This window comes from Eublepharis macularius, chromosome 12, assembly GCF_028583425.1.
Source record: "Eublepharis macularius isolate TG4126 chromosome 12, MPM_Emac_v1.0, whole genome shotgun sequence".
In the NCBI taxonomy this organism is placed as follows: Eukaryota; Metazoa; Chordata; class Lepidosauria; order Squamata; family Eublepharidae; genus Eublepharis; species Eublepharis macularius.
In genome coordinates this window covers 72572082-72643182 of record NC_072801.1, presented here as the reverse complement: position 1 = coordinate 72643182, position 71101 = coordinate 72572082, and the positions used below count along the sequence as shown (strand labels likewise).

Sequence of the window (71101 nt, the reverse complement as noted above, 5' to 3'; positions counted from 1 at the left end):
ACACAAACACAGGGATTAACTGCAAAGCTAAAGAAGATGGAGGGACTGTGGGCAACAGACCTGACAACAACTAAAATAACATGAAATACTGTGCAAGGTTTTGACTTCTCCAGAACTGATGTATTGTTGAAGGCTAATGGCGGGAGGCTTCACTGTATCCTGAGGAGGTTCTTTTGCATATGGACACCAGGCTAACAAAACACTCTACACCTGACAATAGCCCTGCAGAGAAGATTAGCACATCAAGCACCAATCCATATGCAAAAGAACCTCCTCAGGATATATATATATGTGTATGTATAAAGTATGTGTCTGGGAGGAGTTAATATAAGGAGGAGAACTGGAGGAGAAACCAGCCAGCCACAGCTGCTAGCGAAATGTCAGGAACTACAATGCCAAGACCACGGCAATACAGCCCGGAAAACCCACAACAACCATCATTCTCCAGAACTCTTTATACAGCTGGATGATAATAAGTAGATACAGGAGGGTGGTAGAGATGTCTCTTTAGGAGTCAAGCCTTTGAGGATGCAAAGATTTTCTGCATGCTGATCACACACCCTGGTTTGCTCGGTGCAACATGGAACTAATCTCCTATGATTTGCTCAGATAGGAAACCATTTTTCACCTGATCCACATTGCCCCTATTGAGTGGCACAAAAAGGCCTGATCTTTGGACCTGTGAGACCTTAAGTAAGGATGGCAAGAACAGAGCTGGTTGCTTATCCTAGGTGGGGCAAATTGGCAAGAATCTTAGAGATGGGCACAAACTGGGAAAATACTGAACTGTGTGGTTCGTGCCTCATCACGTTTCATGAACCACAAAAGTAGACAGTTCAACTTGTTGGATCCCACCAAGCGAGAAAGTCCTTTTTCACAATCTTTCCATTTTGAAGCAACTGGAACCCAGGCTTCTGTCCTCTTCTTGGACAATTACATCCCTTATTCAAGGTGATAAAAGCATATAAAATAATCCTGGAAACTCCCCATCAACCAGCTTCTTCCTCAGATGCTTGGCTCTAGCTATTGACTCCGCCCTGATGGGCTAAACCAATTACCTCATAGAGGTTACACAGGCAACCGTGAACAAGGCCTGCAACTACATTGGCCAGCTTTGTAGCTAAGGTGGAGTTTCTCCAACTACTGAGAACTGACTGGCTCTCTATTTGCAAACCATCTACCCCCTTAACATTATACAAGTTAACTGCATTCAGTGACAATCTGACTTTTATATGAACGAGATTTCCAGGGTGTAAGTTTTCAAGAGTCGAACTCTTTTAATTCGATGCCTGGTTAAGTTATCTGACGAAGGAACTTGACTCTCAAAAGCTTATACTCTGGAAATCTTCTGGGTCTACTGGACTTAAATAATTATGCTGTTTTATTGTATTTGTGCTAAATACTTTCAGGCATCAGCTGAAAAATATCTGCTACTGAAACCAAATCTGTGGATATCATATCCATATGTGAAATTTCCAGTGCATTTGGTCAAATATCCATGCATTTTTCAATCAAAAAGCCTTCCAAAGAGAATTGAATTCCAAAACATTGAATTCCTGACTGAACATATTATTAGTATTACATTAATATTATTAGTATTATTAGTATTAGGATTGCATTACAGAGTTTCTCTGCATTGTTCTTCCATCTTGTTATCCCACCTTATTGTGTGTATTATACTGTATTTTAGGTCGTTGGTAGCTTGTTCTTACTGGATTGTTCGTAGCTGCAATCTGCCCTCAGTCTCAGCAAAAGAGGTAGGCCATAAACAAGATAAAGAAAATACAAACTATTGAATAAACTTGTTTCATCTGACGTGCTTCTCAGGGGAGAAGAATGAATGTCCCTTATGCACCTTACCAAGTAATGATGTAACAATTTCTGCACTCCGCAAAGGCTATGTGTTCAGGGACGTGGATGTACACCACTGTATTTTGCTCCTATGCTCATTTCCGGAGCCAGGAGAAAGAGCAATATGTGCTTTACCACTGCAGAGTTTGTGAGCTAAGGAAGCAAAAGACCTGCTGAAACATATTCAAGCTCCAGAAGGATACAAGCTCAGAATTTTATCTTGGACAGTGAAACTTTTACATCCACCCACTTTGCTTTGGCTATTTCATTTGCTAGGGCTTGGAGGCTCTCACAACTTTATTTTTGATTTCAAATGTAGAAGCACAGACAAAATACATCAGGAAGCCTGGGCAGGGGGACAAAAATCAGTGAGACCATCCTGTTGATTTAGGATGTAACTGTGAGTATTTTACTATGAACAAACAGTTGTCTGGTGAGTCAATGGAATTTTAACATACCACATGTTGTAATGGTGGGTTACAAGTTACATGCTCAGAACATCATGTGTTTTTCATTGCAATGTCTGGGTGCAGACTACATAGGAGCAGTAGTCATGGAAAGTGAAGCCCAGATGATGCTCGGCAGACGTATGACTTTAAAACATGAACATCGTCATCAAGGGTTCAGTTAAGAATAGCTGGGGTGGGGGGACTATTTCCCTGCCATTATTCTGCCTTTATTGACAGACATTTAAGAAAAAAATCCAGTTGGGAGACCACTCACGTTTCTCCCATGTAACCTTTCTTTTGGCCCTGAGATTTTTTGCCCAAACTGTGTATCTTCTGTCTGAACTGTTGTACAATTATATGCTTTTTGTTCTGCAGTTGTAATTGGAGCTGTTGGATTGCTTGTCTGAAGGCAAATATTTTTCAATTCCTGAGGATTATTATATAACGCCTACCCTCACACTCACACCTTTGCTCTTCTTTGAAAAGCAGCAGAATAAATTTAGCTGTGAGCATTTTGGATGGCAAAAATAGCAGGGCACAGCCACTGTAGCATAGTCATAAAGGGTTGGGCCAGGATTTGAATAGCCATTCTGCCACGGAAGTTTGCTGAGTGACCTTGGGCCAGTCACACTCTATCACCCAAACCTTACTCAGAAATTATGAGGCAGGCATGAAGGAGAAGAGAGCAGTATGCGTTGCTTGGGATCTTTACACTGAAGAGAAAACTGAAGTATGAATATCTAAATAAATACAGTTAGTGCTGTGCATGACTGGAGGTGCTGTGTAGAACACATTGGGTGTTCTACAATCTTTAGTTACACATTTTCCTTTGCCTTTGTGCCCCCTCAAGCATTTTAATGAAGGTCACTGGTCTGCCTTCAGGGAGCTAGATACTGAATTTGTTATATAAGTGCTCATTCCAGCCCACTTCCATGGTGATATGGGTTTGGTAGTGAGCAGGCTGTCTTTAAATGATTTAGTTCATGTAACCTATCTTTAAAGCCTGAAAATGCAGTTATAGGCACATAGGCACATAGTGCCATGTTTGGTACATAGTGGGGCTTACTTCTGAGGAGGCCCACTTAGCATTGCTTTGTGTGGCCAAGAAAAAAAATAATTTTGTGACCAAGGGGGAAAAAAACTGTGTGGGCAAGAAAAAATAATAATAAACCAACGTTTTCATTCAGTCAGTCTCATCCAATTTCCCACCACATGGCCTACAGCATAGGTGGCCAAAGGGGACTCTTTTTCACCAGTAGAAAAGATGGTTGGATCCCACCCATAAGAGACCCTCAAAATCTTCTTTATGGGCAGTAGTTCATGCTTGAAACTCTTTCACAGTCCATGTGTTAAACAACTGAACACTATATACCATCATTTTCCCATTTGTAATAGGTAGATGGTTGCCTACTTTGTAGGGCTGTACTTCATGTACGAAGCCCTTTAAACACCTGTCACCACTCTTTGATGTGTCGTTTAAGATAAACAAAGTCAGCCATAATGCTGGCCAGGTTGGGTACCCAGGTGGAGTTGCTGCAAGTGCAACTGTTGTAGGTTTTTGGTAACAGTAATTCACACTAAAGTTCAGGGTGTTTGCTTGATGCACCTCAATCATTAAAACTAGTTTGGCCTTCATGCTACTATGAGCCAAGTTACAAGTGACACCTGACACTATTTGGACACTTGTCAGCTTCCCTCAGGTTTTGATGGGAAATGCAGGCAGCTTGGCAGAATGTTGGACAAGTGACAGTTGAAAAGTCCACTGGACAGCAGTCAGAGAGCCAAGCTGCAAGACCAGGATGCCTACATTTCCCATTAAAACTTGAGGGAAGCTGACAAGTGTCCAACCTGTATCAGGCGTCACTTGTAGCTTGGCTCTATGTCTCTACTTGGAGGGTACTGGTACAGCTCCCCTAGTTAGCTTCCTCAACTCAGAGTTGTACCATACAAGCTAAAATGAACCTCCGTATTTAGAGAGAAAATGCACATGTTTCCAGAATTCTAGAATTAAATATACAGTTGGTGTCTGACTGGCCACTGCTGGAGATTAAATGAATCTTGGTTGGATTCAGATCATCCGTCATATTTGTAGTGGACCCTCTGGGTTACATGCAAATAGGTAACAATACATAATTTAAATGTCTATGAAATTACAGTGGTAACTATTCGCTTCTCTTCCTTTTAGGCTGGTGCCAAGGACAATGAATAGCTCCACAGTGAGGGAATTTATACTTTTGGGTCTCACCGACAACCCTCAGCTAGAAATCTTGTTTTTTTGTCTATTCTTTGTCACATATCTTTTGACTGTCACAGGGAATATGGTGATTATTGCAATCACCTTGAAAGATCACCGTCTCTCCACCCCAATGTATTTTTTTCTCCGGCATTTTGCAGTTTTAGAGATCGGATTCACCACTTGCATCACTCCCAAAGCATTGGCCAACATGGCCACGGGCCATAAGAAGATCTCTTTATCTGGTTGCTTCACACAGTTTTTTCTGTACTTTGTCCTGGGAGCCACAGAGTTCTTTCTGCTGGCTGTAATGTCCTTTGACCGATACGTGGCTATCTGCAACCCACTGCGTTACTCTGCCATAATGAATGGTCGAATCTGCTCGTTGCTGGTGTTCGGCTCTTGGCTTGGAGGATTTCTGCTCATTCTGGGTCCAGCTGCTGCATTATTTCACATGCCGTTCTGTGGCCCAAACATTGTCAACCATTTTTTCTGCGACAAAGGACCATTGATTAAACTTGTATGCATTGACACTAGTCTACTTGACCTTGTGTATTTCATTGCTGCGATATTCATCCTCAGTGGGACATTGACAGTTAATGTTGTATCTTATATCAATATTATTTCCAGTGTCATAAGCATCCCGTCGGGTAAAGGGAGGCAGAAAGCCTTCTCCACTTGTGCTTCTCATATCATTGTGGTCTCCCTCACATATGGCAGCTGCATGTTCATGTACATAAAACCCAAAGGCACCAATGAGTTTAACTTCAGCAAGTCAGTGGCTGTTCTTAACACTATTGTGTCTCCTTTACTGAATCCCTTCATATACTGCCTGAGGAACAAACAGGTTCAAGGTGCCCTGAAAACTGCATTTAGACAAAGCATTGAGTTTTAAGAACTCAAAGGGTTGGATGCAGCCGACTTTTTGCTCAGTTTCTCCTCCAGTTCTCCTCCTTATATTAACTCCTCCCAGACACATACTTTATACATACATACATACATATATATATATATATATATATATATATATATATATATATATATATATATATATATATATATTGTTGTATGTTCAAAGGGACACCTTCTCCCTTTTTTCATGACTAGAAACATCATTTGGATCTAACTCAGTGTGACTGGCAAGAAGATTGACACCACCACAAAAGTGAAAATAGAAGGCCAACTTTGAGACCTTTCATGGGATTCTTCTAACCTAAGAAAAGAGTCGTTTGATACCTCTTCTCTGGCACATTCGTTAAGTGGTTCAGCTGTGAATCAGCATTCTACTGGTTTGAATCCCACTACTGCCATGAGCTCAGTAGGTGGCCTTGGGTAAGCCACTCCTCTCAGCCCCAGCTGTATTGTGGGGATAATAAAAACACTAACTTGTTCACTGCTCTGGGTGAGGCACTATTCTGTCTAGAGGAGTGGTATATAAGTGCAGTTATTATTATTGTTATTATAATTATTAAATAGTGTATTTCAAAATATATTTATCGTAAATCTACTGAGCATAAAATGCCAATGAACATTTGAACAAGAGCTATAAAGTGGAAGTTATTAAAAACTAAATTTCAGCGATTAAAGGGTAAGATGTGTAAGAAGGCGATTATGGGGTCTGATTTGGGTTGAAAAGGTAGGGAGAATCCAATAAAACAGCTGAGTAAAAATATATCAAGAAAGAGAAAGAGCCCCTCTGGGGTTGGGGGGGGGGGGACAACATGGGTGGCACATGCCAGGTGGAGACTTGAACTGCCACTGGTGAACCCCAGCACCCCAGAAGACAAGAAGGGGCAGTGCTCAGCAGCCATGGGTCTGTTCCAGCAAAGCTAAGTTATGTTGTTCTGCGGAGAATGTCCCTATATGTGAGCCCCACCTGCAACTGTGAAGGGATCCAGCTCACACACAGGCTGAGCACACTGTGAGACAATATCATGATTATTATTTAAAAAATTGCTATAAATTTTCTTTATTTAAACAGTAAACATCAAAGGTATAAACAGTAAGCAATAAACCTAAAAGATAAAAAACACAACATTCTAATATCACACTAACAATACATATAAACATACAATAACAAACGAGACAAATAACTAATAACAATAAAGGAAAAAAACAGTTTTAAAAGATATGGGAAGGAAAAGACTAAAACTAAACAACAAATTGAGTTCCAATTTTCTCCACTACAAATATATACTGTTTTCAAAGTCTCACTTATTCTATGTTAAACATAAGAGTCCTCTTTTTTATTGTTCATGTTTCTCAATCTGTACTATACGTTCTGAGGATGTGCTATATGATGTGGAATAGGTTCTAGAAGATGCAAGCATGTTGTGTGCTCATGACTGGCAGTTTCACCAACCAACCAAGGTGTGCTTAACTTTGCATATATGTACCTGCAGACACCGCTGTTCAGATATACTCAAAGCGTTTTGTCTTCCATGAGCCAAGAGGATGTTTTACAAATATCAGGCAACTCTTTCCTTACAGTACATGTGCCTTCCTGCTCACGCAGGATCCCAACAGCCAAACGGAAAAATAAGTTCTTCTGTAGCTATAAGGGGAAAAAACAAAAGCCATATGCAGTCTGGAGAAGGAATTAGAAGTGTTTTCTCTGATCCTTTCTCCTAAGCATACTTCCTGTTATTCCTACAGTAAAGCCTCCCAGTCACAGCCAACCTAGAAAGGAACTGGATGGATGAAACAGATAATGCCATACCTCAAAAAATCAGCCTCAATGGCCACAAAAGCTGGCCTTACAATTTCATCAGATTTTACTCGGAGGGTTCATTTTTGGGTTCCTTTTCCTTTCCTTGGTTGCCTTTCACATTACAAACTAGGAAGAAAACAGGAAAAGGATGCAGAAATTATAAACCATATTTTTCCTTAATTTGGAGGATTTATTGGTATTTTATATAAGACACAATGCCTATTCATGATTAGACTTTCTTATGAATGTACCTACCACATATGATGAGACTGAGGGCCAAGCTACACATGACGAATGACACTTGAACAGCAAGTGTATTTCTCCCTGTTCACTTGCCCTCCACTCAATCCACTTGCCGTTCAAGTGTCATTCGTCATGTGTAGCTTGGCCCTTACTCTTGACCAAGGGAGAAATTTCTTATCAAAAAACAATTTGTACAAACTTAATCTTGTATGTCTCTGGATTTGGAAAGCAAATTCAGTAACACATCCAGATATCATTAAGTCATTATTATCTATTTCATGTAAAAAGTCGATAAACATTTTCCATTCAGCCACAAATGTAGCTAATGTCTTTTCTCCAACCAGTGAAGTAAGTTTTGCCATTGACATGTAATGTGGAAGTCTAACATTGGTATGCTGCAGAAACGCCTGTTAACCTCCTAGTCCATGGCTTTTGTAACACTGGAACAAGTCACCCCAGTGTTAGGCTGTGCACTCACCACCAACTTGTATTCAAAATAAAGATCACTGTAACCAGTTTGGATTTTATGGACTTCTTTACTCCAAGGAACTATAGGGCTGGATCCAGCAGCTTTTTTCACCGAATCTTGCCCAATCCACACTCTTACTACAGCCCCTGTCAAATATGACTGTTTAACATGTTCATTTCATGATCCTCATTATAACGTTTGTGGGTGATCTTTTATAGACCTGTCCTTTTCTTACATCTAACAACAGAAAAGTTGTTGGATCCAACCCATTGGATTTTTCTTCCCCCATTAACTCATGGAGGTCAAAATCTAAGACATCCACACTACATTCTCATGCATTATGTTTACCACTGCGTGAATGTTTCATTTTCACACAGTGAACATTTTTCACCCTCAATACAAGTAGCATGATCTGCCAAGGGAAGTTGTGAAATTCACTGCAGGAACCAAATTTTAGAGGCTGGTTACACATGCAGTAAAGGCAAGGTGGGGGCTCTCCAGGGACCAAAGCCACTCCTCCCTCCATGTATGCTGACAAACCCATTTCTCCCCCACTCACACCATTTTGAAGATGAGTATGGCCACATGTTAAATGTGAGCTGTTTTTCCCAACCCATCTTGTGTTAAATGCATGTGTAACCAGACTCTTGCGGATTTGCATGGGTTCCTAGATGGAGTCAGTAACTTATGCAAAACTTTTTAGAAAATATGCCCAGTAAAATTGACCAAGAAAACTCACACAGAAGGAATCAAAGAGGAGCCAAGAACTTTTTTCTTTTTCTTTTTCTTTTTTTTTGGCTTTCATTTGGATTCCAGAACTATGTCCGAATTTCACACGGAACACGGGTAATGCCTTGGAGTCTAAAGTTGCATACTATGAAGCTAGTTAAGCAGACGCTTAATGACTTATATTTCACAAGACAAGACAGAACCTTTATTGGCATAACCGTAACAGTGTCAAAAACAGGCAGAGCCTGTTAATTGTTAATTGGCATAACCGGCAGAGCCTGTTAATTGTTAAACATTCTAAACACACGTCTCCTCTTATATGCACGGTAAAGGAAGTTTGCCACCATTTCAGTGACTTCAACCTTGGTTGAGGCTAAAAGACTCACTCTCTTACTCTCAACAGATTTGCCCTCCAGCGATTGCAGTAGGTAATCCAAATAAAATGCACGTAAATCATCATAAAATCGGCACGATAAAAGTACATGGGCTGTATCCTCAATTTCCGACATCCCACAGGGGCATAACCTTTCTCCGAATAGGATTTTTTTGAATCTCCCAAATAGTACAGCAGAAGGGAGCACATTAAAACGGGCCAACATAAATGCCCTTCGAATACAGGGATCGATTGAACAGGAAAAATACTCGGCCAGTGCATCACTAAATGGAATCCCCCATTGAACAGGAGAGCAACGTCCCGAAGCGAGGCTTCTAAGGTCTTGCATCTCCATGTCAATTAGCCTCTGTTTAATCCTAACAAAAGCATTCTTCTCAGATAAAAGGTACAGATCATCTATGTTGAGCCCCATCAATGTAATTAATGACTTATATGATCCCCGGGGAAGTGGAGCTTTTTGTCCCTGTGTGCCATCAGAAGTGAAGAGCTGGCACTTAACAAATGATATATGCCTGTGCATTGGACAACGATGTATGTTCATATTCCTAACAGAGGTTGAGTCCATGCCCAGCCCCAGACCAAAAAGATGGAGGCATGCATCCAGTCTATTTGAAGATGGAAAATTTGATGAGATAACATTTCAGAATTTGTTGCTTTGTGAGCCCAAGAAAGTGAAAAATCTTCCGAGTGACACTAATGCTTGGAAAATATGCTTTGAGAACATACCTGCTACAAGCTTTTAAACTTTTTTGCTCGGACAGCAGAAAAGCGTAAACATCATTGGAGTTGATCAAGGAGCTTGCACTACATCTGTAGAATAGCCCAGAAAGGTAGAAAAGCAACCTGAATGCCCTTCAGTCTGTGGATCATAAATTGTAAGTATTTTGCTAGGAATTCTCAGATAGAATGAAAGTGATTTCATTTAAATCAAAACATTTGCTCTTAGTATTTGCTCTTGCAAATACTGTCTGCAACGTTTGAGCGTAGCCATCTCTTGCTGGGAAATTGCTCAAAATCTGTAGTCTCAGCCCTAGAAAATATATATGAAATACATCTTCCAGAGCTTTTCCTTTTGTCGTTTAGTCTGGTCACAAAGCCCAAGACTTTATGGTGTGGGTTGTGTTTGAATATATTCCCACATACTTTGTCTGCCCTGACTGAAGTGAGGAGATCCGCATGTGGAAAGGGGTTTATGCATTGACAGATGACATGTTGCAGTTCCGGGTGTGCCTTTGTATTTGCATTCCAATGCTCTTTAAAATGGGGAGGGGACATAACAAAGCTTTCACACAGTCTGAATAAAGCACGTTCAATCCAATGTCAATGCACGTTAATGATGGTTTGTCAGTGGATTTTCCCATTTCTTACAGTAAAATACAGTTGCAATTAAAGTGGATTGAAAGTGCATTATCCAGCGTATGTGAAAGCAGCTTCAGCGGTAAAATTTCCAGTTAAAAGGATGTGAAAGACTTCCAACTAAGACCCAGAAAGCTACTGCCAGTCAGAGCAGAAGTACTGACATTGCTAGCCCCCAACTCAGTATAAGGCAGCAGCTTCCTGTTTGTGAAACAATCAACCATCTGGAGAGAAACAAAGACTTCCTTGTTGCCCTGGCTAGACTGTTCTCTTGTAACCAGCTTGGAGTGGCAGAGTCACTAGACAAAATCAACAGTAAACATCTTTCTGTCAATGTAGGGTAGAAGTTGTAAGTCTTTTGCTAAAAGTTCACCATTTGGATGGTGAATCAAGGTAATGATACATTAGAGTGTGTTAAACATTCTGAAGTTATGAAAAAGGCACCTCGATATCTCTCCGAAGAATAGAACTCCTGTCCTTAAATTAGAAACAAGACGATAAGAGGAATCAATGACTATATTAAAATAAAAGAGTTTGGAAAAAAGAAATTCCTCTCCCCTTAACAACCATATCAGCGTTACATGTTATATGTGATAATAATACATTACAACGTCAGTGTGAAAATGCAAAGTCATAACTGCTAAATTAACATTCAATAAGAAGTTAAGTACCATCTCTCGGCCAGGTCTTATTACCCATTGCAAATGCTAACATTATGGAAGAATGTGGGTGGTGATTACAATAGCTATTGCTGTAACTTTCAATAATATGCCATATATTACATACATTCCCCAGTTGCTTCCAAAAAGGTCACAAGAGAACAGTCTAGACAGGGTAAAAATGAGACCGTATTTTGAAGAAGCATGAAAAGTACCTGCAAAAGGGCACTCCCTGGCAGTCTTCTATGTTAAAATGTTAAAAAATCAAGAGAATGGTTATTTGATTAATAAATTAGCATTTAGCTTGCCCTTAAGTATGGGACTCAGTTGTGTGTATTTTATCTCAATATGTAATTGTTGCCCCAATGGAAGAATGGAAATCCATGCTGGAAAAGGTTCACATTTGCCTAGCTGTGCATCTGGGTGTGATTTTGAATAAGAATAACAGTGCGCATCTAAGCCCCATTGAAAGGGATGGAAATGTACAACTTCTCCATCACAGCTGATTTATCAGAGTATGGAATGAGTGGGTGGAATGAGGTCTAACTTGTCCCCTCCATGTTTTGTCTTTGTATGTTCTTAATTACCAGTGACATGTTGAATTTCAAGAAGCAAAGACTAATAACTACACAACTAAAACTGCCTGTCCAGATTCAGTGGAATATGTTGACTTTCCTCTACTGTTTTTAGGAAGCTGCCAAATATGTCAAACCAGACCACCGTGAGGGAATTCATTCTTCTTGGTCTGACTGACCACCGTGGCCTTGAAATATTGATTTTTCTATTGCTGTTAAGCATATACCTGTTGACCATCATTGGAAATGTGGCGATTATTACAATCACGCTGGTGGATCACCATCTCTGCACCCCAATGTATTTCTTCCTCCGTCATGTTGCCTTTCTAGATATTGGGTACACCACCACCATCATCCCCAAAGCATTGGCCAACATGGCTTTGGGGAAGAGGACAATCTCATTACACGGATGTTTCATGCAGTTGTTTCTATATTTTGGCCTAGGTACCACAGTATTCTTTCTGTTGGCTGTAATGGCCTTTGACAGATATCTGGCTATCTGCAAACCTCTTCACTATTCATCCATAATGAATGGGCAAATCTGCTCATTGCTGGTACTTTGCTGTTGGATTGGAGGTTTTCTGGTAATTCTGGGTCCAACAATGCCATTATTTCAGATGCCATTTTGTGGCCCAAATATCATTGACCATTTTTTCTGTGACAATGGACCATTAATTAAACTTGTTTGTGCCGACACTGCTCTGCTAGAACTCACAGATTCCCTCACAGGCACGTTGTCTCTCATTGGGACTTTGGTTGTAAATCTTGTGTCCTACATTCATATTATTTCCAGTGTCATGCGCATCCCATCAACTACAGGAAGGCAGAAGGCCTTCTCTACTTTTTCTTCACACATCACGGTGGTCTCCATCACTTATGGCAGTTGCATTTTCTTGTATGTCAAGCCAAAAGAAACTGGTAAATTAGAGTTTGGCAAGTTGGTGGCTGTACTTAATACCATTATATCTCCTCTTCTGGTCCCATTTGTATATTGCCTAAGGAACAAACAAGTGAAGGATGCTTTAAGAGGTGCATTTAGACAGGGTGTTGCATTCTGCAGGAACTCAAAGTGACAGGAGATAAGTCCAACGTCAACATGAAAATTAAACACTACTTGTGGGGGAATCCTTGTATTATCAACACATGTTACCTACTCACTAACCAATTAATGTCTTTTAGTACAGGTGTTTCGTGTTCTCTGACCTCCTTGTAAGACTGAAATTAGTTTTTTAGAACCTATTATAGTTTTAACTGATTGTGCATTTGTAAAGAAGAAGAAAAGAAAAGAATGATTTAATGTAAAATTTAAACCAATTTGGTTCCAAATTGATTTTGAACATGAATTATAGAACATGAAATGGTGAGAAACTGGTAAAAATAAAAAATATATACAATATTGAACGTGAATAACTACATTTATAATTTGGATCCATTGGATGGATTTTGCTAAAGGTAGAGCTTTATTTCATTCACTGAAAATTATCTTTGATTGGTGGAAACTCTTTGTATTAGAGGAATGTGCCACCATTGGTGAAACAGATCTATCACATCAAAGCCTATATTTAATTATATGATTTGGTAAAATGATAAAAACATCCTAACACATCAACATGAAGAGTAAAGGAACACCTTTTCACAAATAGAGCTGTCCCCAGGCATAGTTGGATAGATGCCATTTTTTGCCTCCCTTTCTGCTGAGGGGTGGTGAAGCCGTGGAACTTGGAAATAGAAAGGCTGGACTTGTGCTGTTTGGGATCTGTTTGGGGGCAGAACCTGGGAGGGGAAAGCATAGAGATTAGTTCAGTTCTTAGAATGTTGCGGTGGGGGGAGGAAGCAGCACCGGTCATTTCTGGATCTTCATCCTAAAATTACATCAAACATCAGCAACAAATTCCCCCATTTTCTTCCCACTGCTTACTGGGTTGAGGGCACAAGTTCCCCTATCATCAGAAGGCACTGGCAACCCTACTTAGAAGCTGGAGAGAAGGTTCCTCAATAGTTCCTGAGCTCAATATTATCATATTACACAGAAATCTTTTAACATCTAGCCCTTAGAGAAAGCCAAAGAGGCAGGATGGTAAAAAGTGGGGAATGTCGTTATAGGCAGAGGATGATGGGAACTGGTCACGGCTGAAAACTGGAGAGCAAACTTGATTAAACTAAGGAGTCTTCAACAGCCCTCGGTTCAGCCAACTTTCTACTCATGGGTCATCATGAGCAAAGAGCCATGTTTTACTTAATCAGGTTGGTTGTTCATGAGCAGATTGACCCTGTCTACATATTGATCCTGTCCCCATATTCAAACATTACATATCAGTACACTTAGCAACTGATTTTTTTAAAAAAAATCATATAACACCTACAATAGATCTTTTCAGTCTTTTCCTGAGTCTTTTAGGGGATGTTACTCCCTTTAAAGTCCATTGATGTCAATGAGCTTAGAAGGGTCTAACTTTGTTTAGAACTGCACTATTAGTTTTCCTCCCTAAAGTCCTGTCCTCATTGCCTTAGGGAACTGAATACTCTCCTCCTTACAGTTCCCATGTTTTGGAACTTATAATTTTTTTATGTTTCAATTTATATACCACCCTTCAGGACACCATAACACCCACTCAAAGTGGTTTCCAATGTGTGTTATTATCTTTACAGCAATCACCCTGTGAGGTGGGTGGGGCTGAGAGAGCCCTAAGAGAGCTGTAACTGACCAAAGGTCACCCAGCTGCCTTCAAGCAGAGGAGTGGGGAATCAAACCCAGTTCTCTAAATTAGAGCTCTGCTGCTCTTAACCACTGCACCAAACTTGAGGAGTCGTGTAATAATGATAAAGGAATAAAAAAGGGTGCCATGGGACAGTCAGGACACAGCAGTGTTGAGGGCTCCTTGAGAGAGGACTCCTCTGGAGAAGCAGAGCCCTGGGTAGCTGGCCCTGAACAAGGAACCAGCAAGCAAGGTGATAAGCTGCAGGCTCGTCAAGACGGTCAGCAACTAATGCAGAGCCACTGATGCCCTCCAGCCCTGAGGCAACAGGTGAGTCCCAGTTGGTCATTCCTAGTCCTCCAGCATCACCACACCGTTGGAGCACTGGAGATGAAGACAAAGAGCAAATCTTCTGGCCAGATGCCAGCTGGTTGCAGATAGTGATGAGGAGTAGCCCCAGGATCACTCCTAAGCAGCTGGCTACAAGCCCAACCATCTGGTGCCTGGCTATAAAACCTAGCCAAGACCATCAAGTGTGGAAGCAATAAGTTTCCACCCCTTGATTCTTGCATTAGAACCTGCCTTGTTTTGGTGACCTTCAGACTGTGCCTTTGACTAGTCCTTGAACTTGCTGGTAATTGATCTTTGGGCCTCCAGTCTTTGCTTTTCAGACTGACCTTTGGACCAGGCTACCACTGGCTTTTGGACTCTGTGAATTTGACCTAGGACTGGACTTTCACTATGCTGCTGGTCCTAGCCTCTAGCCTGAGTCCTCCATGCTTTTGGAACATGGCCTGAAACACTCTGGCCTGGCAACCAATAAGGAGATTTTTTTCGAAGGCTTTCACGACCCGAGAACGATGGTTGTTGTAGGTTTTCCGGGCTGTATTGCCGTGGTCTTGGCATTGTAGTTCCTGACGTTTTGCCAGCAGCTGTGACTGGCATCTTCAGAGGTGTACCACCGAAAGACAGGGATCTTGACACTGAGAGTTCCCTGTCTTTCGGTGCTACACCTCTGAAGATGCCACAGCTGCTGGCGAAACGTCAGGAACTACAATGCCAAGACCACGGCAATACAGCCCGGAAAACCCACAACAACCATTGATAAGGAGATTGACTCAAAGAAGCAGAAAAAGTCCAATACAGAAGAAAACTCAGCAAATGGGAGTTGATGAGGGGACATTGGCCGAGAGACAAAGAGTTCAGAGTGATATACATTGTTTCCCTCTATTGTATCTTCACAACAACCAGCACAACTAATGTGGATGGAATCAGCAGGTGTTTGAATATTCCTAGGCAAAACTACAACAAACCCAATACATTAATAGAGTATGTTTCAAAAGAGTCTATATGCCCTCCCTCCTGGGTTTGGTTTCCCCATGGCTAATACAAAACAAAAGTCTGCCAAGAAAATGTCATGATACGACATCCCCCCATGGGTCAGTAATGACTTGGTGCTTGCACAAAGGTAGCTGCTGTCCCACAATATGGTATAGAGGTTAGAGCACTGGAATAGGCTGAGAAAACCCAATTTCACATTTCAACTCACCCATAAATTTTGTGGGATGACCTTGGGACAGTCAGTCCCTCTTGGCTTAACATTCCTTTCAAGTTTGGTGTAAGCATAAAATGGAGGAGGAAAGAACCATATACAGGTGCTGAATATACCAATTTGTATTCAAAATAAAGATCACTGTAAGAAATTTGAATTTTATGGACTTCTTATACTTGAGGAACTCCAAGGAACTAGAGGGTTAGATCCAGTGGCTTTTTTCACTGAATCTTGCCCAGTTCACACTCTTGCTACAGTCCCTGTCACATATGGCTTTTTGATATGTACATAAGCTTTGTGATCATTTATGGACAACTCCTTTTCTTATTTTTTGTTTCACTATCAGAAAAGTTGTTGGATCCAAGCCATTGGATTTTTCTTTCTACATTGACTCAGAGACATTAAAATCTAACACATACATGCTACAGTCTCATGCATTTTAGTTGCTACTGTGTGAACTTACCACTTTCACATGGTGAATATTTTACACCCTCAATATAAGCAGCGTGATCTGCCCAGCGGAGATGTCAGATTCACTGAAGGAAGGAAAAGTTTATAGGCTAATTACATGTGCACTAAAGGTAAAATGGGTTGGGGGCCCTTCAGGAACCAAAGCCACTCCATCTTCCATGTATGTACTCACGCCATTTTGAACATGAGTATGGTCACATGTGAAATGTGAGTTGAGTTGAGCTTTTCCCCAACCCATCTTGTGTTAAGTACATGTGTAATTAGACCCTTTCAGATTTGCATGGGTTCCTAGATGGAGTCACTAAGGCCGAATCCACACTACCTATTTGTTTCCGCGGCTTTTTTTTGCAATTGGCACGCTATTCATGCAGATACTCACATTCTGTGTGTTCCCTGCCATCACTGTGCCACTATCGCACCTTCCCTCCAAACCACGTGATATTCGTGGAAATCCATTTTCTCCCCTTTTTTTTCACAGTGCATAAAGGTCAGTATACTGGTAAACCAACCGTAGTGAGCAGCGGTTTGCGTGGGAAGAAACGGTCACTGGAGTCAAACTATTGGTATACCGGATAATTGACCCTTTTAAAAAAAAAAAACAGGAAGTGACGAGCGCCGTCAATTCTGACGGTGGAGGACGGAACCGCCCACTGTGACGCTTTACTCAGTGGCGTGTGGAGAACTGATTGAGCCATGAAGATGCACCGGAAGGGTGGATGTAAGGATGCACAGCCTGGTAGCGGAATGAAGGAGATTGCCATGACAGTGCAAGATAAGCAGAAGATGAGTGAGTGTGGATTTGCCCTAACTCTTGCAAAACATTTTTAAAATATGGCCAGTAAAACAAAACAGGCTGACTTACACAGAAAGGAATCAAAAGGGAGTCAAAGGGGTGGGTTGTTTGCTTTTTAGCTGTCAGTTGGATTCCAGAACATTTCACAAGGAACACCAGTGGTGCTTCAGAGACTAAAGTTGTGTAGCATGAAGTTAGTTAAGCAGATGCATAATAACTTATACGTTCCCTGGGGGAGTAGAGCTGATTGCCCTTGTGTGCCACAACAAGGGAAGAGCTGGCACTTTACAAATGATATATACCTATGCATTGGGCAATGAAGTATGTTCATGTTCCTAACACAGGCTGACTCTGTTCACAGTCCCAGATCAATAAGATGGAGGCATGCATTCAGTCAATTTGAAGATGGAATATTTGGTGAGATAACATTTTAAGAGTTCAGTACTTAGTGAGTCCAAGAAAGTGAAAAATCTCTTGAATGGCATTAATACTTGGGAAATATGCTTTGAGAACAAACCTGCTACAAGCTTTTAGACATTTTACTCAGATAGCAGGAAAGGGTAAACTTCATTGGAGTTGATTTAGGAGCTGGACTTCATCTGCAGAATAGCCTAGAAAGCTACAAAAACAATCTGAATGCCCTTCAGTCTTTGTGGATCATAAATTGTAAGTATTTTGCTAGAAACAATATTAGGACAATATTAGGGACATTATTAGGGAAATGCATCTACCTGAGCTTTTCCTTCTGTCATTTAGGGCCAAGCTACAAGTGACGAATGACACTTGAACGGCAAGTGTATTTCTCCCTGTTCACTTGCCCTCCACTCAATCCGCTTGCCGTTCAAGTGTCATTCGTCACTTGTAGCTTGGCCCTCAGTCTGGACTCAAAGACTAAGAACTTATGGTGTGGGTTTTGTGTGAAAATATTCCCACGTATTTTGTCTGCCCTGATTAAAATGAGGGACATCCACATGTAGAAAGGGGTTTATGCATTGGCAGATGACATGGTTGCATTTCTGGGTGTGCCTTTGTATTTGCATTTGAATACTCTTTAAAATGGGGGGGGGACATAACTAAGCTTTCACACAGTTGAATAAAGCACTTGCAATCCGTGTTCAATGCTCTTTAGTGATGGTCTGTTTTAGTGACGGGTTTTTCCCATTTCATACAGTAAAATCCAGGTCCGATGAAAGAGGAGTGAAAGTGCATTATTCAGAGTGTGTGAAAACAGCTTCAGCGGTAGCATTTCCAGTTAAGACCCAGAAAGCCACTGCCAGTCAGAACAGACTTTGCTAGCCCCCAATTAAGTATAAGGTAGCCATTTCATGTGTGTGGAACAGCCAACCATCTGGCCAGAAATACTCTTCTCCATCCGGCACAACTGCTACTTGCGTGCATCTGAAGCTTCGAATTAGACTTCGCTTATGACATCCATACTATGGCTGATTCTGCACTTTGGATAATGCACCTTCAATGCTCTTTAGCTCTCGTTTTGGAAGTGGATTTTTTGTTTCACACTTGAAAAATTCAGTTCCAAATGATCTCTAAAGAGGATTGGAAGTGCATTATCCGTCAGCTAAGGTCTTGTTTGTTGATCCTGAATGCCGCCCCAACACGATGATATAGGCTAATTTGGAGGGGAGGGGCTGGTGTTTTTTGATGATCACAAACTAGTTTTAATCATTTGCTAGCAATAGTGATTTTGCTTCCAGCTTCTTGGAGGTTTTTTGTGTGTTTGGAAACCAGAATTAGGTCTAATATGTAACATTTGTACAAGGTATTGTTGATCCCAAATGCCACCCTCCAGCATCATGATGTAGGCAATTAGATTGGTGAGGAGGTGACTCTGATGATTTTTGATAAGCACAAATAAGGTTTAACCGCTTGCTTCATAGGCCAGCAATGATGATTATGCTTCCTGCTGCTTAAAGGTGCTGTTTTTTCCTTTAACAACAACAACATTCAATTTGTACACTGCCCTGGTATACAGCTCAGGACAACTTAACACCCGCTCAGAGCAGTTTACAAAATGTGTTGTTATTATCCTCACAGCAATCACCCAGCTGGCTTCAAACGGAGGAGGGGGGTCAAACCTGGCTCTCCATATTAGAGTCCTGCTGCTCTTGACCACTGCACCAAACTCAGGGCCAAGCTACAAGTGACGAATGACACTTGAACGGCAAGTGTATTTCTCCCTGTTCACTTGCCCTCCACTCAATCCACTTGCTGTTCAAGTGTCATTCGTCATGTGTAGCTTGGCCATGAGTTTCATAAAGAGGAGGATTCAGCCAGGAGAGCCACCCCCCCACCTGTTATCAGCATGGAGCTTCTCATTTTTCCCATCACCTTTTTCTTCTTCTTCCTCCCCTTCTTATACTTCAAAACCACAAATCGTCAGTTCATATTTTTCAGTTTCATGCACAAAGTCAATACAGGGTTTCCAGTTTGTTATTAATAACAACAACAACATCAACAACATTTGATTTATATACCACCCTTCAGGACAACTTAACACCCACCCAGAGCAGTTTACAAAGTGCGTTATTATCATCCTCACAACAATCACCCTAAGAGGTGGGCAGGACTAAGAGAATTCTGAAAGAGCTGTGCCTGTCCCAAGGTCACCTACCTGGCTTCAAGTGGAAGGGGAGGAATCAAACCCGACTCTTCGGATCAGAGTTATGCAGCTCTTAACCATTACACGAAACTGGCTGTGCAGATTTGATATACACTGCAGGGGAGGGAGCGTAGAGTAAGGAAGCTAACCAGAGTTATTAATGCTTAGTAAGTTCCAGCAAATAAATCTTTATTTAATAAAGCTGATTTAATTTACCTATGTTGTCATGTATCATCATTCTAGATTGCAGGGGAAAACAAAGACTTCCTTGTTGGAACCACCTAGGTGCAGGAGAGTCACTAGATAAAACCCATAGTAAATGTCTTTCTTTCAGTGTAGAGAAGAAGTGGCGAGTATTTTGCTACAAGTTCATTGCTTGGATGGTGAATCAAAGTGATGATACATTATATGTCAAAAAAGGACGCAAGAGGATAGACCATATGTTGAATTAGGAGGAAAAGTGTCTTCAAGAAGGCATTCCTTGGCACTTTTCTAGGGAAGCTTCTCAATGTTCAAAAGTCAACATAATGGTTATGTGATTAGTAAATTAGGATTTAATTGATTCTAAAGTATGGGACTCCGTTGGGTGTATTTTGTCTCAATGAATAATGGTTGCCCCAATGGAACAATGGAAATCCATGCTGGGAAAGGTTCATATATGCCTAGATGTGCTTCTTGGAGGTTTTTTTTTTTCCTTTACAGATTCTACGCACACTGCGGGGGATAAGGAAGCTAATCAGTGTTACTGAGATTTAATGAGTTCTTACAAACCAGTCTTTATTTAATAAAGCTGCTTTAATCTACATATCATCATTCTGGAGTGCTGGGGCAAACAGAGACTTTCTTGTTGGAACCAGCTTGGTGTAAGAGAGGCACTAGATAAAGCCAACAATAAGTAAAGTAAGTAAAGTAAGTAAAAGTTTCATATATGCCTAGATGTGGATTGGGATGTGCTTTTGGATCAGCATAGCAATGCTCATCTATGCACCATTGAAATGGAAGAAAATGTACAACATCTTCATCTGAGGCCACTCGGCACAGAGTGGAATGAGTGTGCTGAACGAGGATGAATTTGTTCCATCCATGATTTGTCCTTGTATGTTTTTAATTGTGTTTCGAATGACATGTTGAATTTCAGGAAGAAAAGACTAATGACAACAGAATTAAAACTGATAGTCAAAATTCAGCGCAATATGTTGACTTCCCTCTCCTATTTTTAGGAAGCTGCCAAATATGTCAAACCAGACCACCGTGAAGGAATTCATTCTCCTGGGTCTGTCTGATGACCCCAGCCTTGAAATCTTGATTTTTCTCTTGCTTTTCAGCACATACCTGATGACCATCATGGGAAATGCGGTGATTATTACAATCACATTGGTAGATCACCGTCTCTACACCCCAATGTATTTCTTCCTCCGTCATGTTGCATTTGTAGATATCGGGTACACCACCACCATCATTCCCAACACATTAATCAACATGGCTTCAGGAGAGAGGACAATCTCTTTACCTGGATGCTTCATGCAGTTCTTTCTGTATTTTGGACTGGGTAACACAGCATCCTTTCTATTGTCTTTAATGGCCTCTGACAGATATTTGGCCATCTGCAAACCTCTTCACTATTCATCCATAATGAATGGGCAAATCTGCTCTTTGCTGGTGCTTTGTTGTTGGATTGGAGGTTTTCTGGCAATTCTAGGTATGACAATACCATTATTCCAGATGCCATTTTGTGGCCCAAATATCATCGACCATTTTTTCTGTGACAATGGACCTTTAATTAAACTTGTTTGTGCTGACACCGCTCTGCTAGAACACATCGATTTCATTATTGCTGCTCTGTGTCTTATTGGGAATTTGCTTGTAAATCTTATGTCCTACATCCATATTATTTCCATGGTCATGCGCATCCCATCAACTACAGGAAGGCAGAAGACTTTCTCTACTTGTTCTTCCCACCTCATTGTAGTCTCCATCACTTATGGCAGTTGCATTTTCTTGTATGTAAAGCAAAACAACGCCAGTAAATTAGTTTGGCAAGTTGGTGGCAGTACTTAATACCATTGTATCGACTCTTCTGATCCCATTTGTATATTGCCTAAGAAACAAACAAGTGAAGGATGCTTTAAGAGGTGCATTTAGGCAAGGTGTTGTGTTTTCCAAAAACACTATACAACTGGAGAGAAGTCCAACATCAACATGATAATTAAACACTACTTGTTGGGGGATCCTTTATATTATCAACACTTTTTACCTACCAACTTACCAGTTAATGTCTTTTAATACAGGTGTTTGTTATTCTCTGACCTGCTTGTAACACTGAAATTACTTTTTTAAGACCCGTTATATAGTTTTGACTTATTCTGCATTTGTAAAAAAGAAAAACAAAAGAATTATTTAATATGCAACTGGAACCAATTTGGCTCCAAACTCTTTTTGAACATGAACTATAGAACATGAAATGCTGAGAAATTGATAATAATAATAATAAAAATACAATATTGACTAGAATTATTGCATTTATAATTTGGATACATTGGCTGGGTTCTGCTAAAGATAAGGTTTTGTTTCGTCCACTGAAAATTATCTTTCATTCATGGAAGATCTTTGCATTAGAGGAATGTGCCACTCTTACTGGAACACATCTATGGCATCCAAGCCTATATTTAAAAATATGCATATTATTGCTGGTTTTCTATGATATCTATCTGCTATTTTGAATACAGGTGTCCTCTAAATGATTTGGTAAAACCATGAAAACATCAAGATGGCTAACCGTGTTAGTCTGTCTCTTGCAGTACAAAAGAACAAGAGCCCAGTAGCACCTATAAGACTAACAAAATTTGTGTTAGGGTATGAGCTTTCGTGAGCCACAACCGATACTTCCAGTACCGATGGATTTCCATTCTGTACAGCTAAATGCGGTGTCTTCCATTGAGATAGATAAAGATGAGAATGTCTGTAGCTGTAGAAAAGATCAAGAGTTCAGTAGCACCTATAAGACTATAGCACCTATAAGACTATAAGACAAACTAAATTTGTGGTACTGTATGAGCTTTCGTGAGCTACAGCTCACTTCTTCAGATACCACGGCTCACGAAAGCTCATACCCTGCCAAAATTTTTGTTAGTTTTATAGGTGCTACTGAACTCTTGCCCTTTCCTAATGAAAACATCCTAACATATCAAAGCTAACATGAAGAACAAAGGAACACCTTTTCACAAACAGAACTGTGTCCAGGCATTATTGGATAGATGCTATTTTTTGCCTCCCTTTCTGCTGAGGGGTGGTGAAGCCGTGGAACTTGGAAATAGAAAGGCTGGACTTGTGCTGTCTGGGATCTGTTTGGGGGGAAGAATCTGGGAGGGGAAAGCATAGAGATTAGTTCAGTTCTTTGAGTGTTGCAGGGAGTTAGGAAGCAGTGCTGGTGATAACATTTCTGGATCTTCACCTAAAATGACATCAAATATCAGCAAAAATCCCCCCCCCTCATTTTCTTCCCACTGCTTACTGGGTTGAGGGTACAAATTCCCCTACCATCAGATGGCAGTAGCAACCCTACATGGAAGCTGGAGAGAAGGTTCCTCAGCAGTTCCTGAGCTCAATATTATCATATTACACAGAAATCTTTTAACATCTAGCCCTTAGAGAAAGCCAAAGAGGCATGATAGTAAAATATGGCGAATGTCCTATGTTCTTGTAGGCAGAGGATGATGGGAATTGGTCATTGCGGAAAACTGGGGAGCATTCTTGGTTGAACTAAGGAGTCTTCAGCAGCCCTTGATTCAGCCAAATTTCTACTCATCAGGCATGAGCAAAGAGCCTTGTTTTCTTTAACCAGGTTGGCTGTTCATGTAGAGATGGGCATGAATAGCAATACAAACTAAAAAAAGCCACGAACAGCCCAATCAGCTTTTTACGAACAAGCTGTTTGGGAGGCCCATTCTAAACGAACTCTAAATGAACAGGTGTTCGTTGCAAGCCTCGTTCGTTGCTGTTCGGCAAGCCAGACAGTCTGGCACCTGCAATCAATTCCCTTGGCAACCGGAGGCAGGGACTACCTGAACTCTGTCTGAACTCCTGCTGTTGCCCTGGAAACCCCAATCTAAGCCCAATTTAGCTTGATAGGCAGGTCTTCCTTTCAAGTGTGGAGCTCCAAATTTGTTACAAGAAAGCAAAGAGCAGGGGAGAGGGGGGGCTCCCAGCTCTGCTTTTGCAGACAGTGAGGGAAAGACAGTTGCTGTTGGCATTTTGAGAGAGAGACAGGAAGAGTGCATTGGAGCTTGAATCTTCTTTGTGTGTGGTGGGATACGGATCTACCTCTTCAAGTTCCAGGGCTGCTGCCAGGCTCTGGGCCAAGCTATTATTTATTACTGTTACCTTTCCTGCTGCCTGCTCAGGTAGGTTTTCTGGGAGTGATGTGGTAGGGATCTTGATGGCTGGAGGAGAGCCTGCTGGCCCCCACAAACAACGAACAACTAACATGTTCGGGAACAGGTCATGTTTGTCAATGTTCATTGTTCATTGTTTGTGGAGGCAACAAACAATGAACACCATGTTCGGGGTTTTTTTTCCTGTTTGTGCTCATGTCTATTCATGAGCAGATTGACCCTGTCTACATAACGATCTTGTCCCCATAGTCAAAATTTACATAGCAATGCAATTGGCAACCATTTTTTTAATAAATAAATAAAACACTAACAGTAGATCACTTGAGAATATTTTCTTGAGTCTTCTAGGGGATGTAACACCCTTTTAAGTCCATTGAAATCAAAGGACTTAGGTCTAACTTTGTTTTGAACTTCACTACTAGTTTTCCTCCCCGCAGTCCTGCCCTTGCTGCCTTAGGGAACGGAATCCTGTACTCCTTACAGTTCCCCATTTTGGGGGGAACTTGAGGAGTCATGTAATTGGGATAAAGGAGTAAAAGGAGATTGTCCCAGGGAAGCAAGAAACCCAGCACAAACTGCCTATAAAAAGGTCCAATACAGAAGAATATTGATGAAAAGGGAGGTAATGAAAGAAGCATCTTGAAGAGAAGTACAGAGGAGACAAGGAATGGAGGCTACGAAGGGCCACAAAGAGAGAGCTCAGAAAAGAGGAATTATATTGGGTTCTGGGGATAGGGGACTGGGGACACTGGCCAAGAGACAGGAGTTCAGAGTGATATACATTGTTAGCCTCCATAGTATCTTCACAACAACAAGTGAACCGGATGTGACCCAAATCAGTAGGTTTTTGAGTATCCCTAGGTGATTCTACAACACACCCAAAACATGAACAGAATATGTTTCAAAAGTGTCTATATGCCCTCCAACATGGATTTGGTTTCTGTAAAGCTAATGGTAATGGCTAATGTAAAGCTAGCTAGTGTCCCACGATGTCATGTAGTGGTTAGAGCACTAGAATAGGCTGGGAAGACGCGATTTCATATTTCAACTCTGCCATATATTTTGCAGGATTACCTTGGGACAGTCTCTCTCTCTCGGCTTAATATTCCTTACCGATCTGGAGTAAGCATAAAATGGAGGAGGGGAGTACTATATACATACCAACTTGTATTCGAAATGAAGATCATTGTAACAAATTTGAATTTTATGGAATTCTTATACTTGAGGAACTCCAAGGAATTATAGGGCTGGATCCAAATTTAAATTTAATTTAATTTAATTTAATTATATTCCACCCTCCCCGCTTTCGCAGGCTCAGGGCGGATCTTACCCAGTTTGCACTCCTACTACATTCCCTGTCAAGTACACCCTTTTCACATGTTCTTCCATGATCCCCACCATAATCTTTGTGGGTTATCTTTTATGGACCTCTCCTTTCCTTATTTTTCTTTTCACTAGAAGAAAAGTTGCTGGATCCAACCCACTGAATTTTTCTTCCTCCATTGACTCAGGGAAGTCAAAATGTAACACATCCACATTACCTTCTCATACATTTTATTTACTACTGGGTGAACTTATCACTTATCACTTTCACACAGTGAACATTTTTCACTCTCAATACAAGTAGCATGATCTGCCAGGGGTGATGTGAGATTCACGGCAGAAACCCAAATCTTAGAGGCTGGTTACACATGCAGTAAAGGTGAAGAGGGGGCCCTCCAGGGACCAAAGCCACTCCTCCCCCCATGTATGCTGACAAACCCATTTCTCCTCCACTCACACCATTTTGAAGATGGCCACATGTTAAATATGAGTTGTTTTTCCCAACCCACCTTGTGTTAAGCACATGTGTAATTAGACTTTTACAGATTTGCATGGGTTCCTTGATGGAGTCACTAACTCTTGCAAAAATTTTCAGAAAATATACATAGTACATCTTAACAGGAAAACTCATAAAGAAGGAATCAAACGGGAGCCAAGATTTGCTTTTTAAAAACATTTGCCTCTCATTCAGATTCCAGAACTATGTCCACAGAGAAATTCACAAGAAACATGAGTCATGCCCCAGAGACTAAAGTTGCATAGTATGAAGTTAGTTAAGCAGACACTTAATGACTTATATGCTCCCTGGGGAAGTAGAGCTTGTTGCCCCTATGTACCATCAGAAGTGAAGAGCTGGCACTTAACAAATGATATATGCCTGTGCATTGGACAACGATGTATGTTCATATTCCTAACAGAGGTTGAGTCCATGCCCAGTCCCAGACCAAAAAGATGGAGGCATGCATCCAGTCTATTTGAAGATGGAAAATTTGATGAGATAACATTTCAGAATTTGTTGCTTTGTGAGCCCAAGAAAGTGAAAAATCTTCTGAGTGACACTAATGCTTGGAAAATATGCTTTGAGAACATACCTGCTACAAGCTTTTAAACTTTTTTGCTCGGATAGCAGAAAAGCGTAAACATCATTGGAGTTGATCAAGGAGCTTGCACTACATCTGTAGAATAGCCCAGAAAGGTAGAAAAGCAACCTGAATGCCCTTCAGTCTATGTGAATCATAAATGGTAAGTATTTTGCTAGAAATTCTCAGATACAATGAAAATGAACTCATTTAAATCAAAAGTTTTATGCTTGGGGAACCAACGGGCAAATACTCTCTGCATCATTTAGAGCACGGACATCTCTTTGTGGTAAAATACACAAAAGCTGCAGCTTCCAACCTGGACAATATTAGAGAAATGCTTCTTCCTGAGCTTTTCCTTCTGTCATTTAGTCCGGCCCCCAAAACTAAATCCCTATGGTGTGGGTTGTGCTTGAAGATATTCCCGCATACTTTGCCTGCCCTGATTGAAATAAGGAACATCCACATGTAGAAAGGGGTTTATGTATTGAGAGATGATAGCGTTGCATTTCTGGGTGTGCCTTTGTATTTGTATTCCAATACCCTTTAAAATGGGGAGGAGACATAGCAAAACTTTCATAAAGTCTGAATAAAGCACTTTCTATCCACTGTCAATGCACATTAGTGATGGTTTGTCAGTGGATTTCCCCATTTCATACAGTAAAATACAGTTGCAATTAAAGTGGATTGAAAGCGCATTATCCAGCGTGTGTGAAAGCAGCTTCAGCGGTAACATTTCCAAGGATGTGAAAGACTTCCAACAAGGCTGATTCCTCACACTTTGGATAATACACTTACAATCCTCTTTAGAGATCATTTGGAATGGATTTTTGTGTGTGTGGAACAAAAAATCCACCTCAAACGATTGATAAAGTGCATTGAAAGTGCATTACCCAACGTGTGCGGAATCAGCCTAAGACTTAGAAAGCTACTGCCAGTCAGAGCGGAAGTACTGGCTTAGCTAGCCCCCAATTCCGTATAAGGCAGCAGCTTCCTGTCTGTGAAACAGCCAACCATCTGAAGAGAAATACGCTTCTCCCTCCAGCACAGCTGCTACTTGCGTGCATCTGGAGCTTTGAATTAGACTTCGCTTATGACATCCATACTATGGCTGATTCTGCACTTTGGATAATGCACCTTCAATGCTCTTTAGCTCTCGTTTTGGAAGTGGATTTTTTGTTTCACACTTGAAAAATTCAGTTCCAAATGATCTCTAAAGAGGATTGGAAGTGCATTATCCGTCAGCTAAGGTCTTGTTTGTTGATCCTGAATGCCGCCCCAACACGATGATATAGGCTAATTTGGAGGGGAGGGGCTGGTGTTTTTTGATGATCACAAACTAGTTTTAATCATTTGCTAGCAATAGTGATTTTGCTTCCAGCTTCTTGGAGGTTTTTTTTTTTCCTTTACAGATTCTACGCACACTGCGGGGGATAAGGAAGCTAATCAGAGTTACTGAGATTTAATGAGTTCTTACAAACCAGTCTTTATTTAATAAAGCTGCTTTAATCTACATATCATCATTCTGGAGTGCTGGGGCAAACAGAGACTTTCTTGTTGGAACCAGCTTGGTGTAAGAGAGGCACTAGATAAAGCCAACAATAAGTAAAGTAAGTAAAGTAAGTAAAAGTTTCATATATGCCTAGATGTGGATTGGGATGTGCTTTTGGATCAGCATAGCAATGCTCATCTATGCACCATTGAAATGGATGAAAATGTACAACATCTTCATCTAAGGCCACTCGGCACATAGTGGAATGAGTGGGCTGAACGAGGACAAATTTGTTCCATTCATGATTTGTCCTTGTATGTTTTTAATTGTGTTTCGAATGACATGTTGAACTTCAAGAAGAAAAGACTAATAGCAACAGAATTAAAAATGAATGTCAAAATTCAGTGCAATATGTTGACTTCCCTCTCTTATTTTTAGGAAGCTGCCAAATATGTCAAACCAGACCACCGTTAGGGAATTCGTTCTCCTGGGTCTGTCTGATGACCCCGGCCTTGAAATCCTGATATTACTCTTGCTTTTCAGCACATACCTGATGACCGTCATGGGAAATGCGGTGATTATTACAATCACACTGGTGGATCACCGTCTCTACACCCCAATGTATTTCTTCCTCCGTCATGTTGCATTTGTAGATATCGGGTACACCACTACCATCCTTCCCAACACATTAATCAACATGGCTTTGGGACAAAGGACAATTTCATTACCTGGTTGTTTCATGCAGTTCTTTATGCACTTTGGATTGGGTAGCACAGCATCCTATTTACTGGCTTTAATGGCCTTTGACAGATATCTGGCCATCTGCAAGCCTCTTCACTATTCATCCATAATGAATGGGCAAATCTGCTCTTTGCTGGTGCTTTGCTGTTGGATTGTAGGTTTTCTGGTAATTCTAGGTATGACAATTAGGGATGTGCATTTCGGCATTCAGAATGCCGAAAGAATGCCGAAACAAAAGTGTTTCGGCTTCTTTCGGGGAATGCCGAAACGTTTCGGGGAATGCCGAAACGTTTCGGGTAGCCGAAAGAAAAAAGCCGAAACGTTTCGGGATTCTTTCGGCTTTCTTTCGGCTTTTCAATGGGAAAATGCCTCCGTCTTCCCGGACGTCTGGGGGAGGCATTTTCCCACCGAATAAGCCCAAAATTGGTGGGGACCTTCCTCTAACCCTTCTCTAACAACCACCCAAGTTTCAGACAGATTGGACTTTGGGGGGCCATGTTATGGCCCCCCAAAGCAGGTCCCCCCATCCTCCCGTAAGAAAGCGAAGGAGCAGCATATTGTTAGCATGCTGCTGCTAATCTTCTTCATTATTTCCTATGGGGAAAAAATGAAGAGGCAGGCTTCCTTTGCCAGGGGTGGCATTTTGCATGCAAAATGCCCCCTCACCCTCAGGGGCCCTTCTCCCACCCCTCCTCCCACCCCCCACCAAGGCTCAGCCTGCTCCCACTTGGGGGGGGCCATTTCATGGCCTCCCCAAGTAGGTGCTCTAATCTCTACCACTGACAGCTGGGGGAGGCTTGTGTTGCCAGGGGTGGCATTTTGCATGCAAAATGCCCCCAAGCCCTCAGGGGCCCTTCTCCCACCCTTCCCCCCACCCCCCACCCAGGCTCAGACTGCTCCCACTTGGGGGGGCCATTTCATGGCCTCCCCAAGTAGGTGCTCTTTTCTCTACCACTGACAGCTGGGGAAGGCTTGTCTTGCCAGGGGTGGCATTTTGCATGCAAAATGCCCCCCAGCCCTCTGGGGCCCTTCTCTCACCCTTCCTCCCACCCCCCACCAAGGCTCAGACTGCTCCCACTTGGGGGGGGCATTTCATGGCCTCCCCAAGTAGGTCCTCTCAGCCCCTAAAGTCCACCCCTTACAGCCCCACACAAACCCAATTCCCCCCCAGCTGCCACACACAGACCCAAATCCCCACATTAGCCCCTCACAGACCCAAATCCACCCCCACCTGCCCCACACCCATAACCCCAGGAACAGGCTGGCAAAGGCCAGCCCTCTCCCTTTGTTCCCTATGCTGGGAACTTCTAAACTCTCTTTCCCTGGGCAATTCTGCACAGCCCAGGGGTGCCACAATGGTGGGCACACTTCTGAGTGCCAGCTGGTCCCTGTGAAAGAGCACCTGAACCACAGACACCCTCCCTCAAATTCCCCCACCACCTACAGAGATGGCTGGCCAGCCAGCCCCATTGTTCCCTATGATGGGAACCAACTGCACAACAAAGAATAAAACAAGAACAACACAAAATAAAGTTTTAAATTTTTTTTCTCCCTTCCAAAGTACAAGTAGTAGGCAAAGCATTATGACACATTACACCAGCAGTCCCCCACACAGAAAAATAACACAACTCACTTAACATCAGAGAATCACAAAGCATGATTCCTGTCAAAAACACTTTATTTCTTGAACAGCTTTAGGTTACACAGCAGGGGGGAACACCAAAGAGCATGGCAGCACTATCTTACACAAAAATAACACAACTCACTTAACATCAGAGAATCACAAAAACACAATTCCTGGCAAAAACACTTTATTTCTTGAACAGCTTTAGGTTACACAGTAGGAGGGCACAACAGGGCATGATAGTAATGTACTACAAAAAATGATACAACCCACTTCACCGTTTTTGACAGCAATTGTGTTTGTGTGATTCTCTGATGTGAAGTGAGTTGTGTTATTTTTGTGTAGTACACTGCTTTCCTGCTCTGTGGTTCCTTCCTACTGTGTAACCTAAAGCAGTTACAGAAATAAAGTGCTTTTGACAGCAATTTTTTGGGGTGATTCTTTAATGTGAAGTGAGTTGTGTTATTTTTGTGTAAGATACTGCTTCCATGCCCTTTGGTGTCCCCCCCCCTGCTGTGTAGCCTAAAGCTGTTCAAGAAATAAAGTGTTTTTGACAGGAATTGTGCTTTTGTGATTCTCTGATGTTAAGTGAGTTGTGTTATTTTTGTGTAAGATAGTGCTGCCATGCCCTTTGGTGTTCCCCCCTGCTGTGTAACCTAAAGCTGTTCAAGAAATAAAGTGTTTTTGACAGGAATCGTGTTTTGTGATTCTCTGATGTTAAGTGAGTTTTGTTTTAATTTTTCTGTGTGGGGGACTGCTGGTGTAATGTGTCATAATGCTTTGCCTACTTGTACTTTGGAAGGGAGAAAATAATTTTTTTAAAACTTTATTTTGTGTTGTTCTTGTTTTATTCTTTGTTGTGCAGTTGGTTCCCATCATAGGGAACAATGGGGCTGGCTGGCCAGCCATCTCTGTAGGTGGTGGGGGAATTTGAGGGAGGGTGTCTGTGGTTCAGGTGCTCTTTCACAGGGACCAGCTGGCACTCAGAAGTGTGCCCACCATAGTGGCACCCCTGGGCTGTGCAGAATTGCCCAGGGAAAGAGAGTTTAGAAGTTCCCAGCATAGGGAACAAAGGGAGAGGGCTGGCCTTTGCCAGCCTGTTCCTGGGGTTATGGGTGTGGGGCAGGTGGGGGTGGATTTGGGTCTGTGAGGGGCTAATGTGGGGATTTGGGTCTGTGTGTGGCAGCTGGGGGGGAATTGGGTTTGTGTGGGGCTGTAAGGGGTGGACTTTAGGGGCTGAGAGGACCTACTTGGGGAGGCCATGAAATGGCCCCCCCCAAGTGGGAGCAGTCTGAGCCTTGGTGGGGGGTGGGAGGAAGGGTGGGAGAAGGGCCCCAGAGGGCTGGGGGGCATTTTGCATGCAAAATGCCACCCCTGGCAAGACAAGCCTCTCCCAGCTGTCAGTGGTAGAGATGAGAGCAGAGCACCTACTTGGGGAGGCCATGAAATGCCCCCCCAAGTGGGAGCAGGCTGAGCCTTGGTGGGGGGTGGGAGGAGGGGTAGGAGAAGGGCCCCAGAGGGCTGGGGGGCATTTTGCATGCAAAATGCCACCCCTGGCAAGACAAGCCTCTCCCAGCTGTCAGTGGTAGAGATGAGAGCAGAGCACCTACTTGGGGAGGCCATGAAATGGCCCCCCCAAGTGGGAGCAGGCTGAGCCTTGGTGGGGGGTGGGAGGAGGGGTGGGAGAAGGGCCCCTGAGGGTAAGGGGGCATTTTGCATGCAAAATGCCACCCCTGGCAAAGGAAGCCTGCCTCTTCATTTTTTCCCCATAGGAAATAATGAAGAAAGATTAGCAGCAGCATGCTAACAATATGCTGCTCCTTCGCTTTCTTATGGGAGGATGGGGGGACCTGCTTTGGGGGGCCATAACATGGCCCCCCAAAGTCCAATCTGTCTGAAACTTGGGTGGTTGTTAGAGAAGGGTTAGAGGAAGTTCCCCACCAATTTTGGGCTTATTCGGTGGGAAAATGCCTCCTCCAGGCGTCCTGGAAGACGGAGGCATTTTCCCTTAGAAAAAAGCCGAAAGAATGCCGAAATAATGCCGAAAGAATCCCGAAAGCCGAAAGCCGAAAGAGATTCTTGTTTCGGCTTTCGGCTTTAACGATAGAGAATCTTCTTTCGGCTTTCTACTTTCGGCTATAGCCGAAAATTTTTGGCTTGCACACCCCTAATGACAATGCCATTATTTCAGATGCCGTTTTGTGGCCCAAATATCATCGACCATTTTTTCTGTGACAATGAACCTTTAATCAAACTTGTTTGTGCCGACACCGCTCTGCTAGAACGCATCGATTTCATTATTGCTGCACTGACTCTCACTGGGACTTTGCTTGTAAACCTTGTGTCCTATATCCATATTATTTCTAGTGTCATGCGCATCCCGTCAACTACAGGAAGGCAGAAGACCTTCTCTACTTGTTCCTCCCACCTCATTGTGGTCTCCATCACTTATGGCAGTTGCATTTTCTTGTATGTAAAGCCAAACAACACCAGTAAATTTGATTTTGGCAAGTTGGTGGCTGTACTTAATACCATTGTATCGCCTCTTCTGATCCCATTTGTATTTTGCCTAAGGAACAAACAAGTGAAGGATGCTTTAAAAGGAGCATTTAGGCAAGGTGTAGTTTTCCAAAAACACTAGATAAGTAAAGTCCAACATCAACATGATAATTAAACACTACTTGTGGGGAGTTCCTTTATATTATCAACACATATTGCCAACCAAGTTACCGATTAATGTCTTTTAATACTGATGTTTGGTGTTCTCTGACCTGCTGGTAACATTGAAATTACTTTTTTTAGAACCCGTGATACAGTTTTGACTTATTGTGCATTTGTAAAAAAAGAAAAAAAAGAATGATTTAATATAAAATTTGAACCAATTTAACTCCAAATTTCTTTTCAACATGAAATGTTGAGAAACTGGTAAAAATAATAATTACAAATGCAATTCTGGATGTGAATTATTGCATTTATAATTAGGATCTGTTGAATGGATTTTGCTAACGTTGGGGCTATTTTTCGTCAACCGAATATTATCATTCATTCGTGAAAGCTCTTTGCACTAGAACACAGTGCCACCATTAGTGGAACAGATCTATGACATCCAAGCCTAGATTTAAATATATGTATATTATTGGTGGAGTTTTTTAATATTTATCTGCTACTTTTAAATACAAGTGTTCTCTAAATGATTTAGTACAGTTATGAAAATATTTTGGTGTAGTGGTTAAGAGAGCTAGGACTCTTATCTGTAGAGGTGGGTTTGATTCCCCACTCCTCCACTTGAAACCAGCTCGATGACCTTGGGTCAGTCACAGCTCTTCCAGAGCTCCCTCGGCCCCATCCACCTCTCAGGGTGATTGTTCTGGGGATAATGACATACTTTGTAAACCTCTCTGGGTGGGTGTTAAGTTGTCCTGAAGTGTGGTATATAAATTGAATGTTATTATTATATCTTAGCATGTTAAAGCTAATGTGAAGATCAAAGGAACACCTTTTCACAAAAAGAGCTGTACCCAGGTATGATTGGATGGATGCCATTTCTTGCCTCCCTTCCTGTGGAGGGATGGCAAAGCAATCAAACTTGGAAGTAGTCATGCCAAACTTGTGCTGTCTGGAATCTGTTTGGGGGTAGAATCTGGGAGGGGAAAGCATAGAGATTTGTTCAGTTTTTAGAGTATTGGGGGGGGGTGTTAGTGGTCAGACTGGCCCTCACAATATTATGAAAGCTTATGGAAGTTGCTATGCCATAAGCCCTTCTCTGAATGTGTTTCAAACCCAAAATACTGCCCCAGCAGGAAGAAATATATAATCTAGATCCTGGTTTGGAAATGGAACATGCTAGCATGTGAGATGTCAGGTGAGGCCAGCTCTAAGTCCCTACGCCCCAGAGTTGTGCATAGATCCTAAGACAAACGAATCCTCCCAGAATTCCTGAATTAATCACCACAACACACCCTACCAATCTTCCCTGATCCACTCCCCTATTCTTGGCGATTCAGGGCTCTGATGGCCTTACCAACCCATGCTTCACAGGTCATCAATCATCATTAATAACTTTAGTTCCTCCCGGGAAGACATTTTTCAAACCTTCCCAGTTCATTGTCTTGTCCTGGAGACAGTTTCTCAGTCCTTTGTCCCACCATGGGAACAACCATTAAGTCATTGTTTTGGGGCAGAAGGTTCAATCTTGCTGCTGGGTACATTCCACAGTATATTCAGACTACCCCTCTACCATAGATATGTGCATGCCTGCAGATTCAGCATCCACCCTCAGATTTCCATTTGTGCTCTTCTGCATTGACACACTGGTAGCTCAATGCTTTCTCTCTCCCGGATGCCCTCTTCTGGATGGTAATTATCATCAGTCCTTCAAACTCCATCTAATTTCCACTACAGCTGTTTTGTTAGCTCTCAGTGCTTGTTGTGTGTATTGTTGCATGTTGTTGATCTTTATTATTTCAATAAAACCCTCATTTTTGATCAAAACATCTATCTGTTCATTGAAAGATTTCTATAACCGGGACAATCCTTGTATACGTAAGTGAAGATACTGAAGTTAACTGCCTCTCGCTGCCTCTCCTTGCAAGCTAATTCCTCCACCTCTTAAGTAAACCTCGTCATTGACTAATTGGGGTGAGGAAGCAGGCCCAATAATATCATTGCTGGATCTTCACCCAGAAGTGACATCAAATATTAGCAACGATGTCCCTTCATTTTCTTCTTACTGCTTACTGGGTTGAGGGCACTATCATCAGATGGCACTGACAACCCTACTTGGAAGCTTCGACTCAGCCATAAATTTTGGGCGGATAACCTTGGGACAGCCACTCCATCTTGGTTTAGTATTCCTTTCAAGTCTGGTGGAAGCATAAAATGGAGGAGGGGAGTACCATATACAGTCACTAAAAATACCATATATGGTGTGTATGTACGTGTGTAAAAAGCAGATTTATAGGCTAAGGGTATTTTTTACCAGTTTTGACAGGTGACCAGCTGTGCTCTTTGTTGGCTGGGGAAGCCCTTGCCACTATGGTACACCCTGAAAACTTCTAGATTAAATGACTGCAATGCAATTTACTTGGGGCCACCCTTGAAGATTATTCAGAAGCTCCAGTTGGTACAGAATGCTGCAGCTAGAATGTTGACTAGAACAGGCCTGAGGAACATATCCCTCTAGTCCTGCTCCATCTACACTGGCTTCTGGGATCAGTTCAAGTGGCTGGTATTGATTTTTAAAGCCCTTAAAAATGTGGGACCAGCATACCTGAAGAACCACCTCCCCCCATATGAACCTTCCCATCCACTCCAGTCACCTTCAAAAGTCCGGCTTTAAGTGCCCCCACTATCTGAGGATAGATTGGCAGCAACCAGCAAAAAGGCTTTCTCAGTCATGGCGCAAAACTTTCGAATTCACTCCCTCATCTATCTCCCTGTGTCATTGTCTTGAAATGTTTTAGGATTTTGGTGTACGCTGTCTCGGGGACACTATTTGGGTGGAACAGGAACACAGAAATGTTTTAAATAAAATAAAATAAAATAAAATAAACTTTTTGCTGGTGGAAGGATGGGAGACCAGTATGGAAGTTTAATAAAATATGTCATTTTTTGAAGAACTGATTGCAGTAGCTTCTTCCCTTCCCCATACACCTCTTTAATGAATTTGTCATACTTTTTAACCAATTAATCTCAGTGGAAATTACCTCAAGAGGCAAAATGTGAATACAATGATAAATATTATAGCAGTCATTTAAAAAAAGAGTGAAGACATTTAATGAACAGCTTCAACATTTCCCTTTCCTTCTCTTTCCCTTTCCCTCTTCCTCTTCCTTTCTTTCTGTGTAAATCTGTATGGAATCTAACAATTGTTGAATTCAGCAATACTCAAAATAAATGCAATGGTCTTCTGAGCCATTTTCAAAAGGTTTCTTCTTGGTGGCTGGCATCTCTGAGTTTCATATAGTATCCCAGGAAAGATTCTGCAGGGTTAGATAATAATGGCTGGGACGATCCTTCAAAAGATTTTTCCCAGCAGTTGATTTACAAATGAAGAGCTTCCATGGAGAACAAGACTGCGTTTGTATCTGAGTTTATCCTTGTGGGCTTCACTGACATCCGATGGCTGCAGATCCTCCTCTTCCTGATTCTTCTCATCACCTACCTCTTGACTCTGTTGGGGAACATCGTGATAATTTCCATCACCTTGGTTGACCATCGCCTCCAGACGCCCATGTACTTTTTCCTCAGAAACTTCTCTCTTTTGGAAATCAGCTTCACCTCTTCCTCTATTCCAAAGGTTTTGTTCAACTTGGCTTCTGGCAGCAACACAATTTCTCTTGCAGGATGTTTTGCACAATCATTTTTCTATTTCATTGTGGGCACTGCCGAATTCTTCCTTCTGGCCACCATGTCCTTTGACCGGTATGTTGCCATCTGTAATCCCCTTCGCTACATGACCATCATGAATGGCCGATTCTGCATCCAGTTAGTGCTGGGTTCCTGGATTATCAGTTTCCTGTACCTTATAGTCCCTCTTGTGTTGTTGTTTCGTTTGCCCTTCTGTGGTCCAAACATCATCAATCACTTCTTCTGTGACAACGTACCGCTAATCAAACTGGCCTGCACAAACACCACATTCCTAGAACTGCTAGATTTTTTCCTGGCCACATTTAGTGTACTGGGAACTTTAACTGTTACCATTGTTTCCTATGTTAAAATAATTTCAGCCATCATGCGCATCCCTTCTACATCGGGGAGGCAAAAAGCCTTCTCCACTTGTGCTTCCCACATCACCGTAGTCTTCATCACCTACGGGAGCTGCATTTTCATGTATGTCAAGCCAGCACAGAGTGGAGGTTTGGATTTCAGTAAGACCGTGGGTGTTCTGAATAACATTGTGTCTCCTTTGCTCAACCCATTCATCTACAGCCTAAGGAACAAGCAGGTCAAAGAAGCCTTGAAGGATGTGGTTGGGCAGAGAAGAATGTTTTCTAGAATTACCAAAAGATGACTGTTGTGAGTTGATGGCACATATGTACATTAAGGCACCACTAGGCTCCAGTTTATTTAAGAGAAAAGAAATTTCAGAGGGATTGCCATGTTAGTTTGTCGCAACAAAAATAAGCATGATATTATGGTTCCATTGATATCTATAAAGTTGTTGTGAAATACTCAGTACAACTTACAAAATTATGAAATAAATAAATACAGCCTTTAGACTAAAGAAAAATCGAAGGCCTTAAAGCAGTAGTAGTAAATGCATGTGCCGTTGAATGGTATAAAATGTGGTAGTTCTGTGGTCTCAGCTATGGCCACAGATGAACATGTTGATGATTGCTGAGACAGGGTGACAATACAAGTATACATTAAGGTATTGGCTATGACTAGGTGAATAATGTAGTTTTGTAGCTATTTGCCTCTAAGATGAAGGGGTGAATTCAGAGAGGAGAATTGGCAGGGCGAAGTAAGAATATTCTTCAGATATTACAGAGTACAACTTCCTTCCTTCCTTCCTTCCTTCCTTCCTTCTCTCAACAGGTAGTTATACAGATTTCACCACAACCAATGTGGAATCTCTGGATTTAGACACAGGAATGCAACCATGCTACTATGAAAACTCTTTTATGATTGTCAGGGGTATAGGTAAGGAAGCTCCTGTTGGTCATTTACCAGCACAGGGCTTCTGGAAATCATAGCCAAAATCAAATCCTGTGTCAAAATAAGGAATTGGAAAGGGTGTGTGTGTGTGCTTAAGTTTATTTGCTGCAGATGTATACATGAAAACATGAACTGTTTTCATGGCAGTAATTTTAGACATTTGGTTGGGAGATGACAACCTTACACCTGACCATCTTCTCTCCTTTCTTCTTTGTCGTACTCCCATCAGAGCAAGATGTGCACCACTCTGTCACTATCCATCTTAGCATAGATCAAGATGGATAGCCATGTTAATCTGTTTATAGCGGTAGAAAAAAGTAATGGTCCAGTAGCAGCTATAAGACCAACAAAATTTGTAGTAGGTATGAACTTTCATAAGTCACAGGTCACTCCTTCAGATAGCTGTTATCTGGTCTCTTGATACCAGATATCTGGTACCTGGTATCTGGTATTTTTTGATATCTTCTGTCTTGGTATCTGAAGAAGTGAGCTGTGACTCATGAAAACTCATACCCTACCACAAATTTCGTTAGTCTTACAGTTGCTACTGGACTCTTGCTCTTTTCTACATCTTAGCATAGGTAGAGAGTTTAGATTGTAGCTTGAGCTTTGACCGGATTGGGTTCTACTTAATTTTCTTTTAAAGAATATTTGTTAGTTATTTGATTTTTGTGTTCATATATTTTTTTTAAATATTTCATTTCTATATATAGCCCCTCCTTTCTCCACACCAAAATGGGACCTAAATGCGGGTCCTTGAAGGGCAGTAGGACTGTTTAACTGTTTGTTATTGTATACAGATGCTGTTGTATTTGTTTTTCATTGAATGTCCTTACTGTTAATCATGTTATATTTTTACTCTATGAATGTCCTGGCTGTTTATATTGAATTCACATGCAGCAAGTAACCCGCCCTGGATCTCAGTGAGAAAGATAAACAACAATAATAGTAATAATAAGTCACAAATGTGTGCTTTATTTTCCATGTGGCATATACTATGTACATCACCTTGAGTTGCTGTGAGAAAGTGGCTATATAAACATTTAAATAAATGTATACATATAAATGTGTTGTATTTAGCTAATGTTTTATCCCCTTCTAATTTTGTTGGTTTAAACTGAGCAAATACTTCCATCTTCTAATTCCACATCTTGTTATCAATGCCTTTGGTGAATAATTCAGGGACCACTTCCCTATCAGGAGCAGATCTTGGGATACGGGTGGATGGGAAGCTAAATAAAGCAATCTTGGGGTGTATTAACAAAGGCATAACATTCAAATAACTGGATGTTATTGTAGCACTATATACCCCCTTGGTTGGACCCCACTGGAGTATTGTGTGCCATTCAAGAGGTCTCATTTCAAAAAGGATGTGCAGAAATTGAAACAAGTGCAGAGGAGAGCAACAAGAATGATCAGGGGCCTGGAGACAAAAGCTCTACGAGGAAAGACTGAGGGACCTGGGAATAGATCCAGAGGATCTATTGCATCTGATGAAGAGAACTGTGATTCTCGTAAGCTTATGCTACAGTAAAATTGGTTAGTCTTAAAGGTGCTACTGGACTCTTTTCAATTTTGGACCTGGGAATGTTCCATTTGGAAAAAAGGAGGTTGAGGGGAGACATAATTGCTCTCTTGACGTATTTAAAAGGCTATCACTTAGAGGACAGAAGGAAGCTGTTCCTGTTGGCAACAGAGAAAAGAATTTGAAACACTGAGGGAAGGTACCAGACGGACATTAGGAAAAACTTCACATTAAGAGTAATCTAGCAGTGCAATCGGCTGCCTAGAGTTGTAGTGGCTTTCTCCTCCTTGGCAGTCTTCATGGAGCAGCTTGTCGAATAATTGTCAGGGATGTTTTAGGCTGTTCCTGCATTGTACAGTGGGTTAGACTAGATGGTCTGTAAAGGCCCTTCCAACTTTATGCTTCTATGATTCAGATCTTCTTCTATTCCAACCATCCCAGCAGGGACACTGGCTGATTGGAAAGCTCCTTCTAGCCTAGCCCCATTGCAGCAAATCCCTCATCTATCTTCTGCCATGCAATGGAACAAACATAAAATTAGCTACTTGAGAGTAGACTGAAGTAGTGCTGGGACATTGCTTCGTTGAGACAGTAACGTTCTCTGCACCTCCATGTTCTTAGACAATATGAGGCCATATCAGGTGTCAACTGGTGGAAGTCAATTTGTTCTTCAGAATACAGGTACAGTAAGACATTGACAATTTATTTCTTTTTTGTGGTTTCATAGCTCTGGATGGGAGTCCAAGGTCCTACTGAGATGTTGTGATTTTTTATATATTATTTATTTACAACATTTGTATGCCTCCTGCCTAACTAGTGAGGGCCACCAAGGTGGCTCTCATGCAATATGATGTGAGCTGCCTTCTCAGGTAAGATTCCATGGCGTTTTATGAGAAGAGAGCAGGCATGAGGAGAGTAAGTTGAGGAGACACAACTGGAGAAAGAGAGGAGACAGAGAGAAAGAAAAGAGGAGGAATAAGTTGAAGAATTGCAGTTGTTCAGGCATGATGCTACTACGCACATACAACATTACAACTGTTGTAAAGCACAAGCGTGGTGGTGCATGAATGGATAAGATAATCAGCAGAGGAGATGAAAATGGGAAGGGACAGGGAATGCTCCTCAAATTCTTCTCATTGGACTTTTTTCCTCTGCGTTTTTGAGATCTGTGATATCTGGTCTACATTCAAAAGTAGAACTAATTCTTCAGGTCTCCTCCTTTCTCTTGCTTTGATTTCTGAAATACGTGCCAGCAGCCGCCCGTGAGAAACTGCTAGAGCATCTCGTTCCTTCCTACTCAGAGTGGCAGCAGTTTCTAAGGTGTCCGATGGAAGTCTTCACTCACTGGATGATGCATTTAGATGCTTGGAGTGGAACAAGGAACTTGTAAATGCAAAGAAGAAGGTCTGCGACTCAGCCATGGTCTCGCCCTTAGTCCTCAGTTTAGTATTCCCGTTTTGGGTAGGAATAACAATGTGTGTAGCATCAAGGATGTTACTAGCTGTCCCCCCTAAACTCTCACAACAACCTTCATTTGGAAATGTTGATGATGATGGAGAGTACTCTCTAGTCATAGCTGACTTCTGGTGACCTCTGGTTTCTTCTGAGATCTGACAAGATCAGGCTCACCTGGGCTATCCAGGTCTACAGGAATAGAAAAACGCTTAAAACCTCATGAGTAAAATAAGGAAAGGAAGAGAATATACCAGTTTGCAGTGTTGCCATGTGTAAGGAGTCATATAGAATTGAAAACAAAGTTGTCTCTTTCCCACTCGCTCCCATTTTTTGGGAACACTTTGACTCCACTTTTAACCAGCCTTGAAGTAAAAGATTATTTGAAAGGGTCTGATGAGATAAAGGCAGACAGCTAGAGAAAGTAGAGGGGAAAATAGAGCAGCGCTATAACGAATAATGATAGGCAGAATGCTGCCCAGATCTGAAGAAATGGAAGAACAAGCTATATGAATATGAGATAATGGCAAAAAGAATGTATTATATACACAATAGGCCAATTTCAGAATTTCAAGAAAAATGGAGAGTATGTTTTGATTTTATAGATGAAAATTAAGAATAAATAAAAACCATTGTCATTAGATTTGAAAATAGATAGATATTCGAATAGAAGTGAAACATTTTTTGAACATATATAAACAAGTTTCATACAGATATATGACAATTTACTTACTATGTTTTTAATATATGTTATTTGGATGACGAGATAAGGTTTTATGTAGGATCCAAATGATCAACGATGATTGTAGTTGTGGATGATGGTAGAGCTATGATCTGGATGATTGATTGTATTTTATTTTGTATGTTTTCGAGTTATCAATTGAAATAAAAAATCAATTTAAAAAAAAGACTAACAACATTTATTTCAATATGAGCTTTTGTGAGTCACAGCTCAGTTCCAGATCTAGCTGAGGATCTGAGCTATAACTCATAAAAGTTCAAAATTAAATATATGTGTTTAGTTTTTAAGGTGCCACTGGGCGTAGTTTTATTTTGCTATAACAGACTAACACAACTACTCACTCACAATCAATAAAGAATGTAGGGAAGCTTTTTTTTAAAAAAAAAATTATTGACTTTATTTGTCATCCACCTTTCTCAATGACACTCTAAGTGGATTACATAATTACAAAATGAATGTAATAAAGACAATAATAAATAAAGACCAATCTAATACATTCAAAAAACAATAAAGAATGAAGGGGAAAGGGGAGAAATAGCCAAAATTTTCAGAGGCAATTAATTAGAATACTGTTCCATTTAAACATCACCTTTCCTCACAGTTCTACCACATCCTTTATAAAAAGTAGTACATCCATTCACTTCCCATCATGGAGAGTTGGTCTCCCCGCCCCTGGGGAGGGCATCTCTTGTTGATGCAGCCCCATGTAGGTGGGCTTTGTGGGCAGCCACCTCTCCTGGAAAGGAGCACAAATCTCCCTCCTTCCCCCAAGGGTGGGTAAGGGTCAGTGAGAATAGGGGAGCGGAAGTTGTTGTTTGTCTCTTTGGAAACGTGATAATCGAGGAGCGTTACATGAAAACCTTTGATGGGGAAAGTCGACTGAAGTGAAAATCTGTGGGAAAACCAAGGCCTTTTCTGACTCAAACCGGTCCGTTAAAAGTTCGTGGACCGTGGTCCGTGGAAGCCCACGAACCCCGAACTGGCGGTCCGTGGGAAACTGCCGGTCCGTGCCCAACGCTAGTCCTTACTGGTAATCATATTATATTTTTCCTCTACGAATGTCCTATTTATGTTGTATCCACTTAAAGTATGTAATCTGACATGAAACTCAGTCAGAAAGGTAAACAATAATAATAGCACTAATAATAATTGTGTGCTTTATTTTCCATGTGGCATATACTATGTACATCACCTTGAGTTGCTGTGAGAAAGTTGCTATATAAACATTTGATCACATGTATACATAGCACAATATTGTATTTAGCTAATGTTTATTCCCCTTATGATTTTAGTGGTTTAAACTGAGCAAATACTGCCATCTTCTAATTCCACACCTTGTTATCAATGCTTTTGGTAAATAATTCAGTGGACACTTTCCTATCAGGAGCAGAGCTTGGGATATGGGTGGATGGGAAGCTAAATATGAGCCGTCAGTGAAATGCAGCAGCAAAGCAGGCGAATCCAATCCTGGGGTACAGCCACAAGAACATAACATCCAGATCACAGGGTGTCATTGTACCACTACATGCCGCCTTGGTCATGCCCCACCTGGTGTATTGTGTCCAGTTCTGGAGGCCTCACTTCAAGAAGGAGGTGGACAAATTCGAACAGGTGCAGAGGAGAGCAACCAGGATGATCAGGGGCCTGGAGACGAAACCCTATGAGAAAGACTGAGGGACCTGGAAATGTTCCATTTGGAGAAGAGGGGAGACGTGATTGCTCTCTTTAAGTATTTCAAAGGCTGTCACTTAGGGGAAAGAAGGGAGCTGTTCCTGTTGGCAACAGAAGATAGGATTCAAAACAGTGGGTTTAAACTACAGGAGGGAAGATACAGGAGGAAAAACTTCATGTTAAGAGTAACTGAGCAGTGGAATCGGCTCCCTAAGGATGTAGTGGCTTCCCCTTCATTGGCAGTCTTCAAGAAGCAGCTGGACAAATACCTCTTGGAGATACTTTAGGCTGTTCCTACATTGCACAGGGGGTAGGACTAGCTGGTCTGAAGGCTTTCGGATTCTATGCTTTAGATCTTCTTCTCCAGCCTTCCCAGCAGGGACACTGGCTGGTTAGAAAGCTCCTTCCAGCTGAGTCCCATTAGAGAAAATCCCTCATCTCTCTTCTGCCATGCGATGGAACTAACAGAAATCTAGCTTCTTAAGAGTAGTCTGAAGACGTGCTGGGACAGCTGGACCATTGCTTCACTGAGGCAGCAACGTTCTCCACACCTCCATGTTCGTACAAGATGTGAGGCCATTTCAGTTGTCAACTGGTGGAAGTCAATTTGTTCTTCAGAATACAAGTACGGTAAGACACTGGCGTTTTCTTACTTTTTTGTAGTTTCACAGCTCTGGATGAGACTCTAATGACCTAATGGGATGTTATGATATTTTTATATATTATGTATTAACAACATTTCTATGCCTCCTTCCTGACGAATGAGGACCACCCAGGTTGCTCTCATGCAATATGATGTGAGCTGCCTTCTCAGGTAAGATTCCATGGCATTTTATGAGAAGAGAGCAGGCATGAGGAGAGTAAGTTGAGAAGACATAACTGGATAAAGAGAAGAGACAGAGAGAAAGAAAAGAGGAGGAACTAGTTGGAGACATTGCAGTGGGTGGGGCATGATGCTACTACACATACAACATACTTTAGAACTGCTGTAAAACACAAGCATGGTGGTGCATGAATGGATAAGATAATCAGCAGAGGAGATGAGAGATGGAAAATAGGGAGGGACAGGGAATGCTCCTCAAATTCTTCTCATTGAACTTTTTTCCTCTGCATTTTCGAGTTCAGTGTTATCTGGTCTACATTCAAAAACAGAACTTATTCTTCAGGTGTCCTCCTTTCTCTTGCTTTGATTTCTGAAATACCTTCCAGCTGCCATCCATGAGAAATTGCTAGAGCATCTCATTCCTTCAGTTTCAGTGTTGGTCTGCAGCAGAAGACCAAGATTGAAGTCTAGTAGCACCTTAAACACCAACCAGATTTCCAGGGCATAAGCTTTTAAATGTCAAAGCTCCCTTTGTCAGATGGGGAGCCATCAAAGAGAGTTTGAATCTCAAAAGTTCATACCCTGGAAATCTGCATGGTCTTTAAGGTGCTACTGGACTCAAGTCATCCTAATTTCTTCATTTCATTCGTGTTTTTAAACCCTCACACAGAAGGCATCATTGAAGATCATCTCCCACCTTAATGGACATGCCATAACCTTAGATCATCCTGTGCTGCCTTCTTCTGCAGTGAAGAAAGTAAAGTTAGCTGGCGTGCAGCACAGGGCAAAGGCATCTATGTGGTCATCCCCAGCTTTGGAACTCCCTGACCATTAATCTGTTGACTTCTGTGACCAGGATGAAGGTAGCAAAAGGCGCCTTTGGCCAAAACCTGTTGGGGCAGAGCCTGGTTGCTGCAGAGATTGATAAAGAGCTGGTGTTGCATAGTGGTTAAGTAACTGAGCTGCGATGCAGCACTTTGCTGGTTCAAATCTCACTACCCCCATGAACTCACCAAGTGACCTTGAGTAAGCCACATTTCTCAGGCCCAGCTTCCCAGCTGTATTGTGGTGATAAGAAGAACACTATATTTTGTTGGGTACTTATTTGTGCAAAAGACCAGTATACAAATGAACTGTTATTAGTTTTGTGAAGAGAGATTTTCGTTAAGAATGTAGCCAAGAAGGGTTGTAAAAATAAGCACCATCACCTTGAAATGAACTTGGAAGCAGGTTAGGAAGTAATGAATGTTTTTCAGAATATGTGATTTAAGTGTTCAGATTGGCTAGTTCCTGTCAGAAGTCCAGATTGTTAAAGTCATCTTCACATAGAGAGTGTTAAAGGGTTCAGACCTGAATTTAAAGAAGCCTGGGTCAGTTTCACTGGGCAGTCAATTCTAGAAGATAGTTTTCTGTGTCCAATACATTTGAAAAAGTATCTCATTTCTATCTCCAATGTTCTTCTCTAGCATCCTAATGGGTTCAGTGAGCAGCCCTATATTCATGAGTGAGTGAGCTAACATCAGACCTGCTCTGTGCTATGTAGGCAGCACAATGCTTTCCTGAACAATAATGATGGAGGATCAGGATGTAGAAGAGAGGAACATTCAGAAGCAAAAGCAGGATATGAACAGGCGAAATCTGCTCCACTTTAGGAAAGGAGCAAATTATACACAGCTTGTCAGCACTGTGTTGTACACAATATGAGGACTCATAAAGGAATTCAGTTGGTAGGAGTGTATACAGGTGCTAACTAAGTATTATGCATTCCAGACTTGTCAAATCATAGTTTGATCTCATTTGTCCATTTGCTGTCTGCCTACAGTAGAAACTTAGTTACCTGAAGCTCATTGAGACCTTGAAGGTCTGTTAAGACCTGTGAACAGTTCTCCCTTTAAGCTCTAAAGAGTGTAGCAAAGCCAGAAGCAACTTACACGTGGAATTGCTTTCTATAGAAAAACCTTGGGCTATCAAAATCAGCCTAGTCTATTCAGAGTGGCAGCAGCTTTCTAAGGTGTCCGATGGAAGTCTTCACTCACTGGGTGATGCATTTAGATGCTTGGAGTGGAACAAGGAACTTCTAAATGCAAAGAAGAAGGTCTGCAACTCAGCCATGGTCTCGCCCTTAGTCCTCAGTTTAGTATTCCCATTTTGGGTAGGAATAACAATCAATGTGTGTAGCATCAAGGATGCTACCAGCTGTCCCCCTAAACTTTCACAACAACCTCCATTTGGAAATGTTGATGATGATGGAGAGTACTCTCTAGTCATAGCTGACTTCTGGTGACCTCTGGTTTCTTCTGAGATCTGACAAGATGAGGTTCACCTGGGCTCTCCAGGTCTACAGGAATAGAAAAACGCTTAAAACCTCATGAGTAAAATAAGGAAAGGAAGAGAATATACCAGTTTGCAGTGTTGCCATGTGTAAGGAGTCGTATAGAATTGAAAACAAAGTTGTCTCTTTCCCACTCACTCCCATTTTTTGGGAACACTTTGACCCCACTTTTAACCAGCCTTGAAGTAAAAGATTATTCGAAAGGGTCTGATGTGATTAAGGCAGATAGCTAGAGAAAGTAGAAGGGAAAATAGAGCAGTGCTATAACAAATAATGATAGGCAGAATGCTGCCCAGATCTGAAGAAATGGAAGAACAAGCTATATGAATATGAGATAATGGCAAAAAAAAATGTATTATATACACAATAGGCCAATTTTAGAATTTCAAGAAAAATGGAGAGTAAGCAAGCAAGTTCCGGCTGATATACCACCTTTCTTACCCCAGGGTGGGATCTGGTAATGATGCTATCCCTGAGCGCCTTTGCTCAGTAAGGTACATGTCCTTTGATCAGGCAGTTAGGCATTGGTACAGGGTGCTGAGTTGGCAGAATGCGACATTAAGTCAGCATTTTGCTGTTTCCTGGTTCAGCCAGAGGACTTTGAGCTGTTGGCTTTCTCTTCCATAGGCAGTTTTCATGGACGGAGTATAACCCATGGGGTGCTCTATTTCCTGGAGGTCTTGTAACGCTTCAGCTCCCTCCTTGAATGGGCATTGTGTCACCGGCTGCTCTGTTGGGACAGTGTTCATTTTCTGAATGTTTTTCCTTTTCGAGGGGCCTTCCGGATCTGGCCAATGTGTGCAGCTCTTGGAGGGCTTCATTAATCTAGCAGGGCAATTGGCGGTCCACTTGGCCCATGTAAAGACGGAGGGCCCTGCCAAGCTGGACACTGTCCATAAAACCTCCAAGCTGAGTTACAGCAGCTTGTAGGACACTTAAACTTTGCTTGTAGAGTTGTGGTTCCTGGAGGGGCTTTCTTAAGCAACTTACTGCTTCCCTATCACAGGCTCAGGATAGATACCGCGTTCAGGGAGGAACTTACGGTGGGGAAGAATTTTTACACAGTTTTAATGGCGTCTCCTTTTGGAGGGACGATCTTTTACTGGAAGTGGAGTTGCCAGTACACTCTGATTCCTCTGGCTCTCTTGAATTTGAGGTGTTCTTTCGAGGGCATTGGTGTGCTGAGCAGTGGCCATCAGATTGGGTTGAGCAGGGCCTCAGAGGACGAGACCTTGTCAAGCACACTGTGCACTTCTGGTGTGCCACATTGTGTTAATGGCCAAGCACATCCAAGGGTGGGATGTCACCTTATGCAGTCATGTTCAACTGAGGTCTAGGGGCTTAGCGGTAAACTCAATTAGGTGACAGCTGGCGGCATTAGCAATGCATTTACCAGCAGAGCCCACGGGTTTGCCGTAACCATTGGGGATTTCCGCATTAGTGAAGATGTTAGAGGGTTGGTCCCAAGAGACAGCCGGACCAAGGCATGATAGGGAGCCTATCACTCCAGCCGCCCTCAGTGGACTTGTTGTGATACTGGGTTTTAGTGTGCTGCTCTGGTTTCGGTGTGACTCTAGTTCAGGCAGTTGCACTGACAGCCTCCTTTTGGGGGCACTTAGAATAAGTGAATTGGTGAGTCGGGTAGGACATAAAAAGTTGGTGGCTGATAATGTTACTTTAAAGATTAGACGGTCTAGGATGGATCAGTTACACCTGGAGTATGTTATCCAGCTGGGTCCTTGTGCAGATATAGAGTTGTGCCCAGTATTGGCGCTGAAACAGTATATTGCACTTCAGGGGAACGATGGGGGGTTATTCTTTCGTCACATTGATGGAGCCCCCTTGACTAGTTACCAGTGAGGGACAGTCAGAGGACGGGCTTTTGACAAGATTGAGTTCGCAGAATGTTAAATTTGGCACCCATTCCTTCCTTCCATGTGCTACCCTAGTCAGATTATCCAGCTGCAGCTATGTGTTACCGTAGTCAGGTTAGCCAGCGGGTGGTCCAGTGGAGGTCCAGGGCCTATCAGTCATACATTTGCCCACTGAGAGCTGGGAACCTCAACTGACTTGTTTTTCTTAAGTGCTGTGTTTCACCGGGGAAAGCTACAGATCCTTATATGCAGACAAAGCATGGTTTCTTTTGGGCAGCCCACCAAGCCAAGAGGATGGCCATCAGGTCCCAGCTTGGGTTTAGTAAGTGGGCCACAGTTGAGTGGCAGGGCCGCCGGGGCCTACGGTGGCCAGGGCTGCTGCTTTTGCTGTTTGAGGGGAAAAGTGGTCCTCTACCTGACATATTGGTCATTCACCTGGAAGGTGATGACCTGGGCTTGTAAAGGGTATGACCCTTGCTTTGTAGGTACAGGCTGACTTGCAGTGGATTAGCAAGCAGTGGCCTGGCATCTTAACTATTTGGTTGGAGATATTTCAGTTAGCTCGGGGTATCGGGTTGGGCATTTATCTTCACCATCCCAGGATTAAGGCTCGCTTGGCCAACCTCTACCAAGCTGATGGGCAACAACATATTTTTAGCTGACCTGAGGCAAGGGCTATGACTTACAGTAAGTCACCTGTGGGGCGCAAAGGCCTGACCAGAGGCTCAGCCTTAGTGTTGGCAGGATTTAGTTGGGGGGATGTTAGCGGGATGGTGAGTAGAGATGGGCACGATCCAAAAAAAATTAACGATCCAGCTGATCGTGGATTGGCACCGGTGACAATCCCGAATTAACGATCCATATCGATCATCTCCTGTGCCCGATCCATGGACCGTGGATCGTGGATTGTAGAGGCCAAAACGGGGCACGCTGCTATTCCCAGCTATGTGGGAAGGAGGGTGGTGGCGGCAGCTGCCGGGCCCAGCAGACATGGGGAGACAGCGACGAGCCGCCTCCCCTCAGGGGGTGGGCGGTCTGGCTGCTTGCCGGTGGCATCCCCCATGTGCCTGCCCACCAGGCAAAAAAGGAGTGTGCTGGTATTCTCGGCGCAGGGCGGAAGGTGTGTGCTGGCAGCGGCCGCTGGGCCTGGCGGGCACGGGGAGATGCCCCCTCTGGGGGCAGGAGGTCTGTGTTTGGCCATCAGAGCTGCCTATCAGGGTTTGCAGGGATGAGATTGGAGTGCCCACGGCAACAGAACACCCCCTTCCCCCTCCCTCCCCTGGATGTCTTCTCCCAACTGGTGACTGCTTTGCTGCTCCGTGGTTGGAAGGAAGCCCTGCTGATCAAGGAAAGCTGGGCTGGGCTGGGCTTCCATTTGGGTTTCCAGGGCAACAGAAGGAGGGCAAACAGAGCTCAGGCTTTCCCCTGGCTCCGTTGCCAGGGGAATAGATTGCTGGTGCCTGAATGTCTGGATTCCCGATCTGAGCCCTAACGCAACGAACCAGGCCTCTCCCAATCGCTGGATCGTTGGCCGTGGACAATCACAATCTGCCGGTTCACAATTGTGCAATCACCATTATCGTGGATTTTTTTCGATCGTAATGCGGATCGTGCCCATCTCTAATGGTGAGTACCCTTGGCACATCCCCATTGCTGGAGATATTAGAGGCCTGTCAGGATTGGCTGGCATGCTTTACAGCAGTCAGTTGAGAGGGCAGGCTGCCTGGTGGGATCTCCTGGACAAGTCCTTCCCTCATGTTCCACAGCAGGGATGCTTGGAGCTTTAAGGGGGAAACCATCCGCCAGGCCAGCCAGATCCCAGCCATGTGTATGGATGGCTCACATCCGGGGCAGCGAGTGTCGCCCAGACAGGTCAAGGTGGGGTCCAGGGGAGTGACCCCAGGGCTTGACCTGTACTGCTGGTTAGGCCCTTGCCAGGGTTTTTGGTTGTTGCAGTTCATGTTGTTGCCTAAATAAAAGTGGCCCTTTATTACCTAAGCCTTGTGTCTGCCTTTTTATTTTGACGGGGGAGGGGGGCAATTAATTTCACTCTCTACTCAAAATGTAGTAAATTATTATTTGCAAATAACGGCTTTCCCCCTTGTCTTTTCTCAGCAGCATCGTGCATGGCTCTTGCACGACAAAGTATCTCCAGAAGATAGGAAATTGACTGCTATGGAAAACCAAACCGCCATAAACCATTTCCTTCTTCTGGGATTTACTGAAATCTTTTGGATAAAGATTCTCCTCTTCCTCTTGCTCCTCATTGTCTATCTCCTGACTCTATTAGGAAACATGACCATCATTCTTGTGATGGTGCTAAATGGCCATCTGCACACACCAATGTATTTCTTCCTGAGGAACTTCTCCATTGTGGAAATGGGCTTTATCTCCATCGCTATCCCCAACATGCTCTTCCAGCTCCTGTCCAGACAGAAGACAATCTCATCAGTAGCTTGTTTCACTCAGGTGTTCTTCGCATACTTTCTTGGCATCATGGAGTTTTGCCTGTTGGCTGTGATGGCCGTCGATCGCTACGTTGCCATTTGCCACCCTTTCCGATACTCCATCATCATGCATCATAAACTTTGTGTCCAGCTGGTGGTCAGCTGCTGGCTGGTTAGCTTCCTGTGTTCCTTAACACCCATCCTTTTCTTGACTCGTCTTCCTTTTTGTGGCCCCAACACCATTGATCATTTTATGTGTGACAGTGCCCCACTCATCCATTTGGCTTGCTCTGATACACAGTTCGTTGATTTGTTATATCTTGTCATAGCAATTATTGTATTGTTGGGGACTTTGGTTATTGTTGTAGCTTCTTACATCAAAATTATCTCTGCGGTGCTGCATCTTCCATCTGCTAAGGAGCGGAATCGGACTTTCTCCACTTGCTCCTCACATTTTCTTGTTGTCACTTTGCTCTATGGCAGTTGCATCTTTGTCTATATCCAGCCTGAGCAACAAAGACGCCTGGAGTTGAACAAAGAGGTGTCCATTCTCAACATGCTGGTGAGTCCTTTGTTGAACCCCTTCATATACAGCTTCAGGAACAAGGGAATGCAGGAGGCCTTGAGAGTCACTGGTGGTAGATGGTTAAGCAAATGGCGGATCTCAAGTTGGTCCTTCCACTATGAACATTGAGAGAATGTAAATGGCTGCGGATCCCAGACCTGGAGCCTTCAGGAATGAGTCTTGTGTGAGTAACTTGTGACTTAGCTGGGACTCTGTTTGTGTCATTAACAAGACACTTTTGGAGGCACAGAACTGACTAAGGATATGCAATGTTTATAGCAGCCTGAATAGCCCAGTTTACCCTGAGCTTGTTAGACCTCAAAATCATCAGAAATGGTTAGTTCTTAGATGGGAGAACACCATCGAAGATCTTGGGTACTATGCAGTGGGAAGCAATGGCAAACCACCTTTACTCATTTTTTACCGTGATAACCCAATGAGAGGTTGGAACTTAATGGCACATGATGATGATTCAACATTTTTCTCTTGTGATTGGTAAGTTTATGAACATTCAGATCTGTAACAGTGTAAGAAAATAATATTTGATACATTCTCTATCAAGTCTTCTTGTACTGCTGTCTGCCATCACATACACAAGAAGCTGGGGTGTATATTTGCAGGAGAGGGAATATGGCCTGCATCTTAATCCAGTGGTTATAAAATATAGGCTTTTATAAATTGTAGACATCTCTTAAATTCAGTCCTCTGAGAGACCAATTAGAAAGGAGCTGAAATTCAGCTTGTGTTTCAATTAAGTTAATACTGTCTGAATTTGCACATCACTTGCACAGAGCGAATACTCCCACTCCTGGGATGACTCTTCATGTTCTGTGATGGGGAGGTGTGAGATTCACTGCAGTAAAGGAGACCTTTAGATTGGGCTGGATTCCCAGATGGACCACCAACTCTTGAAAAAAAAATCAAAGAATCAGAAAATATCTCATCAAAATTCACAGAGGAGAATCAAAGACTGGTCAAATAGTTTGGGTTATCGTTTGGATACTAGAACAACGGCCACAATAAACACACAAGGAAATCTTATGGTGCCTTGGAAACTTAACTGTTATAGCATGGAGCTACTCTAGCAGATGTATAATTATTTCTGTGCTCCTTGGGAAAATGTATTGAATATCCCCTGGATGATATAATAAGCAGAGAGCTTAGCAAAAGATATATACTTCAGGAGATGAGTGTGCAACCTCTCATAGGTTGCCTCCATGTTCATCCAGTCCAAAAAGGTGGAGTAACACATCTGGAGAATTTGAAGGAAGATAATTTAATGATACAACATTTTGGAGTTAAATAGCATGTGCACCTCAAAATTGTTGAAGAGCTTTTAGAGGCTCAGAAATAGACTTGAGGATTCTATTTGGAGTCTTCCAGACTGCTTGGAGTCTTTCAGACTGTTTTGCATGGAAAAGAGAAAATAATGACAACTTCCTCAAAGCCATCATTGGTTCTAGGAGCTTATCCTTCATAAGGCAATATCTAGGAAACCAGGAAAAACATTGAATATCCTGCATTCCATGCAGACTTTGCATGGTAAGTGTTTTGCTAAGACTGGCACTTAGATACAGAATTGAGATGCATTGATTTAATACATAATAATCAGCATAATTCATGGCATAACAGTAAGTTGTGGGTTCTTTGTAAATGGATGGATAAATGTCTCCTTGAGAGCTTGAGGGAAAATGCTCTGAGTTGGTGACTGATTTATGATAGACATCAAGGGCTAATTAATGTGATCCTTGCATGATTTTAGCAACAAAGATGGGCAAGGGTCAAGTATACAAGTGATGACTTTCACAGATCCCAGGATTCTGCCAATATTCATCATGGTTACTCAGTCGAAATGGTCCAAAAGCAGACCCGATGATCTATTAAGCATTTCTTCTGCCTGGCCTATATTACAACCGGCATGTAGATCACAGCACATTTGTGTTATTTTATGAGCAAAAACCATTGCAAGGGTGTCACAGCTAATAATCTATTCATAACAGTTCATATACAGGAGTCAACAGATATTTAATAATAATATTTGATCTATCTGCAACCCTTCAGGACAACTTAATGTCCACTCAGAGCAATTTACAAAGTGTGTTATTATTATAATCACAACAATCACCCTGTGAAGTGGGTGGGGCTGGGAGAGCTCTGAGAGAGCTGTGACTGATCCGAGGTCACCCAGCTGGCTTCAAGTGGAGGAATGGGGAATCAAACCCAATTCTCCAGATTAGAGTCCTACCGCTCTTAACCACTACACCAAACTGTCTCTCTTTAGATACCTTGAACAATTGGGAGGGTCATGAACTGGCTGGTGCATTGTTGGCTGTAATGTCTGTTGACAGGTATGTGGCTGTCTGCAACCCTCTCCGCTACTCAACCATAATGAATACTCGAATCTGCTCATTGCTGGTGCGTTGCAGTTGGGTTGTAGGGTTTCTGCTCATTCTGGGTCCAGCAGCTGCATTATTTCAGATGTCATTTTGTGGCCCAAATGTCATCAACCATTTTTTCTGTGACAGCGGCCCTTTAATCAAGCTTGCTTGTGTTGACACGAGTCTACTGGAACTTATGGATTTCCTGATTGCTATGTTGTCCCACATTGGGACTTTAGCAGTAAATCTTGTGTCCTACATCCATATTATTTGTAGCATCATGCACATCCCATCAACTGCAGGGAGGCAGAAGGCCTTCTCTACTTGCTCTTCCCACATCACTGTGGTCTCCATCACTTATGGTAGTTGCATTTTCATATATATGAAGCCAAAAGGCATCAGCAGGTTAGACTTCAGTAAGTCAGTGGCTGTACTTAACACTGTTGTAGCTCCTCTTATAATACCATTCTAATACCACTCGCGGTTCAGGTTTTTTTCGGTTTGTGCCCATGTCTAGCATTGATGTTGGCACGAACAGAAAAAAACGAACATTGTGTTTGTTGTTAATTGCCATCCACGAACAATGAACATTGACGAACATGACCTGGGCCATTTCCAGACGGCTTACCTGCACCCAGGACGTCGCGCCACGTTTCGGATCGTGCCGGGGAAAATGCAAAATATCGCGTTTTCTCGCATGAGTTTTGCGCGACGTCACGCAAAACTCGCGTGAGAAAACGTGATATTTTGCGTTTTCCCGGCATGATCCGAAACGTGGCATGACGTCCCAGGTGCAGGTAAGCCGTCTGGAAATGGCCCTGTTCACAAACATGTTTGTTGTTCTTTTTTTAAGGGGCCAGCAGGCTCTCTTCCAGCCATCAAGATCCCTACCACACCACTCTCAGAAACCCTACCTGAGCAGCCAGCAGGAAATATACCAATAATAAATAATAGCTTGGCCCAGAGCCTGGCAGCAGCCCTGGAACTTAAAGGGGTAGATCCCTATCCCACCACACACAAAGAAAATTCAAGCTCCAATGCTCTCTCTCTCTCTCTCTCTCTCTCTCTCTCTCCCTCTCTCTCTCTCAAAATGCCAACAGAAACTGTCTTTCCCTCATTGTCTGCAAAACCAGAGCTGGGAGCCCCCATCCCCCTGCTCTTTGATTCCTTGTAACAAATTTGCAGCTCTACACTTAAAAGGAAGGCCTGCCTATCAAGCTAAATTGGGCTTAGATTGGGGTTTCCAGGGCAACAGCAGGAGTTCAGACCGAGTTCAGGCAGTCCCTGCCTCCGGTTGCCAAGGGAAATGATTGCAGGTGCCAGATTGTCTGGCTTGACGAACATCAATTAACAAGGCTTGCAATGACCACCTGTTCATTGAGAATGGGGCCTCACAAACAGCTTGTTCGCAAACAGCTGATTGGGCTGTTTGTGACTTTTTAAAGTTTGTATTGCTGTTCGTGCCCATCTCTAGTGTTGATTATTACAGCTATTGCTGTAACTTTCAATAATATGCCATATATTACATACATTCCACATTTGCTTCCAAAAAGGTCACAAGAGAACAGTCTAGACAGGGCAAAAATGAGACCGTATGTTGAAGAAGCATGAAAAGTACCTGCAAAAGGGCACTCCCTGGCAGTCTTCTGTGTTAAAATGTTAAAAAATCAAGAGAATGATTATGTATTAATAAATTAGCATTTATCATGCCCCTATGTATGGGACTCAGTTATGTGTATTTTGTCTCAATATGTAATTGTTGCCCCAATGGAACAATGGAAATCCATGCTAGAAAAGGTTCACTTTTGCCTAGCTGTGCATCTGGGTGTGATTTTAAATAAGAATAGCAATGCTCATCTAAGCCCCATTGAAAGGGAAGGAAACGTACAACTTCCCCATCACAGCCGATTTATCAGAGTATGGAATGAGTGGGTGGAATGAGGTCTAACTTGTCCCCTTCATGTTTTGTCCTTGTATGTTCTTAATTACCAGTGACATGTTGAATTTCAAGAAGCAAAGACTAATAACTACACAATTAAAACTGCCTGTCCAGATTCAGTGGAATATGTTGACTTTCCTCTATTGTTTTTAGGAAGCTGCCAAATATGTCAAACCAGAGCACTGTGAGGGAATTCATTCTTCTCGGTCTGTCTGACCACCGTGGCCTTGAAATATTGATTTGCTGTTAAGCATATACCTGTTGACCATCATGGGAAATGTGGCGATTATTACAATCACGCTGGTGGATCACCATCTCTGCACCCCAATGTATTTCTTCCTCCGTCATGTTGCCTTTCTAGACATTGGGTACACCACCACCATCATCCCCAAAGCATTGGCCAACATGGCTTTGGGGAAGAGGACAATCTCATTACATGGATGTTTCATGCAGTTGTTTCTGTATTTTGGCCTAGGTACCACAGTATTCTTTCTGTTGGCTGTAATGGCCTTTGACAGATATCTGGCCATCTGCAAACCTCTTCACTATTCATCCATAATGAATGGGCAAATCTGCTCATTGCTGGTGCTTTGCTGTTGGATTGGAGTTTTTCTGGTAATGCTGGGCATTGGACACTTGGAAGGTCAGTTTGTGGGATGTTTAAAGGGCCCTGTTCCTTGCACGTGGCAGGAAAGGGCCGTTTAAAGTATCAGCTGGCATATTCAAAATTTACTTAGCAATGCAATTGGTAACCAATCTTTTAATAAATATATAAATAAAACACCTACAGTAGATCATTTGAGAATCTTTTCTTCAGTCTTCTAGGGGATGTAACATCCTTTTAAGTCCAATGAAATCAAAGGACTTAGAAGGGTACAACTTTGTTTTGAACTTCACTACTCGTTTTCCTCCCCGCAGTCCTGTCCTCGCTGCCTTAGGGAACAGAATACTCTACTCCTTACAGTTCCCCATTTTTTGGGGAACTTGAGGAGTCATGTAATTGGGATAAAGGAGTAAAAGGACATTGTCCCAAGGAAGCAAGAAACCCAGCACAAACTGCCTGTGAAAAGGTCCAATAGAGAAGAATATTGATGAAAAGGGAGGTAATGAAAGAAGCATCTTGAAGATAAGTACAGAGGAGACATGGAATGGAGGCTACGAAGGGCCACAAAGAGAGAGCTCAGAAAAGAGGAATTATACTGGATTCTGGGGATAGGGGACTGGGGACACTGGCCAAGAGACAGGTGTTCAAAGTGATATACATTGTTAGCCTCCATAGTATCTTCACAACAACAGGAGAACTGGATGTGACCCAAATCAGTAGGTTTTTGAGTATCCCTAGGCAAATCTACAAGAAACCCCAAACTTGAACAGAATAAGTTTCAAAAGACTCTACATGTCCTCCCACATGGGTTTGGTTTCCTCATGGCTAGTTCAAAGCTATCTTACGTCCCACAACGCGGTGTAGCAGTTAGAGCACTCGAATGGGCCATATACAGTCACTAAAAATACCATATATGGTGTTTATGTACATGTGTAAAAAGCAGATTTGTAGGCAGGGGGTGTTTTTCACCAGTTTTGATAGATGAACAACTGTGCTCTTTGTTGGCTGGGGAAGCCCTTGCCACTATGGTACACCCTGAAAACTTCTAGATTAAATGACTGCAATGCAATTTACTTGGGGCCCCCCTTGAAGACTATACAGAAGCTCCAGTTGGTACAGAATGCTGCAGCTAGAATGTTGACTAGAACAGGCCATAAGGAACATATCCTTCTAGTCTTGCTCCATCTACACTGGCTTCTGGGTTCAGTTCAAGTGGCTGGTATTGATTTTTAAAGCCCTTAAAAATATGGGACCAGCATACCTGAAGAACCACCTCCCTCCCCATCCACTCCAGTCACCTTCAAAAGTCCAGCTTTAAGTGCCCCCACTATCTGAGGATAGATTGGCAGCAACCTGCAAAAAGGCTTTCTCAGTCATGGCACAAAACTTTCGAATTCACTCCCTCATCTATCTCCCTGTGTCATTGTCTTTCACCATCGGGTGAAGGCTTATTTTATTTTGTTCGGTATACTCCTAATAACTGCTATTGGCCCTCCTCCCTTTCTGTATTATGTGTGTTGATGTGTTTATATGTTTTCAATGTATTATTTAAGTATTTAACATACTTGAAATGTTGTTTTAACTTTTTTAAAAAAATGTGCTAAGTTGAAATGTTTTAGGATTTTGGTGTACGCTGTCTCGGGGACATTATTTGGGAAATGTTTTAAATAAAATAAAATAAAGGAATTTTTTGCTGGTGGAGGGATGGGAAACAAGTGTGGAAGTTTAATAAAATATGTCATTTTTTTGAAGAACTGATTGCAGTAGCTTCTTCCCTTCCCCATACACCTCTCTAGTGAATTTGTCATACTTTTTAACCAATTAATCTCAGTGGGAATTACCTCAAGAGGCAAAATGTGAATACAATGATAAATATTATAGCAGTTGTTTAAAAAAAAGAGTAAAGACATTTAATGAACAGCTTCAACATTTCCCTTTCCTTCTCTTTCCCTTTCCCTCTTCCTCTTCCTTTCTTTCTGTGTAACTCTGTATGGAATCTAACAATTGCTGAATTCAGCAATACTCAAAATAAATGCAATGGTCTTCTGAGCCATTTTCAAAAGGTTTCTTCTTGGTGGCTGGCATCTCTGAGTTTCATATAGTATCCCAGGAAAGATTCTGCAGGGTTAGATAATAATGGCTGGGACGATCCTTCAAAAGATTTTTCCCAGCAGTTGATTTACAAATGAAGAGCTTCCATGGAGAACAAGACTGCGTTTGTATCTGAGTTTATTCTTGTGGGCTTCACTGACATCCGATGGCTGCAGATCCTCCTCTTCCTGATTCTTCTCATCACCTACCTCTTGACTCTGTTGGGGAACATCGTGATAATTTCCATCACCTTGGTTGACCATCGCCTCCAGACGCCCATGTACTTTTTCCTCAGAAACTTCTCTCTTTTGGAAATTGGCTTCACCTCTTCCTCTATCCCAAAGGTTTTGTTCAACTTGGCTTCTGGCAGCAACACAATTTCTCTTGCAGGATGTTTTGCACAAACATTTTTCTATTTCATTGTGGGCACCACAGAATTCTTCCTTCTGGCCACCATGTCCTTTGATCGGTATGTTGCCATCTGTAATCCCCTTCGCTACATGACCATCATGAATGGCCGATTCTGCACCCAGTTAGTGCTGGGTTCCTGGATTATCAGTTTCCTGTACCTTATAGTCCCTCTTGTGTTGTTGTTTCGTTTGCCCTTCTGTGGTCCAAATATCATCAATCACTTCTTCTGTGATAACATACCGCTAGTCAAACTGGCCTGCACAGACACCACATTCCTAGAACTGCTGGATTTTTTCCTGGCCACAGTTAGTGTACTGGGAACTTTAACTGTTACCATTGTTTCCTATGTTAAAATAATTTCAGCCATCATGCACATCCCTTCTACATTGGGGAGGCAAAAAGCCTTCTCCACTTGTGCTTCCCACATCACCGTAGTCTTCATCACCTACGGGAGCTGCATTTTCATGTATGTCAAGCCAGCACAGAGTGGAGGTTTGGATTTCAGTAAGACCGTGGGTGTTCTGAATAACATTGTGTCTCCTTTGCTCAACCCATTCATCTACAGCCTAAGGAACAAGCAGGTCAAAGAAGCCTTGAAGGATGTGGTTGGGCAGAGAAGAATGTTTTCTAGAATTACCAAAAGATGACTGTTGTGAGTTGATGGCACATATGTACATTAAGGTACCACTAGGTTCCAATTTATTTAAGAAAAAAAGAAATTTCAGAGGGATTGCCATGTTAGTTTGTTGCAACAAAAATAAGCATGTTATTATTGTTCTGCTGATATCTATAAAGCTGTTGTGAAATACTCAATGCAACTTACAAAATTATAAAATAAATAAATACAGCCTTTAGCCTAAAGAAAAATTGAAAGCCTTACACAAGTTGAATAGTAGTACAAGCATGTGCCATTGAATGGTATAAAATGTGGGGATTCTGTGGCCTTCGCTATGGCCATGGATGAACAACATTTTGATGATTGCTGAGACAGGGTGACAATACATTATACAGTATTATTAGACAGTATACATTAAGGTATTGGTTATGACTAGGTGAATAATGTAGTTTTGTAGCTATTTGCCTCTAGGATGAAGGGGTGAATTCAGAGAGGAGAATTGGCAGGGCAAAGTAAGCATGTTCTTCAAATAATACAGAGTACAACTTCCTTTCTTCTGCCTGCCTACCTGCCTGCCTTTTCTCAGCAGATAGTTGTAAACATTTCACCACAATCAATGTGAAATCTCGGTATTTGGACATGGGAATACAACCATGTTACCATGAACACTCTTTTGTGATTGTCTGGGGTATAGGCAAGTGCCACAAACCCACATCCAACTCAGGCTTAGGCTGACCTTCCCCTCCCTGAGGTAAAACTTCTCCTCTTTAAGCCTATGAAGCTGTTTACTGGGCTGGGAAGCCTCTGGTAGCGTGGTTGATGTTAAGCTTCAACTTTCCTTCTTGTCCCACCCTTAAGGATTATTAAAAATGGTTACCCAGCTAAGAGCAGAACCACAAGTGACAAAAGGCACAGATTGGACACTTGTCTGCTTCCCTCGAGTTTTGATGGGAAATGTAGGCAGCTTGGTGGAATGCTGGACAAGTGACAGTTGAAAAGTCCATTGGACAGCAGTCAGAGTCAAGCTGCAAGACTAGGGTGCCTACATTTCCCATCAAAACTTGAGGGAAGCAGACAAGTGTCCAATCTGTGCCTTTTGTCACTTGTGGTTCTGCTCTTAGTCTTAGGGCCAAGCTACACATGACGAATGACACTTGAATGGCAAGTGTATTTCTACCTGTTCACTTGCCCTCCACTCAATCCACTTGCCGTTCAAGTGTCATTCATCATGTGTAGCTTGGCCCTTAGTAGGGGACAGATCAGGAGTTTGAGCTTCCCTTTGGCAGAAACTGGCACACAACGCTTGGGGAGGTTCAAAATGTAGCTGAAGCTTTATTTACAGTAGGTAGAGTCAGAAGGCAGGTTGGCAGGTGGTTGAACTGAAGAAACAGAAAGGTTTTTGTACAGGAACTTCACTGGTGTGAGGCATAAAACACTTGGTTTAACACGAAGTTGCTGGCTTCTTTCAGAGGTTGACACTGCTTCAGAGATGTTACACTTTATATACTCAAACACAAACACAGCACAACTTTCCCTCCTCTCCAGACTTAAGGGTGCTCCACTGAGACAAACCCTTCCTAGATACTGGGCAGGCATTATAATTATGAGCTATAACCCTGTTCCTGGCACTGAAGGGGAGATTACTTTCTACCCACTTCCTTGGCCCTCTATAATCCCCAGATCTCTTGAGTCTAAGCAGGAGTTAGTGCTGATTTTCCCCACTATAGTCCTAGGACTAAAAGTGCATCACAAACATTATTTTATCTCACAAAGGATTCTCTGGCTGACCTTCTCTGGTCTAAAGCCAGGCTCCAGCCCCCTTTCACTCTCTTGTTTTGAGTGGAATCAGCTGCCTAGGGAGGTGGTGAGCTCCCCTTCACTGGCAGTTTTCAAGAAGAGGCTGGATGAATACTTGTCAGAGATGCTTTAGGCTGATCCTGCACTGGGCAGGGGGGTTGGACTAGATGGTCTGTATGGACCCTTCCAACTCTATGATTCTATGATTCTATGATTCTCTCCAACTCCAACTGACAGCTTCCCCAACATTCCATCCCCAACTGCCATTTCAGGCTAGCCACATTTGGGGGGGGGGGGAGGAGGAAACATGTCGATCATAGCTCACTGAATGGAAATCTCAGCATCTGAAGCTGAGTCCGTCACAGCAAGGAAGCTCCTGTTGGTCATTTACCAGCACAGGGCATCTGGAAATCATAGCCAAAGTCAAATCCTATGTCAAAATAAAGAATTGGAAAGGGGGGGGGGGGTCCATAAGTTTATTTGCTGCAGATGTATACATGAAAACATGAACTGTTTTCAAGTCAGTAATTTTAAACATTTGATTGGGAGATGACAACCTCACACTTGACCATCTTCTTTCCTCTCTTCTTTGTCGTACTCCCATCAGAGCAAGATATGCTCCACTCTGTCGCTATCCATCTTAGCATAGATCAAGATGGATAGCCACATTAATCTGTTTATAGCGGTAGAAAAAAGCAAGGGTCCAGTAGCAGCTATAAGACTAACAAAATTGTAGTAGGGTATGAGCTTTTGTAAGTTATAGCTCACTCCTTCATATACCTGGTATCTGTTTTTTTTATATCATATCTCTGGTACCTGGTATCTGGTATCTTCTGATAACTGCTGTCTTGGTATCTGAAGAAGTGAACTGTGACTCATGAAAGCTCATGCCCTACCACAAATTTCTTTAGTCTTACAGCTGCTACTGGACTCTTGCTCTTTTCTACATCTTAGCATAGGTAAATAGTTTAGAATGTTCTCTGTAGTCTTTCCTATTCAGTATGTAGTTCATTATAATCAACCTAATTTTTTCTGAAGCATCCAGTCCACCCAAATAACATGAGTGGGATAAGTCACAAATCAGATCTGTAGCAAATGAAACACAATATATCCCCAGAATTAATTGTAGAAATGTTCCTAGTTTATCTGGGATCCAGGGTTATGGAATGCAGCACAGAAAAAAAAAAACTGGAAAAGCTATGAAGTGAGGGCAATAAGCGCATCTCCAGAGATACATCTTGAAAAAAAACCTGAAGGTAGAAAAATCGAGTTTTTGGAGTAGGTAGGTATAATTGCAACCCAGGACATGGTCAAATCTTGAACAGATGATTTCAAATCCTTCTTGAGATGGAGCCAAACCAACTCTGTAATGTATTGTCGAAGGCTTTCACGGCCGGAGAACGATGGTTGTTGGGGGTTTTCCGGGCTGTATTGCCGTGGTCTTGGCATTGTAGTTCCTGACATTTCGCCAGCAGCTGTGGCTGGCATCTTCAGAGGTGTAGCACCAAAAGACAGAGATCTCTCAGTGTCACAGTGTGGAAAAGATGTAGGTCATTTGTATCTACTCAGGAGGGGTGGGGTTGAGCTGAGTCATTCTGTAAGAGTTTCCCAGGGTGTGGAATGTTAATGGCGGGAGGCTTCACTGTATCCTGAGGAGGTTCTTTTGCATATGGATTGGTGCTTGATGTGCTAATCTTCTCTGCAGGGCTATTGTCGGGTGTGGAGTGTTTTGTTGGCCTGGTGTTTTTCAGAACTGGAGCCCGTGCTCTGCTCATTCTTAAGGTTTCTTCTTTCCTGTTGAAGTTTTGCTTATGCTTGTGAATTTCAATGGCTTCCCTGTGCAGTCTGACAAAGTAGTTGGAAGTGTTGTCCACAAACCGGAACCATACACTGGGTTTGTGGGGTGCTAATTCTAGAGCTGTTTTTTCAAAATGTTCCATGTAGAAGTTTGCTATAACTGGGCTGAGTGGGCTCCCCATGGCCACCCCATCCATCTGTTCATAGAATTCGTTGTCCCATTGGAAGTAACTGGTTGTTACTTCCAGTGTATGGTTCCGGTTTGTGGATGATACATTCATCATTTGGAGCCATGGGGAGGAAGAATTGATGGAGTTTTTGAATCATCTCAACAACATCCACCTAAACATACAATTCACAATGGAGAAAGAAAGTGAGGGAAAACTCTCATTCCTGGATACCTTGGTCATCGGCAAAGCAAACTTTCAGTTAGGTCACAAGGTCTACAGGAAACCAACTCACACTGATTGGTACTTACACAAAAACTCCAATCACCACCCCCGACAGAAAAGAGGCATAATGAAAACATTAGTGGATTGTGCAAGACGGATATGTGAGCCGCGCTTTCTCAATGAGGAAATTAATCATCTAAACCATGCACTTCAGGCAAATGGCTACTCCAGAAATGAAATCCGAAGAGCAATCAAACCCAGGATGAATCAAACAACCAAGGAAAAACAGTCACCTACAGGAAAAGTGTTTTTGCCATATATCAAAGGAATTACTGATCAGATGGGAAAGCTTATGAAAAAGCATAACCTTCAAGCAGTATTCAGACCCACCCAAAAAATACAACAGATGCTACGATCAGCAAAAGACAGCAGAGACCCCCTCACCTCTGCAGGAGTATACCGTATACCCTGCAGCTGTGGACAAGTTTACATCGGGACCACAAAGCGTATCATCCAGACAAGAATAAAAGAACATGAAAGACACTGCAGACTTGGACAGCCTGAAAAATCAGCAGCGGCTGAACATAGCCGAACTCAAACAGGGCACAGTATCTTATTCCAGGACACCAAAATACTGGACAACACTTCCAACTACTTTGTCAGACTGCACAGGGAAGCCATTGAAATTCACAAGCATAAGCAAAACTTCAACAGGAAAGAAGAAACCTTAAGAATGAACAGAGCATGGGCTCCAGTTCTGAAAAACACCAGGCCAACAAAACACTCCACACCCGACAATAGCCCTGCAGAGAAGATTAGCACATCAAGCACCAATCCATATGCAAAAGAACCTCCTCAGGATACAGTGAAGCCTCCCGCCATTAACATTCCACACCCTGGGAAACTCTTACAGAATGACTCAGCTCAACCCCACCCCTCCTGAGTAGATACAAATGACCTACATCTTTTCCACACTGTGACACTGAGAGATCTCTGTCTTTTGGTGCTACACCTCTGAAGATGCCAGCCACAGCTGCTGGCGAAACGTCAGGAACTACAATGCCAAGACCACGGCAATACAGCCCGGAAAACCCCCAACAACCAACAACTCTGTAATCTTAACAGAGGATGACTCATCCTCAACAGAAAACAGATGGCTGTACAGTTTGCACTTTATAGCTCCTGAGCATACATGTGTGTGTGTGTGTGTGTTGATTATTTGATTTTTGTGTTCATAATTTTTTAAAAATACTTCACTTCTATATATAGCCTCTCCTTTCTCCACACCAAAATGGGACCTGAATGAGTGTCCTTGAAGGGGAGTAGGACTGTTTAATTGTTTGTTATTGTAACCATACCCAAATGTATTTGTTTTTCATTGAATGTCCTTACTGATAATCATATTATATTTTTGCTCTATGAATGCCCTGGTTACTTATAATGAATTCACATGCAGCATGTAATCGACCTTGGATCTCAGTGAGAAAGGCAAATGACAATAATAGTTGTAATAACAATTGTGTGCTTTATTTTCCATATGGCATATGCTATGTACATCACCTTGAGTTGCTGTGAGAAAGTTTCTATATAAACATTTAAATAAATGTAGACATATTTTTTAGCTAATGTTTTATTTTATTTTGTCGGTTGAAACTGAGAACCTATTTCCACCTAATTCCACATCTTGTTATCAATGCCTTTGGTGAATAATTCAGTGGCCACTTCCCTATCAGAGGTAGATCTTGGCATTATCAGCCGCCTGCCAGCTGATAGTTTAAAGGGATCTGCTACTTGCAAGCAGCAGGGCCCTTTAAATGGCCCACAAACCCCAGGCCCAACCCCCGACTCCCCAGACCCCATCCCCCAGACCCACATTTACCTTGAGGATTCCTGCAGCCCACAGCATCCTCCCCCTCCTCCTGCAGGGGGCATCAAGGCTGTTTTTGGCCTCCTCCGTCCCTCTGTGGGCCTGCACAGGGGCAGAGGAGGCCAAAAATGGCCTTCCTGCCCCTCACTGGAGGAGATGGAGGATGCCACGCTGCAGAAGAAGTTAAGTGTGGGGCTAGGGATGGGGGGTGGGGGATGGGGTTTGGGCAATTTAAAGGGCCCTGACACCGGCAGGGTTCTTTGAACTATCAGCTGATAGGTGGCGAGGGGGGATCCCCCCAGCCGCCTGCCAGGTGATAGTTTACAGGGACGTGCTACTTGCAAGGCAGGAAAGGACCCTTTAAACTGTTAAATGCCCCTTTCCCTGCCACTGCTAAGCGGCTGGAAAGGGGTATTTAAACCTCATTACCCACAAACCACGAACTGGTTTGTAACTGGACCCAGTTCCATGCCAGTTCATGGTTTTTGGTTCGTTAAAATCCACGAACCAGGAACCTCATGGTTCGTGGTTTTTTGTGTTTTTTTTGGTTTGTGCCCAAGTCTACTTGGGTGGATGGGAAGCTAAATAAGAGTAGATACAGAAGCAAAAAAAAAAAAAAGATAAATGCAATCTTGGGGTGTATCAACAAAGGCATAACATTCAAATCACAGGATGTTATTGTACCACTATATACCACCTTGGTCAGGTTCCACCTGGAGTACTGTGTGCAGTTCCAGAGGCCTCATTTCAAAAAGGATGTGGACAAATTCAAACAACTGCAGGGGAGAGCAACCAGGATGATCAGGGGCCTTGAGACTAAAGCCCTACGAGGAAAGACTGAGGGACCTGGGAATGTTCCATTTGGAAAAGAGGGGGTTGAGGGGAGACATCATCGGTCTCTCTTGACGTATTTAAAAGGCTGTCACTTAGAGGAGAGAAGGAAGCTGTTCCTGTCTAATAGAATTAGAAACACTGGGTTTAAACTACATGACGGAAGGTACCAGGGGGACATTAGGAAAAAACTTCACATTAAGAGTAATCTAAGTGACAGCCTAGAGATGAGACAGTGGGTTCCTCTTCCTTGGCAGTCTTCATGGAGCAGCTTGTCGACTAATTGTCAGGGATGTTTTAGGCTGTTCCTGCATTTTGTAGTGGGTTAGATGAGATGGTCTGTAAGGCCCCTTCCAACTTTATGATTCTATGATTCAGATGTTCTTCTGTCCCAACCTGCCCAGCAGGGACACTGGCTGATTGGAAAGCTCCTTCTAGCCTAGCCCCATTACAGCAAATCTCTCATCTCCCTTCTGCCATGCAATGGAACTAACATAAAATTAGCTGCTTGAGAGTAGACTGAAGTAGTGCTGAGACATCTAGATCATTGCTTCATTGAGACAGTAACATTCTCTGCACCTCCATGTTCTTAGAAAATATGAGGCCATATCAGGTGTCAACTGGTGGAAGTCAATTTGTTCTTCAGAATACAGGTACAGTAAGACACTGACAATTTATTTCTTTTTGGTGGTTTCATAGCTCTGGATGGGAGTCCAAGGACCTATTGAGATGTGATATTTTTATATATTATTTATTGACAACATGTGTATGCCTCCTTCCTGACCAGTAAGGGCCACCAAGGTGGCTCTCATGCAATATGATGTGAGCTGCCTTCTCAGGTAAGATTCCATGGCATTTTATGAGAAGAGAACAGGCATGAGGAGAGTAAGTTGAGAAGATACAACTGGAGAAAGAGAAGAGACAGAGAGAAAGAAAAGAGGAGGAATTAGTTGGAGAATTGCACTTGTTAAAGTATGATGCTACTACACACATTCAACGTACTTTACAACTGTTGTAAAACACACGCCTGGTGGTGTGTTAATGGAGAAGATAAACAGCAGAGGAGATGAGAAACTGACAATGGGGAGGGACAGGGAATGCTCCTCAAATTCTTCTCATTGGACTTTTTTCCTGTGATCTGCGTTATCTAGTCTACATTCAAAAATAGAACAATTTCTTCAGGAGTCCTCCTTTCTCTTGCTTTGAATTCTGAAATACATGTCAGCTGCCACCCATGAGAAATTGCTAGAGCATTTCATTCCTTCAGTCTCAGATGTATATTCATGTTGGTCTATAGTAGAAGAGCAAGTTTCAAGTCCAGTAGCACTCTAAAGAACAACCACATTTCCAGGGCATAAACATTCCAGTGTCAAAGCTCCCTTTGTCAGATAGGGAGCCAACGAAGGGAGCTTTGAATCTCAAACATTCATACCCTGGAAGTCTGGTTGGTCTTTAAGGTGCCAGTGGACTCAAGTCATCCTCATTTCTTCAGTTTATTCGTGTTTTTAAACCCTCACACAGAAGGCATCTTTGAAGATCTTCTCCCACCTTAATGGACATGCCATATCCTTAGATCATCCTGTGCTGCCTTCTTCTGCAGTGAAGAGAGTAAGGTTAGCTAGCATTCAGTACAGGGTTCAGGCATCTCTGTGGTCACCCCCAGCTCTGGAAATCCCTGACTGAGAATCTGTTGACTTCTGTGACCAGGATGAGGGTAGCAAAAGGTGCCTTTGGCCGAAACCTGTTGGGGCAGAGTCTGGTTGCTGCACAGACTGATAAAGAGCTGGTGTTGCATTGTGGTTAAGTAACTGAGCTGTGATGCAGCTCTTTGCTGGTTCAAATCCCACTTCTGCCTCTAATTCTGCAGGTGGCCTTGGGTGGTAAAATAACAATAACAGAAGAGAAGAACATTCAGAAGCATAACAATGCAGAAGAGAAGAACATTCAGAAGCAAAAGCAGGATATGAACAGGAGAAATCTGCTCCTCTTTTGGAAAGGAGCAAATTACACACAGCTTGTCAGCACTGTGTTGTACACAATATGAGGACTCATATTGTGGACTCAAGGGGGGGTTAAACCATCACCCCTATGCAAACACAGAGGCATGTATGAACCACTGGGCAGCATGAATTGTTATATTTAATGTTTTTAAATGTTTTTAAATGTATTATTTAATGTTTTTAAATGTTTTTAAACATGTTTGTATTTGTTATCCGCCCTGAGCCTGCGAAAGCAGGGAGGGCGGAATATAAATATAATAAATTAAATTAAATTAAATTAAATTAAATAAAGAAATTCAGTTGGTAGGAGTGTATACAGGTGCTAACTAAGTATTATGCATTCCAGGCTTGTCAAATCATAGTTTGATCTCATTTGTCCATTTGCTGTCAGCCTAAAGCAGAAAGTTAGTTACCTGAAGCTCATTGAGACCTTGAAGGTCTGTTAAGACCTGTGAACAGTTCTCCCTTTCAGCTCTAATGAGAGTAGCAAAGCCGGAAGCAACTTTCATGTGAAATTGCTTTCTATAGAAAAACCTTGGGCTATCAAAATCAGCCTAGTCTACCCAGAATGGCAGCAGATTTCTAAGATGGAGGTCTTTCACATCGCCCACTGTATGATGCATTTAGAGGCTGACGGTTGACCCAGGAAACTTCTGAAGGCAAAGAATGTAGTCTTTGACTCAGCCACAGTCTCAATCTAAACGAGTCCTCAGATTTGTATTCCTGTTTTGGGTTTGAGCAGACCCCAAAGTAGGAATAACAAACAATGTGCATAGCATCAAACATGCTACCAGCTGTCCCCCTAAACCCTCCCAACAGCCTTCATTTGTAAATAGAGGAATAGAAAAGCAACAAAAAACCTGGCGAGTAAAAAAAGGAAAGGAAGAGAATATAACACTTTTCAGCGCTGCCATGTATAAGGAGTCGGAAAGAATTGAAAACAAAGTTGCCTCCTTCCCACCCACTCCCATTTTTTGGGATCACTTTGACTCTACTTTTAACCAGCCTTGAAGTAAAAGATTATTAGAAAGAGTCTGATGAGATAAAGCTAGACAGCTAGAGAAAGTAGAGGGGGAAATCCCGTGAATCTTTAAGAATGACAACAGGCAGAATGCCGCTCAGATCTGAAGCAATGGAAGAATAAGCTATACGAATATGCGATTATGGCAAAATTAATATCTTATATACATAATAGGTCAATTTCAGAATTTCAAGAAAAACAGAAAATATGTTTTGATTATATAGATGACATTTAAGAATAAAAAACCCGTTGTTATTAGATATGAAAATGGATATTTGAATAGAAGCGAAAAACATTATGAACATATGTAAGCAAGTTTCATACAGATATATGACATATTGTCCTTATTATGCTTTTAATATATATTATTTGGATGTTGTGATTAGGTTTTGTGTAGGATCCAAATGATTATCAATTTTTGTAGTTGTGGATGATGGTAGAGATACGATCTGGATGATTGATTGTATTTTATTTTGTATGTTTTCGAGTTATTGATTCAAATTAAAAAAAATAGTTATTAAAAAAAATAACATTTACTTCAATATGAGCTTTTGTGAGTCACCGCTCAGTTCCATACATATCTGAGGATCTGAGTTGTAATTCACGAAAGTTCAAAATTAAATATATGTTGTTAGTTTTTAAGGTGCCACTGGGCATAATTTTATTTTGCTATAACAGACTAACACGACTACTCCCTCACAATCAATAAAGAATGTAGGGAAGCTTTTTTTTAAAAAAAAAAAAACATTTTATTGACTTAATTTGTCATCCACCTTTGTCAATGACACTATAAGTGGATTACATAATTACAAAATGAATGCAATAAAGGCAATAATAAATAAAGACCAATCTAATACATTCAAGAAACAATAAAGAATGAAGGGGAAAGGGGAGGAATGGCCAAAATTTTCAGAGGCAATTAATTAGAAAACTGTTCCGTTTAAACATCACCTTTCTTCACAGTTCTACCACATCCTTTATAAAAAGTAGTAATATACTAATGTAGTAAATTATTATTTGCAAATAATGGTTTTCCCCCTTGTCTTTTCTCAGCAGCATCGTGCATGGCTCTTGCACGACAAAGTATCTCCAGAAGATAGGAAATTGACTGCGATGGAAAACCAGACTGCCGTAAAACATTTCCTTCTTCTGGGATTTACTGAAATCTTTTGGATAAAGATTCTCCTCTTCCTCTTGCTCCTCATTGTCTATCTCCTGACTCTATTAGGAAACATGACCATCATTCTTGTGACGGTGCTAAATGGCCATCTGCACACACCAATGTATTTCTTCCTGAGGAACTTCTCCATTGTGGAAATGGGCTTTATCTCCATCGCTATCCCCAACATGCTCTTCCAGCTCCTGTCCAGACAGAAGACAATCTCATCAGTAGCTTGTTTCACTCAGGTGTTCTTCGCATACTTTCTTGGCATCATGGAGTTTTGCCTGTTGGCTGTGATGGCCGTCGATCGCTACGTTGCCATTTGCCACCCTTTCCGATACTCCATCATCATGCATCATAAACTTTGTGTCCAGCTGGTGGTCAGCTGCTGGCTGGTTAGCTTCCTGTGTTCCTTAACACCCATCCTTTTCTTGACTCGTCTTCCTTTTTGTGGCCCCAACACCATTGATCATTTTATGTGTGACAGTGCCCCACTCATCCATTTGGCTTGCTCTGATACACAGTTTGTTGATTTGTTATATCTTGTCATAGCAATTATTGTATTGTTGGGGACTTTGGTTATTGTTGTAGCTTCTTACATCAAAATTATCTCTGCGGTGCTGCATCTTCCATCTGCTAAGGAGCGGAATCGGACTTT

The 71101-nt window shown here is 42.2% G+C and overlaps 8 protein-coding genes and 1 pseudogene across 8 annotated transcripts in view; all 9 read left to right on the top strand.

Annotated features, from left to right (window-relative positions):
• The first annotated feature begins 4498 nt into the window (after positions 1–4498).
• On the top strand, positions 4499–5428 carry LOC129339819 (olfactory receptor 49-like). The gene has a single exon (XM_054994396.1). The coding sequence runs from the start codon at positions 4502–4504 to the stop codon at positions 5426–5428; it is 927 nt and encodes a 308-aa protein (XP_054850371.1). The 5' UTR covers positions 4499–4501.
• A 6365-nt stretch (positions 5429–11793) lies between these two features.
• LOC129339818 (olfactory receptor 49-like) lies at positions 11794–12741 on the top strand. Its single transcript, XM_054994395.1, has one exon. It carries the CDS (start codon positions 11797–11799, stop codon positions 12739–12741), a length of 945 nt encoding a protein of 314 aa, XP_054850370.1. The 5' UTR covers positions 11794–11796.
• Positions 12742–21027: 8286 nt separating this feature from the next.
• LOC129339817 (olfactory receptor 49-like) lies at positions 21028–22000 on the top strand (annotated as a pseudogene).
• A 6533-nt stretch (positions 22001–28533) lies between these two features.
• Positions 28534–33088, top strand: LOC129339816 (olfactory receptor 6C74-like). The gene is made up of 3 exons (XM_054994394.1): positions 28534–28989; positions 31061–31096; positions 32639–33088. The coding sequence occupies exons 1-3, from the start codon at positions 28534–28536 to the stop codon at positions 33086–33088; spliced, it is 942 nt and encodes a 313-aa protein (XP_054850369.1).
• A 3420-nt stretch (positions 33089–36508) lies between these two features.
• LOC129338963 (olfactory receptor 49-like) lies at positions 36509–37459 on the top strand. Its single transcript, XM_054993537.1, has one exon. The coding sequence runs from the start codon at positions 36509–36511 to the stop codon at positions 37457–37459; it is 951 nt and encodes a 316-aa protein (XP_054849512.1).
• A 13241-nt stretch (positions 37460–50700) lies between these two features.
• Positions 50701–51666, top strand: LOC129339815 (olfactory receptor 6C4-like). Its single transcript, XM_054994393.1, has one exon. The coding sequence runs from the start codon at positions 50701–50703 to the stop codon at positions 51664–51666; it is 966 nt and encodes a 321-aa protein (XP_054850368.1).
• Positions 51667–51998: 332 nt separating this feature from the next.
• On the top strand, positions 51999–54387 carry LOC129339814 (olfactory receptor 49-like). Its single transcript, XM_054994392.1, has 2 exons — positions 51999–52032; positions 53819–54387. Exons 1-2 carry the CDS (start codon positions 51999–52001, stop codon positions 54385–54387), a joined length of 603 nt encoding a protein of 200 aa, XP_054850367.1.
• A 4269-nt stretch (positions 54388–58656) lies between these two features.
• Positions 58657–59607, top strand: LOC129338965 (olfactory receptor 49-like). Its single transcript, XM_054993540.1, has one exon. It carries the CDS (start codon positions 58657–58659, stop codon positions 59605–59607), a length of 951 nt encoding a protein of 316 aa, XP_054849515.1.
• A 10787-nt stretch (positions 59608–70394) lies between these two features.
• LOC129339812 (olfactory receptor 6C4-like) overlaps positions 70395–71101 on the top strand; it is a 975-nt gene continuing 268 nt past the window's right edge. Inside the window, exon 1 of the mRNA XM_054994391.1 lies at positions 70395–71101. This exon is cut by the window's right edge and continues 268 nt beyond it. Within this exon, the coding sequence (XP_054850366.1) occupies positions 70395–71101 (707 nt within the window).

Coding starts and splice junctions, on each gene's coding strand:
- LOC129338963 (XM_054993537.1), top strand. CDS start 36,509: ATGGAGAACAAGACTGCGTTTGTATCTGAGTTTATCCTTGTGGGCTTC.
- LOC129339818 (XM_054994395.1), top strand. CDS start 11,797: ATGTCAAACCAGACCACCGTGAGGGAATTCATTCTTCTTGGTCTGACT.
- LOC129339815 (XM_054994393.1), top strand. CDS start 50,701: ATGGAAAACCAAACCGCCATAAACCATTTCCTTCTTCTGGGATTTACT.
- LOC129339814 (XM_054994392.1), top strand. CDS start 51,999: ATGATGATGATTCAACATTTTTCTCTTGTGATTG. Junction 52,033..53,818: donor ACATTTTTCTCTTGTGATTG/GTAAGTTTATGA, acceptor GTCTCTCTTTAG/ATACCTTGAACAATTGGGAG.
- LOC129339819 (XM_054994396.1), top strand. CDS start 4,502: ATGAATAGCTCCACAGTGAGGGAATTTATACTTTTGGGTCTCACCGAC.
- LOC129339816 (XM_054994394.1), top strand. CDS start 28,534: ATGTCAAACCAGACCACCGTTAGGGAATTCGTTCTCCTGGGTCTGTCT. Junction 28,990..31,060: donor GTTGGATTGTAGGTTTTCTG/GTAATTCTAGGT, acceptor TTTTTGTGTAAG/ATAGTGCTGCCATGCCCTTT. Junction 31,097..32,638: donor CTTTGGTGTTCCCCCCTGCT/GTGTAACCTAAA, acceptor CCATTATTTCAG/ATGCCGTTTTGTGGCCCAAA.
- LOC129338965 (XM_054993540.1), top strand. CDS start 58,657: ATGGAGAACAAGACTGCGTTTGTATCTGAGTTTATTCTTGTGGGCTTC.